Source organism: Camellia sinensis, chromosome 7 (genome assembly GCF_055761805.1).
Source record: "Camellia sinensis isolate YWXY chromosome 7, ASM5576180v1, whole genome shotgun sequence".
NCBI lineage: Eukaryota > Viridiplantae > Streptophyta > Magnoliopsida > Ericales > Theaceae > Camellia > Camellia sinensis.
In genome coordinates, this window is record NC_138967.1 from 1,586,312 (window position 1) to 1,658,400 (window position 72,089).

Below are 72,089 nucleotides of genomic sequence, written 5' to 3' on the forward strand. Positions count from 1 at the left end.
AGACAAGCTTCTAAAGAGGGAGATCCCTCCATACACGTGTATGGAGGGGAGCAAAAAGCAAGACAGCTGTCTTAAAATATCTGCAAAAGCAGATGCACAGTAGTCGGCCGGCCAAAGATGCCATTTTGGCAAAAATGAGTGCCGACCGGCAACAAAAGGTGCCGACCGGCAAAATAAATTGCCGATGGCAGCGAAAACCAGCCGGTGGCCTCTGGCCATAGCCGGTGGTGTGGGGGGATGCATCACAAGGCATTCCCTGCCCTTCCAAGGCAAAACACAAGTGTTTGGTGCAAAACCAGACACTAAACGGTCGAGTTCGGAGATCCTGAGGCAAGGCGCGTAGCCGAGACTTCCGGGAACTCCAAACGAACACAAACATGGATGATCACCGAGTGTTCAAACGGTGACGTCCAAGTCTTGAGGACGGTCAAAAATGGGGCGTCTACAGCAATCAAAACATCAAAGAAAACTAGCAAAAATATCCCCAGATATAAACCTTAGAATCCAAAAAAGAAGATCTGGAGGACTTGTCCAAGTATTGGGGGAAAACCAACTACTTATAGAAAACCAAAGTAATCCTAGTTTTGGAAGAAAACCAATTCCTTATAGAAATCCAAGAATCTGTGTTCGCACAGTCCGCTCGAGCGTGCTAATTCCCGCTCGAGCGGAGGCTTCAAAATTGTGTGATTCATATAGGTTTCACGCTTGAGCGAAAGTTTCCACGCTCAAGCGTCAAATCACACCATCCAATACTTTTTCAGGCGAAATAGGGATGCTGTGAGCTTGAAATCCCCGCTCAAGGGTCACTTTCCCCGCTCGAGCGGGACGACCAAAATTGAAAAATTTGGAAAACTTGATCCTATTACAACCTCGGTTTTGATCCATGGAAATTGACAAAGGCACGATTCGGGTTGGATTCGCATCTAATAAACTCATAGCCTCACTAAAATAACATTTGCGAAAACAAATACAACTAAAAGGAGTTTTGTCAAATGGGGTTGCCAAGAATAAAACCTAACAATCTTCCCCTTTGGCAATGCTGTGACAAAGCACACCTAACAAATAAAATCCTAAACACCCCAACCCATTACAGCCAACAAAAGCCAACATCTTTCTCAAGGTCATAATCTGTAAAACAGTTATTAGTGCCACAATCTCCAAAACAACTATTAGTCCCATAAGAGTATATGAAAAAGTAATAAACATATGACACGATTATCTTAAAACATGAGATGGAAAACATGAATAGATGAAAACTAAGACTCATGAAAAACAACTCTCAATCAACAAAAGCAAGATCATAAACCAACCTAAGTCAAGATGAACCAAACTCTCCCTCACTAAAAGTAACTACAACACTGAAAACAGTGAACAAGAAGAAAACGACAAAATAATATGGTGGAGCAAGCAAGAAATTTCAGATTAGTACCTTAAAACACACAAGACTATCCAAAAAGTACATTTACTAGTAAACACAATGTGCACAGTCTATGGAAGATTCCTCATGAAAGAAAGTGATGCATTATGTGAAAAGCATAGATCCCATAATAAAAGTGTGTGTGTGATTCTTGGAGTTCGACAAACACTAGATTCAATCCTAGTAGTGATCTGAAAGTTGGACCTCTGACAAGAGAATCTAAGCACAACAAAGGAAAGTCAAACCACTAGGAATCAAGGGGTATTTGGTGAGTAAAGGTGGAGGCTCCCCCTCAATCAATGAATCTTTTCTTTTTTTTTTTCTTTCTTTCTTTTGCACATTTTTTTTTTTTTTGCATATTTTTTTCTTTTTCTTTTTCTTTTGCACACTCATTGGCGGCTGACACGCTCAAGAGTATAGAAACTGAACCAGAGAAGCATGGATATAATAAGGATGGCCTGGCTGGTGACTCTGAGGTAGCCTTTTCCTCATGGCTGGACTACAAAGAATCGAGGGGAAAGCCGTGAGTATGCAAAAAGATAGAAGGTGGTTAAGAGATTCAACATCACCCATGATATGCTAGTATAGGTCAATTCCTCTAGAAACGCAAAAGATCAATGACAGAAGTCCATAGAGAAAAAATAATCACTAAGGCGGAAGACTCCCAAAATTTGCTAATCCAAGAGTGTGTACAGAATGAGACATACTAATCAAAAAATACATACTCCAAAACGAGTAATGACCACGTAAAGCACACATATATTAACATGTGATGGATATTCTCATCAATTCCAATATGCACCAAGGACCACTAGAAAATTTCAAGCTTGCAAAACCATACTAAGAAAATCTTTTTGAGACTTTTTTTTTCAATTTTTTTCTAACTAAAGCAAGACAAAAAAAAATGAACAAGCACACATGTAATGACAAAAAAAAAAACGCAGAAACCCAAAAAACTAAAATGACAAAACAAATTAACACAAGTCAAGTTTTCTCACCCAAACTGCTTTAGTACGAACAAAATTGTGAGAATTGCGGTTCTTGGGTGGTGTCTTGACATTGTGGTTCCCTTCCCTTTCAATGGGGACCTGTCTCGACATGGTTTCCAACTTCTTATTTCTAGGTCTAGGCAAATACACTCTCCCATGCAACTTATAACAATAAGGGCGAATATGACCATGCATACCACAATGATGACAAATAAAAACAGGGTGTACCTTCTTTTCTTTTACCTTACCAACTTTAGGAAGTTTGAGAAGTCCATCCTTACATTGAAATTTTTGTTCTCCCTTTCCTTCAGTTCTTGTATCATGAGATGTAGATGCACTCTATTTTTGCTCTTTCTTACCACCAAAGCCAATGTCACTCTTGTCAGAACAAATTTGTTGAGAACCAATGATATTGTCCAAAGTCTTTGATCCTCTATTCCAAAGACCAATGGTAGCCATAGCACACTTGAGTTCTTCCTCTTTCTTGATCATTAGTTCTTCCAAAGCAACTTGAGACATCTCGAGAGTTTTGATTTTTTCTTCATATGTTGCATAGATTTGTTATAGCTCATTTCTCTCTGTCTCACAAGTCAAGAGTTTTGCACAAAGAGCTTGCCGATCATTAGTTATCTTGATGGCATCAATCCTAGCCTCGGAAATCTCCTCCTTTAGTTTGACATTCTCACTTTCACATGCTTTGAGTTTCATAGTGAGTTTGTCATTCAATTTGGATAACTTTAGAGATTTCTTATACAACTTTTCATAAGCTTGCTCAAGCTCTTCATCATCACTTCCCGAGGATTCATCATCAGTGGCATTCTCAACTGGGCTCTTCGGATACTCTGTTCGTCCTTCAGTTTCAGAAGCCACCATGAAAGTAAGGAATTGTTTATGTCCCTCTTTGCCTTGATCTTCATTGTCACTTTCATCTTCATCAGATTCTGATTCATCATCCCAAGTGATGGCGAGGGCTTTCTTCTTCTTCAAACGAGTGGGGCATTCTGAAGCAAAGTGGCCAAATCCTTGGTATTCATAGCATTGGAGTCTTTCAGAGTTCCCTCGTATCTTTCCTTTCTCCTTCTTGGCTATAGAATTAATTTTAAGTTTATCTTTGCCTTTAGATTTATGAGTATGAGTAGATTCCAAAAGTTTAGGATTCTTTTTCAAAAAAGATTTTTTAAATTGTTTAACAAAAGCAGCCGTAATCTTAGAATCTATCTCACAATCCTCACAGAATCCTCTCCAACTCTATGAGCACTACTAAAAGCAATATCTTTTTGTTTCCTTTTGAAATTCCTATGTGCCTCATAAGTTTGGAGATTTCCAACCAACTGATCTAGTTTGAGGTTGTCAACATCTTGAGCCTTCTTAATAGCCGTAACTTTTGGTTGGAACCGATCGGGCAAGGATCTCAAAATTTTTCTCACAACTTTGCATTCTGGTATTTTTTCACCTAAATTGAAGCTGGAATTTACAATGTCACTCAACTTCGCAAAAAATCATCAAAGGTCTCACTATCTTTCATTGAAAGGTTTTCGAAACTAGATGTGAGCCTTTGAAGTTTTGAGCGTTTCACAGAATGAGTGTCCTCATGAATAGTTTGTAAGATATCCCAAGTCTCTTTTGCAACTTCACAATTGCAAATTCGACTAAACTCTTCAGGTGTGACAGCGCAAAACAGAGAATTGATAGCTTTACTATTCCAGCTATTATTTTGGTAATCAATTGTGTCCGACTTATCAATTCATTTGGGGAAAGTTACTCCATCAACGGTAATTGTTGGTTCGGTCCACCCATTCATGACAGATTGCCAAACTTTTTCATCTATTGATTTCAAAAACGATCTCATCCGAGCTTTTCAAAAAGAATAATTGGATCCGTCAAGTAGGGGTGGTCGAACCATAGAATTTCCCTCACGAATTGAATCCATTATCACAAATCAAACAAGATCTCGCTCACAAGTTTTTTTTTTATAAAAAAATGAGCAACCTGCTCTGATACCAATTGAAAAATCTAGAAATCCCCTAGATGTTGATTTGTGATTATGAATCAATTTTAAGCAGTATATAACAATCCCAATCAAGACAAAACGACACAACGATTTTACGTGAAAAAACCAAAATTGGACACCTCCAATTGCGATAAAAAATCACGGGCAACAGCCACAAAACAATTCACTAAGAAGATATAAAGGAATTACACAGGTATACTCTCAATTACCTTGCGAATCCACGCCCGAATTGAACCAACCTCTATGTGCCTCTTCCAACCCCGTCTTCATCTCGGAATTGTCTTAACGATGAGCCACTCCGGAATCCACCAAAGTTTCAGGCTCGAATTCTTCAGAATCCACCGAAGAACAACTTTCTCTTTTGTGTAGAACAAACAAAAAATCCTTTAATATATATTCTTTAAACCATGAGTTAAATACTCAATCAAAACATCAAAGAAAACTAGCAAAAATATCCCCAGATATAAACCTTGGAATCCAAAAAGAAGATCTGGAGGACTTGTCCAAGTATTGGGAGAAAACTAACTACTTATAGAAAACCAAAGTAATCCTAGTTTTGAACAAATTCCTTATAGAAATCCAAGAATCTGTGTTCACGCGGTCCGCTCGAGCGTGCTAATTCTCACTCGAGCGGAGGCTTCAAAATTGTGTGATTCATATAGGCTTCACGCTCGAGCAAAAGTTTCCACGCTCGAGCGTCGAATCACACCATCTAGTACTTTTTCAGGCGAAACAGAGATGCTGTGAGCTTGCAATCCCCGCTCGAGCGTCACTTTCCCCGCTCGAGTGGGACGACCAAAATTGGAAAATTTGAAAAACTTGATCCTATTACAACCTCGGTTTTGATCCATGGAAATTGACAAAGGCACGATTCTGGTTGAATTCGCATCTAATAAACTCATAGCCTCACTAAAATAAAAGTTGCGAAAACAAATACAACTGAAAGGAGTTTTGTCAAACGGGGTTGCCAAGAATAAAACCTAACAAATGTGGTAAGACAATTTGGACTTGGCGTAAAGTGTGAAAGGTCCGTCAAATTTTAGGTAGAGACGTTGTTCGAACGTGGGTCGGATATCTTCGAAAGTCATCAAAGATTTACTGATGCAGGCTATTTATGGTCATACGAAAAGCGACGAAGAAGATGTAGCAAAGCTGTTTTGCCTTTATATCTGTGTGAAATTATTTTTCGCAACTACGGACGAGCATATAGGGTGGGCGTTTGTGCGCGTCATTGACAAATTGGAAACATTAAGGATATATGACTAGACTACAGCAATCCGTAACACCTTGATAAGTTTGCTGAATGAAATGCACAGCAAGCCAGAGAGGGTTACAAGTTGTGTCATCGTGTTGCTGGTACGCATTCTAAACATACTACTGTATCGCATTCTTGCTCCACATACGCAGGCATATGTTTTGTACGTGGTTGGTCAATGTGTGTGTGACATTGTTATTGCAATTCCTTATTTGTGAGCATTCTTAAATTATTAAGCCAGATCGCAGTAATGTGACGCCTCGCCTCTGCAGATGGAACCGTGGAACACTGATAGGGCGGTTAAAAGGTGTAAACTTATTGGCAATAGGTTCCATTAAGGTATGCCCCGAGACCGAATTTGTGTTTTTTTGGTGTTCATAAGTTAAAATTTATGATTACGACACTGTTAAAATTTTGCAAGTTAAGTGTGATAAAATTGTTGGGACAAGTATTGAGTGTTACTTATTAAAATCGGTGCTGAATGGGATGGAGGCGGACCGAAATGAGGGGATCGTGTTTGATGTTGATCCGATGACTGTGTGGCGTAGGGAGGGTGCTGATGTTGGTGTAGAAGATGTGGTTGTTGTGGAGCCAAGTTTTGATTGGTGGCGGCTTGATTCGCCTAATGGTGGTAATGTCAAGATGAGTGGATTAAGTGAAACTGAGAACAAAAATATTAGGACACCAAATGGGAAGAAAAAAATGAATAGAAATATACTTGCAGCCGGGGAATCATGGCCGGTGTTGTTTCCGGATCTGTTAAACCTATCATGTACAGCGGATATTGATACAGTTCATACTGACACATCTAGATAGAAGAATGTGTTGAAAAAGGCTAGGGAGAGGATTAATGATTTGGAAAATGAAGTAAAAACGAAGATGACACAGGTATGTGAATTGGAATTTTGGGTCGAATCAATGGAGAAGTTGCTTGGGAAACAGGCTACAAATTTGTTCATAGGTTTTGACAGTGTTATTGTTGAAAAGGATGTTGAAATTGCACGTCTTGCAAACCTGGTTCAATAGCTAAAGGGTACAATATCTAATTTAGAGGACAATCTTGATGATCGTGAGGTGCATGATGTGATGCAATCCGTGGCAAATGATGGATCCAATCATTGAACACATTCTAATAGTCGGTCTGGGGGGGGAAATGTTACAGGGGCCGACACAAGTGGGAAAATTGCACATCAACCTTCATTTCCTATAGGCCGAGACAAGGACATCCCTAAACCTGCAATCAAGTTAATTGAAGATATGGATGAAGTTGAAGGTCTGACTGTGGACGACACAGGTGGGTATAGTAGGGTTGATACAGACACGGTTCATGGTGTAGCTGTTAGTATTGGTGTAAACACAACATGCGATGGAAAAAGAGGTGGTGCAAGCCCAGGTTGTCATGTAACATCATTAGTTAGACGCGTAAAGAACAAGCCAAGGCACGAATTTAGGTTGGTTGACTTCGAGTATCCTGCTGTGGGGAGGTGGGCCAAACAGAGCAGCACAGTGGTGTTGCATAAATCTACAGAGCCCGGTGTTATTTATAGTGTTAAGGACATTGAGATTGAGCATAAAACATGGAATGGTTTTGCTATGAGCAAACGACATGCCGTGTGGAACATGCTGAAGGATGATGAGGTAAGACTGCTGGAGACAACATATAGTTTGGATGGTGACGGGTAAGTTTTTTTTGTTTTAATTTGTTATAATATTTTTCTGGTATGAAGGAAACAATGTTATAGTTGTTGTGTTGTTAAATTTGAGGTGTGGGTTGCAGGTCATTAGTATGGGATGGTGGTGAAAATGGAGTGCAAATGAATTTGATGGATGTCCAAAACTTGGTACAACCGAACTCGATCCATGGGAATGTTAGCACACATCGTATCGTTGTCAAATGATGTCATCGTTAGGTTTGGTTATGACTAATATGGCTGTTAATGTAAGAATTTTAAATTTGCTATGTAAGCTGGTTGGGTTGGTAAGAATGCATGTTGTATTGATGGGTAGGGTAATTTAAATTTAACAATGATCTCAGTTTCTGGTCATTACACATGAGTTTTTATATTGTTTACGAGTCGACAAATTGGAAAACACCAACAGAAAAACACTATGTGTTTGCAGTGTCCAAATATTTGTGTGCACTTAACGTGTACATTACATTAGGATGCGTGCAAACACGATGGCATTGTGATAGTATTGTATTTCTTGCATGTAAATAGTAGAATGAAATCCTTATGGCTTGCATTTGGTGTAGGTAATTGATGCGTATGCCGTTATACTAATAGAAGTACAGAGGAATGTGGTTTTTAGGATAGGACGTGGGGGCACGATGTACGCGTACAGTAGTGTGTGTGCGGTATGTAATGTGTTTTTCGTACCTAACCAGTCCATACGGAATAGTAGGCGTTGAAAACATTGCAGAACAAGTGTATAAATTGACATATACCGTATGTGCAAGACATGATGAGGAACACTAGCGCACTATCGAGGGCTAAGTACTTGAATGTGCACGCAAAGGCATCAAGAGGGTGTCGATTCACAGCTTACTCGATATACCATGCGAACCACTAGACTGTCATGGTCCAAGATGCGGAATGCAATTTATGGAAACATTACAATTCCATGAGACCTAGGCGTGGGGTCGGGATGTGCATTACAGCGAGGCGCTTAAAATGGTATGGATGTGTTACGTGGATTGTTGTTTTCTAATTCGATGCGTGTAAGAAGGTTATGTAATTAATAAACACATTGCTTATAACGTAACGGAATTGACATGAAATTGCTCACCAAAAACAATGGGTGGTCGACCACCATACAAATTACGTGAAGCCAAAAGTTGGAACGAAAGACGTACGGACAGAGAAATTTGATGGACCCCTTGTGTCAGCTATGGATTGCCCACAACAAGAGCCCGATTCGTAAGTGTTGTTTGTTTTTTTTTTTTTTTTGTTAAATTAATGTTTACATTATGACGTTGGAATTGGTACTGTGTATGCAGGTCAGATTGCACAATTGTGGTGTGTTTCATTATCCATCAGTACATTCACGGGATAGAAATCAACAGCACGGTGGACAAGATCACTCTTATTGGTTTACAGGCTGCGGTAGTTAAGACGTTCTTGAATGAGCCAGCAAGAGGACTACGTGCCAGGACAACATAGAATTTGGTTTTGATAGGCATCAACAGTAGCACCACTCATCCACCTAAATTGTCTGTTTTTTTTAGGGTGAATTACACTAATGGTTCCTATAGTTTGGGACTTGTGTCATTTTGGTCCATGACTTTTCAATTGTGACACATTTGACCCTGAATTTTGAATCTTATTCCAAATAAGGACAATTGAACATATTATTGGATTTTTCGAGGGCAAAATCGTCAATTTGATCAAATATAAATTAATTTGACAAAAATAAATGTTAAAAATTTATTTTTGAATTTTTAAAAATCATTTCTACCTTCTAAAGATAAAATTATATAAAATTGATAAATCTTTTAAACATTTATTTCTTTTTTTTACCAAATTAATTTTTATTATGTATTTAGACGATGATCATGTAAAATTAATTTTTAAAAATTAATCATGTAATTTTTATTAATTTTTATCAATTTTACATAATTTTATTTTTGGTGGGTAGAACTAATTTTTAAAAAATTTAAATTTTTTTTTGACATTTATTTTTGTCAAATTAGTTTGTATTTTATCAAATTGACGATTTTGCCCTTGAAATTAAGCAATGGTATGTTAATTGTTTTTATTTGGAACAAGATTCAAAATTCATGGTCAAATGTGTCACAAATTGAAAAGTCAGTGACTAAAGAGACACAAGCCGTAAACTATAGGGATTGTTAGTGTAATTTGCCCCTTTTTTATTGGTACTTAGCTGGTTTTTGTTGGTAACGAGAAACATTGTGGACGTACAGGTGGTTAGTTTTTTGATCTGTTAGACAATGTTCGTTAGTTTAATTGTGGTCTAATTTTTTTTTTCCACATTTTGTAGTCGTCTGTCTGGTTTGAAAAACTTATGCCAGCTTCTGAGTCTACATAATGTATGTTGGTTAGTTCGGGAATTGTTCGACATTGATGTGCATAATTTGGATGCATTTTAAGCAGTTAATTATTTTTTGGTACATTAATTGGTTCGGTAATATTGGCGTAATGGTCTGTTTTAGTAACCAAATAAGCACATTGGTTGTTTTGTTATGTGCAAAGTGGAGTGCATGTTTGTTTTGAAGCTATTTTGGTTGTTGATGTTAGCATGTTCTGTGGCTGAAGTGAAGGTGGTTCATACGTGTATGTGATGAACATATAATGGTTTGTGTGGTGATATGGTTACATATTAGTGTGAATAATGTTTGTTAACGTCAAGAACATTGTTTGCATATGTTAACTACATCGTATGATTATGGAATTATTAAGTTGCTCATCTGGTGATTTATGTTCACGTTGTCCCCATGTGATGTAAACAAATGTTATTATAAGAGGGGTTCTTGGTGTGGTTGGCTTATTTAGTTCGGTGTCGTAAATTTTGTTCTGTGTTGGTGTGTGTTGTGGTCCAAGTATATTTTACTCCAATCAATTACATTGAAAGGGTATGTAGTGCTATTGGCTAATGTAATGCACGACAACACACAGAACATAATACAAAATATGGTGGAAAACACAAATGGGTAACAAGTATGCAGTGTATGGCATGGGGATAGTATGAAGGGAAATGATGTTCAAGGGGCCGTTATATTTGTCGCAGCATATGTTGAAAATGTAAAATCAGTTAATGGTTGACAATTGAAAAAAAAAACAAACAACATTGAAACATAATGGTTTTTGTCACAAACTCAATTTGTGGAAAACAAATCAAACAACTAGTCTATGTTGGCTCTTTACATGTCTTCCTATTGTGGTTGCCCAACTTTCCGCATCGACCACACCTGATGCGCTGTACTACTTCATCTCTTGATGGAATCTTTTTTCACTTGGGTCTGCCCGGTGGATGCTTCACTGCTGGTGGCGTAATCATGTAGTCGACTGGTGTGGAAAATGGCTTCCTCGTAGTTGGATAGGATATATTGTTCCGTTGTACGTTGCTTTGAACGTGTCAATGTGAAATGCATGGTCTATCGATTCATGAATGTCTCTTCCACTATTACGAAAAACAACAATGGCATGGGAACATGGGAACCCGTTTTTTTGCCACTGAAAACAAGAACACACCCGCTTATCCACGTCCACCAAAATTGACAGATGAGAGTGGACCTCATATACATTGTCATTAGCCTAATTGACACACTAAGATCTACTGTCGTTGTATGACGTTGTTAGTTTTTTTTCGATTTTTGGACATATCACGTCGGGCCATTTGGTGCATTTAACTCTGCGTTCTGCCATTTGCTTCATGATTTGCCTCCTTATCATATCAACCAGTCTAGTAATAAGAAGATGACGAGCATCGCGTACCCAATTGTTGAAAGATTTGGCAGCGTTCAAACACATCTCTCTATAGCGTTGGCCTCTACAAAATATCCAATGTGAATCCAAATGGAGGATGGTAATGATGACATCCCAAACAGCTACTTAAAATGAACCATGACGGTTGACAAGTATTATGCACTCACATAAAACATTGAACGAAGTGTGTATTACCTGAAATACGAGTTAGCCCAGTGTTTAGGATGTAAGTCTTTCATAAAATCCTCAATTACAACGGGGTTGGACTTCTTCAATACATCCAATTTCTCATTAAAACAAGCGACGGTAGGTGCGCAAGCACAACCCTATAGCTTGCGCATCAACCCAACCTTGTGCGATGCGCTAACGTACTTCATGCGGTCTCGTAAATTCATTTGAAAATGAAACAAACAATATTCATGGTATACTGACGGGAATATGTTTAGCATAGATTATAGCAGTCCAGCGTGGCGGTCAGATATAAATGTCAACGTCCGACCATCACCAATAATTTCTTTCAAATTCTGAAGAAACCATTCCCAATTAGATGAATTTTCAGAATCAACAATAACGAACGCAACTAGAAACAATCCTACAAATACATAATAAAAGCACATGGTATAATAAATTGGATGGCATGGAAATGGTATAATCAAAAGTGGTATTACAATGTGTCATGTTGTATAACCATCTGTGCAATGCATACATTTCGAAACTGTAACAACCCCGTAATAAGAATGTGAAGATGCTTTACATTACCATGTGTTGACTGTTTCATGACATCACATTTGTATATGGGTTAAATTATACGAGCAAGTTGAATTGTAAAAATATCAGACGGAACACTGTATGCGTAGTTATACATGGGAATAAAAAAGAAAAACAGTTCGGTACCTTGATTGCCGTCTTTAGCGGTAGCGGCAAGCAAATTAACCCTAAATCTACCTTTCAGGGATGTTCCGTCTAGAAACTGCAGAGGCCAACAATGATTGAACCCATCTATACAAGCACGGAATGATATAAAATACTGAACGAACCTCCCATTTTTTTGATCAAATTCAAGATTAATGTAACTGTTGGGATTTTTTTTCCATAACGGACTCACTGTACCACCTAGTTGGTCGAATGACATGGTATGATCCCCATAAACTTCACCCCTCGCTTTCTTGACACCCAACTATGCTACCTGGTAACTAATGTCCAATCCATAGTCATTTTTCAAATCAAACACCACATCCGTGGGGCGTACCAACGGCTAGCCACGCATCCGATCTGCGACAACACCAGAAACCAACTCAGAGCCCGTTCGCGGGTTCCTATAAGTCCGTACCGTAGTGCCATAATTATGGACACTATCGAACCTCTTAGCATATAACACCCCGCTCAATGGTAACACTCGCGCATGTATTGACCACGTACATCCCGTGGACGCTGTAAACTTGTGCACTACAGTAATCCGAACCGAATCATTTTTAACATACTTGAATTGGAATCCACGTTCCACTACATATTTACATAGAACTTCACAGAATTCGTAAGCTCCCCCGTTGAAACATTGACCTATATGGGTAATCCCATACGCCCATTGAGCGGACAAAAAAGTCTTCGACTTGTTTGGGTAATATGTTGGTAATAAATTCGTTTGATCGTCATGGCCAAAAATCGGATTACCAAGGGGATTCACATTGTCCTCCACACAATCCAACACCACATCATTGCCCCCCGCCCCAATGTTACGGGCCTGTATTAAAACATCAATGTGATTTAGCCCGAACAACTTACCAAGACACAACATATTATGGATATCATTATCACTATCCACCTTAACCTTCTTATATCCGGGGATATCAAACAGCATACACACTACACCCGGTACCAACTCATCAAATTTCCCACAAATAACATCAACCAACTGTGCAAATGTCCACCCATATTGCAACCGAACCAGAACATTAGTCTGACTGTACGTGCACACCAATAATATACCATCACCCATACCTGTAATGCCAACATTTTCGAACCCGTTATTGAAAACACAATACAACAAATCGAATTTAACGTGCATATAAGAAAACCCAACAATATGTACGTGTTATTACCTTCAACGGTATGTGCCATTACTGCGAAATCGATTTTTTTTTAATAAACAACTGCTGTTAACGTTAACAACATTGGTGATGTTTTTTACAATCACCATTTCTCTCTGTAATTCAATCGTATCCTAATAACTTTGTACCAAAACACAAGAAAACAACACCACAACATTGGTGATGTTTTTATAATCTCCATTTTCTCTGTAATTCATTTGTATACTAATAACTATGTACCAAAACAAAAGAAAACAACAGACCATACCAGTAATTACCGCTGGAACAAACACAACGCGATCCCCCCAACACACCAAAAACACCCCTCACGACACATCACCAACACCACCGGAAAAAAAAAAACAAAAACACAGCAACACAATCAAATTACTGACCTGTTACACTATGATGACTGTAGACCACGCCTGATGAAACAGATCAAAAAACCACCGGAAAATGAACACAAACCCGTAATACCGTCGCCGCTAGAATGCAAATGTCCAACACCCCAGACAATAGCCCCAAACAATAACTCCACGAAATGAACAATTTAAAACGGACTCCCTCCACTATTTAGATGGGTTTCCTTATCCCCTCCGCATATCAACCAATTAATTATGGAAACACAAACCAACCAAGGACAACAATATAAAATCATAATAAATTCAAAACCATCTAAATAACAATTACCAAAAAATTATGATTAATTGGTGTACAAGAAAACTCTCAGAACTAAATGGTTTAACTTTTTCCCATTTAGGATTCATGGGTAATTTTTTTCTATATTTTTTCAATTTTTACATAGGAAAATAAGTCCCATGAATCTTCCCTATGCAAAAATTGAAAAAAAAAAATTTCCTGAAAAATAATGAAGCAAACCGGTAATAATAAAGAGGAGTGTGAAAAAAATATTGGCACACAAAAGAGGAAAGATGAGGTCATAAAGATGAAAACAAGACTTTATTGACAATATGTGAAAAGATTACAAAAAAATTCTTGACTATTAAACTTTCAATTTTTTTCCATAAAAACCTCCAATTTGTTTTAGCATATAAGTATGATCGTAACTTTAAGGTTTTATATAGATGAGATTTAGGCTTTGTTGATATGAGATTTCAGATTGATATTCAGAGTTTACGAGAAAAGAATTAAAAAATAGGGTATTTTTTTTAAGGTCCCTGATATTATGATTTTATAGTATAAAGGACATCAAATATTTTCATGATGTCTAAGGTCCCTCAATATCAATCCAGAGAAATTCTCTCCAGAGAAAATTGAACTTCTCCCCAGAGAAATTCTCTGGATTCAAACCAAAGAAAATTGAAATTTCTCTAAGTACCAAAGAAATTCAGAGAAAATTGTGGAGAGAAAATTTGTGTATCTATTCAGGAAAATTCTCTCATCTATAAAATACATCAAACGTTTGATAGCAATGGCAAAATTTAACAAGTTCAATGACATTTCCATTGAAGTACCCAACTGCTATAACATAATTATGACAGTTCAAAACAACAATTCTATTAAATCCAATGCATCAAGATTCAAAATAACTATTGTTCTGTATAGCTTGAATACAAAAAAGTCTTATACTTTGATTAATACTTTTGAAGCACTGAATTATCAGTTAAAATCGGTCAAAATGAACCCAGAGAAATTTGAATTTTCTCTGGGTTGAATCCAGAGAAAATTCAAATTTTTCTGGGTTGAATCCAGAGAAATTTGAGAAATTCTTGGGGCCTCCGCTACATACCATTGATTAAGAATCTTAAATATCTCACGCATCTCTTGCTAAGTGGCTGCCCAGAGCTGGTTCCCTCTTGTGCGTACTTGGAGGAGTTGGTAGACTTGAATCCCCTTACAAAACTGGAGGTGCTTGATCTTTGTGGTTGCATTGCTTTGACAGAACTACCCGATGACATGTTTGACCAGATATCTTGCCTATGGAGACTTGATCTTTTTGAAACTAAGATCAAATATTTGCCATCACTTTCAAATCTTAGCAATCTTCGCCACCTCTGACTGAAAAAATGGCTGGCTTGTCGATGAGATTCAGATCATGCAACTGCCGTCTCCATCGTAGGGGAGGTTGCTAGAGTGCGCCATTGGAGAAGGACAGGAAGGCCGGGTCGCGGATCCGAACGGCTCAGAGGTCTGCGACGGTGGCGGAGCGGAGGGAGGAGTCGGAGGAGAAGGTGTTGAGGAAGAGATCGTAGAGGAGGGTGGAGAGGAGGGTGGAGGAGCATGGCTTGTTGCCTTGGATCTGGAAGACAGTGGGTGGGAGGAGAAGAGAGAGAGAGAGAGAGTAGAGTAGAGACAAAGAGTCAAATTTCTCTGATATATGTTTAGGGACCTTAGACATCAAAACATAATTTTGTAGATCTCTTCTATTACAAAAAGTGAGAGAGGGACTCTGGACTAATTTCAAGAATTACTAATGGTCAAAATAAAAGATATTTTGGTAAACTTATCTTACAAAATTATATTTTCTTAATTTATTTAACCCTTTTGTTAGCCCAACAAGTGATGCCAAATACGTTGAAAATTAATAATAAAAATTAAAAAATAGAACATTTCTCTCTATAATCAATTTATTTAATTTATTAAAAAATTAAAATAAAAATTAAATTTTTTTAATCTTTTGACTAAAATATGTATTTTTCAATAGGGGTGTACACGGTCTGAATTGGTTCAATTCAGAGAAAATTCAAGAATCGAACCGATCATAACGGTTCTGTGATTTTGAGAACTAGACTAGACCGTTACACTTGTAAAACACGACCAGAACCAAATTAAAAAAACGGTTCGATTTCGATTTGGTTTACGGTTTCAAAAATTTCTATTTACAAGAATAAATTGTTAATATTAGTAAAATAATTACTCAAACTAATTACATTTAACTCATGATAAAAACTAATAATATTAAGACATTACTTAATATTACATATCTATACCATCCTAATATCATTAAAATTATAAAAAACTAATTAATAAAAATAAAACTTAATATTTTATATATATATATATATTTTTTAAAATTCGTTTCGATTCAGTTCGAATCGAGATTTTTCATAAAATCTAGTAGCCGAACGGTTTTTATGATTCTCATATTTCTTAATTTGAAACTGAATCAATTTTTAATAGAACAAAATCAAACCGTATGATTCAATTTGATTCGATCCAAATTACCGATTTGAACGGATATTTAGGCAATCCTATTTTCCAAACTTGCCTTAAAAAAAAAAAAACCTACAAGCAGTAGAATGAACCAAACAGGCCATTTGAAGGACCGAAGTAGTCCAGTAAGCGGTGTATCGTACTCTGCGCTGGCTTAGACATTGGGGTCTGGATTTTTTCTGAGCTGTTCTGTTCTGTTCGTCTTTCTCTTTCTCACTCACCACCATTATTTCTCAGTTCAGCTTTTCCACACAGAGAGAGAATCTTAATTAATTGTAACGTTCACCGAGAATCCAGCGACGGCGTCGAGTGTAGCCTCTACGCGCCGCTGCATCAGAGAATCTTCACTACCGCATCCTCATCCACTTCATCTTCATCTTCATCTTCTTCTTCTAGGTATGGTATGGTTGAACGTTAATGATTTCTGATGTTGATTTTTCAATTTCTGCTTATTTTACCTTCCATTCTACCTTCATTTTCATTTTTGTTCATTTGCCTTGCATCACATTTCTACTCTCTCTCTCTCTCTCTCTCTCTGTTTTTATTTTATTTTATTTTATTTTCGGGTGTATAAACAATTGCAATGATCTATCGCATAATGATGAAATTTCAAAGAATACCCGCGAAAGTCGGCCAAGTCTAGAGATTTTATTTAATTTTTTTTGGGTATAAAAGGGTAATCTTTTGGCTTGATGTTGGTCCCTCCGAGCCAAATCCTGTCTCCTGTCCTGCCACACGTATCTAAATTCACACACATGTATCTATGTTTAATGTATGCGATTCATCTTCTTTTTTTAAAGAAATTCTTGTGCTTAATTTCATTGATTGTTTCCTCTGGTGGTTTCTGGGCATACATTTGCTACAAATTGATACTACCCTCTCTCTCTCTCTCTCTCACACACACACACACACACACACACACACACACTCACACACAATCACACACACACACACACTCACTCACACTCACACTCACACTCACACACAATCACACACACACACTCACTCACACTCACACTCACACTCACACTCACACACACACACACACACACACACACACACACTCACTCACACTCACACTCACACTCACACTCACACTCATTCATCTTCCTTGGTAATGTAATTGTTGTAAAGCAAAATTCTTTTTGGATTAGTCTTTTAAGTTGATGTCTATTTTTCTAACTACAGAACATCAAATTTATTGGAACAAATATATGTTGATTATTTCAGCATACCAAATCGGGTATGTATAATGTATGATATGGTATATTACTGGTGCCATCATTGATTTCGCCGATTTCAAAATTCCTTCATGCTATTTTTTGTTTTGTTTTTTTGTTGGGATCTCTGAGGACCTATTTGTGCTCAATTTTAATATAATTAATAAAGACCTTATATGTTAATTTATTATTTTCCATAAATCTTGGCACTGGTTGTTCAATAACGAAAATATTCATCATTGTTTTTCAAGCCAGCATGGATTGAAGCCAATCTTGCGCTTATCTTGTTCCATGACTTTTTCAAAGCTCAATCACCTAAGGCCAAAGTTACATATGTGGATTCTTTTAATTTGTTTGCAATTATAATGTGAGAAGCTTTGTTTGCTTACTTACATCTATGTTGATGTTCCCCATTCCAGGTGCCACGGATTTATGCATTTGGTGATATAACAAGCTGTTTACTCTTGGCATACCCTCCAAAGTCCATAATACAACTTTGGATATGCTTTTATACATGCTGCTTGTTTGTTTAATAGATCTGCATTCCCGGGAGTTTTAAAAGTTGGGTTGGGTGTTCCTTCAGTCCATCCTTAGGCTAATTTGATTATTTCTTTTGCAGACACAGAGACAGGTTGAGTCTATGCAGTTTGTGTTATTATATGAACTATTCATTTCAAGCTTTGCTGTCTTCTTCTTCTTCTTCTTCTTCTTCTTCTTCTTCTTCTTCTTCTTCTTCTTCCCCCATGTCAAAATGGTATGCATAATTGTTAGCCATTATTTGTCTTATGATGCAGTTGATTTGATGTATGTTATTTCTTACATTGTAGTGCGAGAGAATAGATTTTATGGACATCGGAAATTCACTGGAACCAGATAGTGGAGCTGGAACCATGCCAAAAATTGAGATTTTGGGTTTGGACTCACCATCAGAGCACATGCACTTGAGCCGTATGGGGGTATGGTGGCTATCGTTTGTAGATAATTAATTGCTCTACATTGTTTTTAAATATCTTATGGTAGTTATCTTTGGTCAGTGTTTTTTCTCTCTCCTTTATATTATGTTTTCCATTGTTTGCTACGAATAATGGATCATTGCAAAAGCTGTTCCATATTTTTCATGGAAACTCACGGCAGCTCAATAAACAGCTTCATTTGAAAAGTTTTGGTAGCAATGAAAACAATATTGGCAAATACACTGTCCCGAACCATGAATACTATACAGTATACCCTTTGTAATTTCATATAGCATACTCATACCACTTGGAAATTTTTATGAAAGATGCTGGACAAAAACAGAATGCTACAACAGGATTATCATGATTACACATTTTGAAGTGTTGACACTATTCTATGATATGCTGGACAAACATTGTAGGTCACTATATTGTTTAAAAAGAAAACTTACATGTAGTGCCTCTGGTGTTCCTCGAAGATGTCCATCTAGTTGCCCTCCTTTCATGTGGCAACCTTCATTGAACAATTCATTGGGCAATGAAAACTGTCCTTTTTTGTTTTTCTTTTTTTACCTTAAGAGCATTTATAATATCTTCGGCTGTTATTCACCCAAAAAAAGTATCTCCTGCTGCCATCTATGGAGAAAAATGCTGCCATAAATGTAGATGGTGACAATTTCACGTGTTTTGCATTTAAAGTCTGCTATTTAATTGACAGTTTATGTTGGTTGGATCAAGCCTTAAGATTTCAAGCCTTTTACAAACTGTCCTTGTTTTTCCTTTTTGACCTTAAAAGCATTTGTAGTATCTCCTGTTGCCATCCATAGAAAAAAAAATGCTAGCTATAAATGCAGATGAAGACCATTTCATGTGTTTTGCATTTAAAGTCTGCTATTTATTTGACATTTATGGCAGTAGGATCAAGCCTTAAGATTGCAGAATCTGGTGCGGCTAAGGAAAATAATACTAGACTTATGTTGGAGAAGATTTTTTTTTTTGTCTATGCTATGAAGTCATATAATTTCCTGTTTTCTCAAGAAATACTTGTATTTTAACCCCTTATATTGATATATTATAGTATTTTACACTGTTTAGGTTATAGATACATTAGATTGCACTTCTCTGGCAGAGATCCTTTCATTAATGTCCTGTAACATTGTATGGAATTGACAGGAGATAGAGCTTATTCTGTTTGTTACTTGTAAGTTGTCGCCTCTGTTATTAGAATCTTACGATTCGCGATTTGATTTGCAAATTTTGCAAAATCGATACGAATCTATGGGTGAATTTCTAGTGAATCACACGATTCACGATTCGATTCACTTTTTACGATTCATGCAATTTTTGAAATTATTGTGTCCGACATATTTTTGACTCTTTTTTTTCCTCCATCTTTTTAGTGAAAATGACATTATACAAATTCTAATAGTGTTTAATACCAAAATAACCAATATATATACATAATTTGTTGTTATTTTAGTGATCATGAAGTTTTTAATAGGATCTAATCAGATTCAGTCACACCTAACATATTTTTAACCTTTCTTTTGATTTTTTTTTCCCTTTAAAAAATCAGAATATATCTTCTAAAGATGTTTAAGATTAAAGTTACACTCTGAATTATCTATTGCTATTTTATTAAATTTAATATAATTAAATATTACATGTGTGATATCGATTATATTTATACCTTTTAAAATACTTTAGGCTTTAAAATAAAAGATTATAAATAATTCTTTCTTATTATTTGCTCACTGTTACTTAGAAAAGTATGTATGCTTGTTGTCCAAATATCAATATCGTTGTTAATTATTGTTATTTTGGAAATTGATAATTTGTCTATTTGGTTATTATCTTTGTTAAGAATGGTTGATAAAAAATATCTTTAAAAAAAAAAAGGTAAGATGGTATTTTACATAGGAACCTTTGTTAACTTCTTACCTATTAAAATATGTGATTATTATTCAAAATAACAGTTTTATTGATTTAAGTCTAAATATTTCATATTTGTCAGACATATTTAACATCTAAATGTGTAGATATATGTTTTTAAGTAATTTAGAAAAAGTGGCCGAATCTTTACGATACATGATTCGATTCGCGATTCAGTATGAGGCTATTTCGATTCACGATACGAATTCTGATTTGACAACTATGGTTGTCGCTATAAATTCAATGGGGGAAAACTTTTCCTTCTTTCTTTTTGTTTTTTCGCTTTTTCGTGGTGATCTAAATCTGGTTTCTTTACATTACCTTCTATGTCTAGGATTCTTATTGTATACCAAGGATTGTTTTTCTTTCACTAGGCTTCCTAACAAAATCAGGGTTCGGGTTAAGCACTCGGCACATTCATGCTTTTTCATACGCACTTTTCTACATTGATTCTGAGATTTGAATCTTAAAATTTGAGCATGGATCCTGTATAAATTCTTTTGGCATTCCCTTGTGTAGTAATGTATTTTTTTTTGTTTTTGTTTGTGTCACTTGATATGTGGATTGAGTTGTTTACCTTTCCTGGCAATTAGTTAGAAATTGGATGGTTAGTTTTACACAAGATAAATTCTTATTTTTGTTGCTTCTCTCTCGTGTCCCCCTTTTTTTTTTCTTTTCCTGTTGGGAAAATATCTATTCTAGGACAATGTTGCGAGCTCATCAAGTAGCAATATAAGATCGTCTTTAATAGGGATGGGATTCTCACCATCTCTTGTTGACAAAGTGATTGAAGAAAAGGGTATGTAGTGCACAATTGCAAACTTTAGAATTTTACTTTTCTCTGTTAAACTTCTTTTTTCATCAATAAAATGACTTTATCACCATCTTTAATGATATTGACCAGAAGACTTTCTTTTCAATCTAGGTGAAGACAATGTTGACTTGTTACTGGAGACGCTCTTTGCATATTCTGTGAGTGAATATTTCTGTGTAGTTTAATTTTGGCTTGTTTTTGTTGGCAAATATTTGTAAAATTGTCACTATGTTAATTAAGCTGAGGAAAGTATGAGTCAGATATCTCAAGATTAACTGTCTGTTATGTATTTATTCACTCATTTAATACTTATTCACTTTTAATCATTATTATTATTATTATACATCTGATTTACAAATGACCCAATCATTAATGCCTAGTAGCCCAATGGTTCACAGTAGTCTTGCATTTAGATGGATGCTTGTCAATGGTTGAAGCTACCTCCAGGCTTCATTTAATTCAGCAATTTGAGTGTTCATGCATATTTTGAACACATCTGGAGTTCTTTCTATTGCATACACATCCTTGTATTCAATTTGATTTTATATTTTGCTAAGTTATAGTACATGGGGAAGGAGTAAATCTGACATGGTAGAGTTGGGAGCAATAATAAGGGGTAATCTGTGCAACAACTTTGAAAAGCCCTAGCTTTTGAAAGGGTGATGGCACCTTATGTCTTTTATGAGTGATGGCAACTCATACTGTAGAAATTTAATGTATAAAGAGAAAAAGAGAATTGTATTATTGATTGACGTTTGTAATTGTTGAATTATTGAATGCTACAATGATTCCTATATATAGAAGAGTAGGTGGTAGTAGGTGGTAGATGGAGTAGGTAAAGTGGAGGTGGTAGGTGGAGTAGGTGAAGTGGAGGTGGTAGTGGTGTAGTGGGTTTAGTGGAGTAGGTGAGGTGTAGGTGAGGTGGTAGTGGTGTAGTGGGTTAGGTTTAGTGGAGTAGGTGAGGTGGTAGTGGTGTAGTGGGTTAGGTTTAGTGGAGTAGGTTTAAGTGGGTGAAGTAGGTGGAGAGTAGGTGGATTTTAACAGCCCCCCGCAAACTCAAGGGGGATAGGAACTAACCAACTTGAGTTTGGAGAGAGTAACAAAACAAGAAAATACATAAAAATAAAAGAGGATAAGAGACACTGTATGGTCGTGTCAGACCATTGGTGAAGACACTGGATGGTGGTGTCATAACGTTGTAGAGGACACTGTATGGGGGTGTCATAACCATGTAGAGGACACTGTATGGTGGTGTCATAACGGTGTAGATGACACTGGATGGCGGTGTCAGACCGATGTAGAAGACAGTTTATGGGGTCATGTCGGACCGTTGTAGCAGACACTGTGTGGTCGTGTCAGACCGATGTAGAAGACAGTTTATGGGGTCATGTCGGACCGATGTAGAAGACAGTTTACGGGGTCATGTCGGACCGTTGTAATAGATACTGTTGTGACAGTTGTTGTGACAGTTTACAGAGTCTTGCTGGACCCTTGTAGAAACTAACCGGAATCAATGTCGGGACAGTTTACAGAGTCTTGTCGGACCCTTTGAAGGAGCGAACCAGAATCAATGTCGGGACAGTTTACTGAGTCTTGTCGGACCCTTGAAGGAGCTAACCGGAATCAATGTCGGGACAGTTTACAGAGTCTTGTCGGACCCCTGAAAAGTCGCACCCTCAAAAGGTGTGCCCAATCTTTCAAAAAGGCGTGCCATCAAAAGGCGTGCCCAATCCATAAAAAGGCGTGCCATCAAAATGCGTGCCCAATCCATAAAAAGACGTGCCATCAAAAGGCGAGCCCAAGTCATAAAAAGATGTGCCGGACATGATGGCGAGGCACGTGAGTGCCTTGGCTGGCGCGCCCGTTTGTCGTCTGGCGTCAAGTGGCGCGCGATACGCGTGGCTGCCCCGTCTATTTAACCAAGGTTGATGCTGAGGCTGAGGCAGACAAAAAAACTTCTGAAAATCCTCTGAAAAAACTCTTCCTTTGCTGAGAGAGAAACTCTGTAATACTCTGTAACCAACCCGTCTCTGAAACACTCAGCAACATGGCCTCTTCTTCCCGTCCAGCGACCCAGAACATGGCCTCCTCTTGCTCACGCTCTTTCCAGAATTGAACGAGTCCACAAGAGAACTAACTGGTACGGTGGCCAGTGAACCTCAACCAAACACCTCTGGTTTTGCTCCGTTGAACTTTCCGATGCGGTCGGTGGAGCAAAAAATGGCGGTGCAAACTGATATTGAGGCCAATCAGTATACTCTGAAGTCATGTGTGGAAACCATGACTGCGGTCACAAACCTGTCGCACCGGCTGCAGAGCAGGACAAATGAGGTGCATCAGTTAAACTCCCAGCTGGCTCTGCTCCAACGCATGTATAAGGATGCGCGAGTAGAGATAAGTGTGCTAAAGACAGAAAACAAGGAGCTGAAGCGGAAGGCCACCGTGATGTTCCGATTTGGAGGTCCACCATATGCTGTAGTGGAGGAGCAGGGAGGAGGCAACTTGCTTGGTGGTCTAGGAAGCACGGAGGCAATACCCTCAAGGGCCGGCCAAGACGGAGGCAAGAAGAAGAGACCGGCGGCAGAGTAGAGAAGAAAAATCCCGCCTGTGGATGTGGTTGTTTGGGTTTGTTGTTGTTGTTGTTGTTGTTGTTTTTTTTTTTTTTTTTTTTTTTTTTTGGTGTAAAATTGTGATCAGGGCGAAATCCCGATAGAAATAAAATGAGTGTATTGTGCAAATCCGAATGGATTGAAGGTACAAGACTGAGCAGAAAAATTAGATGGAATGAATTTTTTTTTATTTTTTATTTTTTTATTTTTAATAATAAAAAATTGAGGTCCAAGGAAAAGTTGGGCTGTGGAAAGAAGAAAAAGAAAAAGTAGCACCCACGTGAGTTCCATCCAATTTTTTATATATATAAGATAAAAAAAAAAGGTTTGGACGGTGGAAAAATATTTTAAAATAGAAAAAATTATATAATATAGTTATCTCTTTGAAACTATATGCTGGTGTTGATCAAAAAAGTGGGCCAAATTACCAATACCGCCAATCTTGTAGACATCCTGAAGTGGGAGACGAAGAGGCTTGTCTGATGGCCTCTTGGGCTCTGTAATCATGTCGAGGGCATCAAGAAGGGTTGGGCCCTTGTACCATGTTACCGGTGTAGAAGACACTGTATGAGTGTGTATATAGACTGCCCAAAAGATATACATGGATATAGATATCGAGCTCTCAAAAGTCGTGCCCTATTTTGTGGCTTGGAATAGCAGGGGATTGAAACCAGACGCAAGGAAGGCCGGTGTCGCGACGGAGCTTTGGCAAAGGGACATCGACGTGCAAGCGGTGGTGGTCTCCGGCGACTGAACAGTAGTGCACTCAGAAAGGAAATTTCAAGGTATGTGTAGAAAAATTTTAGCAGATTAGGTTGAGGTCCGGCGGACGGCCAAGGCGAGGTTGCCGCCCGCCGGTGAAGCGAAAAATACTAAGTGCTTAACCTTGCTCTGATACCATGTAGAAATTTAATGTATAAAGAGAAAAAGAGAATTGTATTATTGATTGACGTTTGTAATTGTTGAATTATTGAATGCTACAATGATTCCTATATATAGAAGAGTAGGTGGTAGTAGGTGGTAGATGGAGTAGGTAAAGTGGAGGTGGTAGGTGGAGTAGGTGAAGTGGAGGTGGTAGTGGTGTAGTGGGTTTAGTGGAGTAGGTGAGGTGGTAGTGGTGTAGTGGGTTAGGTTTAGTGGAGTAGGTGAGGTGGTAGTGGTGTAGTGGGTTAGGTTTAGTGGAGTAGGTTTAAGTGGGTGAAGTAGGTGGAGAGTAGGTGGATTTTAACACATACGTACAGACATCTGTATAGGACTGCCATGATATAAAGTTCCATCACCCCTACAAAAGCCAGGCATTGGAGAGGTGGTGCTTGGATTGTGCCCTTTTGTTCTTGGCTCTATCATGTCAACTTTTCCCCTACCCCTTGTATCATAGCGTACTGAAAAAAAAGTCTTGATTTGTTACATTCTTATGTCCTGGATCATCACCTGATTTTGTGGCTTCCACAAGTTTTGACAACTACTTTATGATCTAATTGCAGTTAATTCCCGAATATGAGAACATTTTATAGTGATGATTCATTCTCAAATTACAATTGGTGACCATGGCATCTTCAATGAGAAAAATCATGTTTCTGTTTCATCCATGTATCAGCAGCACTTACTTTTTCATCAAATGGAATATAATGTGTGAAATGTGTACCCTGATGTCAGAACTCAGTGGTGCTGCTTAGTTGTTCTTAATTTTTTTCCAATCTTGGCTGTTGCATTTAGAATTTTCCTGCATTTTAGCTGAGTATTGTTAGTCTACTTTGCCAAAATCTTCATTTGTTTTCTGTCAGGTCATGATTGTAGAGTGGTAGTTGTTATTCAGTGTATTAATTACATTGATCCTGTGAGGAATCTGGTTTTGGAGTGCGGAGATAGAAGCAAAATACCTGTTGTTATGTTCTTGTATTTACCGTGGAAAATCTAAATAAACTAATGGTGCCTCCAGAAGTAATATGTTTCCATTACCTACATTCTCTTCAAGTGCATCAATTGTGCAATTCATTATGCTTTTCATGTTTTACAGCTGGAGATTGATTGACTAAAGATTCATGCTTTGGAATGCAACAGGCTCTTCAAAAATCACAATCTGAATCTTCAGATTCTCTCGATGGCTTATTTATTGGCAAGAAGGATGAAATAGTTGCAGATGGCCATCCAAAAGAGGTATTTGCTGTCACCTTGGTTGTGCAGCACACTTGAGTTTCTTTGGTATGTGCAGATGTGGAGATTTTATTCGACCAGTTTGGACAAGGCGAAGTGATTGATTTAATGATCGTATTTGCTACAGCTGGTTTCAATATATTAATCAGATTAGACTTTAGGAAATCCTAAAGTCTAACTCTTTTTTGGAGATTCTATATTCTACCTTGGTTCTAACTCTCTTTTGGTTTAATTCAAGTGTATAATGCTGGTTCCATTTACTAAATTTATTTATTTATTTATATTTGGTCATTCCACACAGAATAGTATGCTGCATAATATAGTGTTATGATGCTAGTCTTATTAGGTTAAATGTCTAAAACTTCAATTATTTCATTACATCAACTTGTTTCATGCAGCTTCATTTAGAAAAACCCTTTTGCTGCATAAGTTTTAGTTGACGCATTTGTTTATCAAGATTTTAAGGACTAAGGAGATGCCTCATAAATGGAGGAAAAGCACCATGGTACGTGTACATAAGAACAAAGATGATATTCAAATTTGTACTAAGTTTCCTGGCAATAAACTTGTAATTCATATAAGTAAACTTGGAAGAGTCTAAGTGAGTGATGATTAAGAAAGTAGATGAGTTGGGCTGGTTTGTAATTCAACCAGGGACAGTGAGGGCGGTGTTACAAAGTTGGGCTGGAGGAAGAGTTGGGAAAAGACTGAGAATATATTAGGGATTCTATGTATGTATTAGGGATTGAAATTAGTTGTATTTCCTTTTTCATTATGAGGTTAGATTGTTATATAAACCAATGTATTCTTATATTACCAAGACAATTGAATATATGAGTTTATTTAGAAATCTTACATGGTATCAGAGCCAAAAACCGTAGAAACTATTTCTCTCTCAGTCGTTAGTTGTGGGTGATCTTCTCTTCCAATCGTGATATTGAAACAAGTTCTTGACTTGTCTCTCTCTGGTTCTTGACATCATCACGGCATCAGTTCAATTGTTGATTCAATCCCTCAGTCGAAGTCGTGCCTCATCTTCACTGGTTGAAGTCGAGTGGTCTGGTCTTCCTAGGTCTATCGACTCTGGTTCATGATCATCAGAAGCTTCTCTCTCTCTCTCTCTTTGAATCACGATCGTGGTTCTATTGAACACTCTTTCTCCCTCTCTCTCTCTCTCTCTCTCTCTCTCTCTCTCTCTCTCTCTGGCTCTAGTTCACGCGATCGAAGAGCTGTTTGACTCTACCCTCTTGATCGACTTCTGTGTGCTGCCCTGTTTGTATCTCTCTCTCTCTCTCTGTTGGGAATTTTGATTCTCTTAATACTGTAACCTCTTATTTACAGTTGGCCCACTTGTTATTTGATTATTATACTTCAACTTGTTAATTTTTGGTTTATTACAATAAAGATACCAAAATCCAAGCCATCAGATGTAAACTCATTAGTGCCAATTATGCTTATTGGGCCAGTATTATGAAGAATTTCCTTATTGGTCAGAAAAAATGGGGCTATATTTCTAGTTTTATTTCTCGTCCATCGGACCCGAAAGTAGAAGGATATGTGACTTCTTGTGACACTTAGGATTGCGATAATGCCTAAGTTCTGACCTGGTTTCATAATTTTGTGGATGATTGTATTAGAATGATGTTTTCCAAATTCAGTACTGTCAAGGAGGTGTGGGACTATTTATTTGGTGTATCAATAGTCCATCTGTGCCAAGCTGTATGAGTTGGAAACAATGTGCTCGTCAGTAGGTTCAATTTATTCAGGACTTCTACATTGAGATGACAGGTCTTTGGGATCAGTTAGCTCTCATGGAACCATCTAACCTCAAGGCACTAGATGCTTATGTTGAGTTTTGGGAGCAGGGTCATTTAGGGCAGTTCTTAACAGCTCTCTCTTCTAGTACAAGGCTATCCGTGGTGGCATCCTTCATCGGTCTCCTCTTCCCTTTGTAGTTGCTGTTGTTCGTGAGCTCCTCTCTGAGGAAACCCATCTTAAGACGGTCAGTTAGACTCTGTCTTCTTGGCTCCTACTCAGACCTCGTCAGCTGCAGGCCATTGTGAAGCCTAAGAAGGGGTCATTAGCCTCTGATGAGTGTGCCTTTTGCCATCAGAAGGGCCATTGGAAGTACAACTGTCCCAAGAAGGGACGTTAGTCTACGCGGTCTTTTCAGCCACCTTAAACACAATTTCGAGGTCCTGCTCCAAGTACTTATCGGCCTCCTGCTACTTATACTGCAACTACTCCAGCTCTGATACTGACTCGGCTTCCTTAAGTGCCCAGATTGCATAGCTTCAGTATCTCTTGTCCACCTTCTAGCCATCTCTATCTGCTTCTGCTCTCACCTCTCTTCATTCAGGTTTGTTTAGGTCCTCTTCAGGTATCTTCTCTTCTATCTGACTTTTTGACTCAGGTGCCTCTCATCATATGACTCCTCACCTTTCTTTACTTCAAAACTGTATCCCCCTTCCCTCTCCTATTATTGTTAATACTACTAATGGGTCTAGTATGCCTATTCTATCTATTGGGTCTGTCTTACCCTCTGCTATGCCTGTTGTTACTATTCCCTCTGTTCTTTATGTTCTTCAGCTATCTGTCAGTTTATTATCTATTAGTCAACTTGATTCTTCTGGTTTTGATGTTATCTTTTCCTCTCCTGTCTGTTGTGTGCAGGATCGGGTGTCCAAGAAACAGATTGGGATTGACCGTAGAGTTTGAGATCTCTATGTGGTAGAAAGCTTGTATCTCCCTCTATCTACCTCTCCAGCTGCATTTTCCTCGTTTCAGTTAGATTCTTAGTCGAGTCAGTTTTATGGCATTCTTGCCTAGGTCATTTGTCTGTTGACTGTTTACGGTCTTTAGCTCAGTCAAGATTATTGGGTAAAGCTTTTCCTAGTCAAATTGATGAATGTTGGGGGTGTAAACTTGCCAAAATGTCAGCTTTACCATTTAATAAAAGTATTTATGTTTCTGTGTCTTCACTTTCTCTTGTGCATACTCCTGTTTCTCTTGAAAGGGAGTTTCGCTTACTATGTGTCTTTTGTTGATGATTGCACCCGTTATTTTTGAGTTTATCTTATGACTCATAAATCTGACTTCTACCAAATATATCATACCTTTCAGTCTATGATCACTACACAGTTTGGGGCTACCATTAAATTGTTATGATCTGACTTGGGTGGGGAATATTTTAAAACTGAGTTTTGTGAGTATTTAGCCAATTTGGGTACCATTCATCAAACCTCTTGCACTAATGCACCCACCCAAAATGGTTGCACTAAGCATAAACATCGTCATCTCTTTGAAACAGCTAGGTCTCTCCTTCTCTCTGCCTCTATTCCGACTCCTTTTTGGGATGAAGCAGTTCTCACTGCTGCTTTTCTTTCAAACCGTATGCTTACTCCCCTACTCTCTAGTCGTCTCCTTATGAGGCTTTATTCTCCTAACTTTCCAATTATTCCTTCTTGCGTGTTTTTAGATCTGTTTGTTTTGTCATTCTTCCTCATAAAGATAGGACCAAACTTAGTGTCCGGTTTGTTCTGTGTGTCTTTTTAGGCTACAGTCTTACTCACATAGGCTATTGCTGTTATAACCCTGTTTTTCGTCGCCTTTATGTCTCCAACCATGTTGCCTTTCTCAAACGTCTGTCTTACTTTCAGTTTTCCCCTATCACTGCTCCTGTTTCCAAAGAGGATTTGATTCACATTGATCTATTTCCTTCTGAGGTCCCTTCGGATGAGTACATCTCTACTGTTTCCCATAAGCTTGTTCCCTCTACCACCCCTCTTGCTGAGTCTTTTTCCATTGACCTATATGAGTTTGTTTCCTCTTCTCTTCCTCCTCGCTCCCCTGTGGCTCCATCTCCGTCTCCTCCTCCGTTGTTAGTCTATTCTCGTCGCCAGGCTTTCCCTCCACCGGTTATCTCTGCCCTTATTGCCTACTCTCCTGCCCCTGACGACTCTGATCTTGCCAATCGTAAGTATCCCCTTCGCATCCGTAAACAGGTAGACAAATTTGATTTTGCTAAAACGTATTACACCTTTTTGTCTGCTATGCACTCTTTTTCAGAACCCCAATCTTATAAGGAAGCCTGTTAAGATCCTAATTGGATTAGAGGTATGGAGGATGAGTTGTTTGTCTTGTAGAAGACTACTACTTGGGAGATGGTTCCTTTGTCTGCTAGTAAAAATCTGGTTGGTTGCAAATGGGTCTATAAAGTCAAGACTCATTCTAATGGTTCTCTCGTGTGCTACAAAGCTTGTCTGGTTGCAAAAGGTTTCTCACAGGAGTATGGTATTGATTATGAGGAAACATTTGCCCCTGTTGCTAAAATGACTACTGTCCGTACTTTGATCTCTGTCTCTGCTATTCGTTATTGGCCTCTTTATCAAATGGATATTAAGAATGCTTTTCTTAATGGCCATCTCACTGAGGATGTTTATATGCGTCCTCCCCCTGGCCTTCCTCATTTCTCTGGACAGGTTTGTCGTCTATAGCGTGCTTTGTATGGTTTGAAACAATCTCCTTGTGCTTGGTATGATCGTTTTCAGACAGCTGTTACTGAGCTTGGGTTTCATCCTAGTGCCCATGACTTCGCTTTGTTTCTCCTTTACACCTTTACTGGTTTTGTTGTCTTATTACTGTATGTAGATGATATGATCATCATTGGCTCTGACTGTTCTAATAACTCTAAGGCCAAGCATCTCTTCTTTCGCACTTTTGAAATGAAGGATATGGGCCCATTGAGGTATTTTATTGGTATTGAGGCTGCTTCTTCTCCCAAGGGCTATTTTTGGCCTCAGGCCAAGTATGCCAATGAGATTATTCATCGGGCCGGTCTTACTGACACTAAGCTTTCTGATACCCCCATTGAACTTAAGGTGAAGCTCAACACTACTGATGGTATTCCTTTGGCTACTTTATATCAAGATCTTGTGGGTTGCTTAGTCTATTTGACGGTTACTCGTCCTGATCTTGCCTATGCTGTTCATGTGGTTAGCTAGTTTGTTTATGCTCCTTGTTCTACACATTGGGCTACTTTGGATCAGATTCTTCGCTATCTTCGTGGTACTATCTTGCAGGGCTTACTATTGTCTTCTACTTCCTCTTTGGATTTGGTGGCCTATGCTGATTTTGATTGGACTGGTGATGTCACTGATCTCAAGTCCACGTTTGGTTTCTGTATTGTTTCTTGGCCATTGATCTCTTGGAAAAGTAAAAAACAAACTGTTATTACTCGCTCTACTGCCAAAGCTGAGTACTGTGCTATGACTCATGCTCCTGTTGAGATTGTTTGGTTTCGTTGTCTTCTATCTGATTTGGGTGTATCTCAGTCTTCTCCGACCTCTCTCTATTGCGACAACTGCAGTGCTATTTAGATTGCTCATAATACTGTCTTCCATGAGCGCATGAAGCATATTAAGATTGATTGTCACTTTATTCGACAACATCTGTAGTTTGGCTCTATTTCTCTTCCTTTCGTCTCTTCAGCTCTTCAACTTGTTAACTTCTTCTCCCAAGACTCACACCGCTGCTCAGTTTTAGTTTCTTCTTGGCAAACTCTCAGTGTTTTCTGCTAAAATACTTTGAGTTTGAGCGGGGGTGTGAGAATATATTAGGGATTTTATGTATATATGGTACTATGGTAGTATATATATTTTGTATATATTAGGGATTGAAATAAGTTGTATTTCCTTTTTCGTTCTAGGGTTAGACTATTATATAAACCAATGTATTCTTGTATTACCAAGACAATTGAATATATGAGTTTATTCAAAAATCTTATAGAGACGTTGGAAGGCATGGAAGCTTGCTGGCCATTGTTTGATGTGGCTGGTTTGGTTGGAGCGTAATAGGTGAGTTTTTTTGGGGGAGATGCATTCGGTGGCATGGTTGGAGCGGTGTTTGTTCATTGTGCTGCATAGCTGGATATCGTTTACAGTGGATCTTGATGTTTTGACTTTTGTTGACTTTGTAGAGTACTTGATTCAATAGCTGTTTTGTTTGCTCTTGTCTTGCTGTTTAGCGTTGTTTTTGTATATGTTTGCTGCTAGCTTTTAGGATTGGTTTTGTATTCTTTGCATCATCTTGATGCTTTTTCAATAAAGTTTGCTTATTTATCAAAAAAAAAAAAAAAAAAGGAAGAAAAAAAAGAAAGTAGATGACAAAAAACTTAAGTTTAGTTTATGTCTATGATGGAAACTATGATCATCTACTTGGGTGGTTGGAGAACTATAGGTAAAGAATACCTTTATATGATATTTATGGACTTTGAAAAAGCATGTGTTAGGGTTCCTCTACATGCAATATGGGAAGGGAAAAGATAAATTGGGAGTATCAAGTTATGTATGATGGAGTTCTAACTAGTGTTAGAAGAATATGGGAAGTGATGAGTAATTTTTTTTTATACCGAGAGTCCAGGTTTGAAGAGGATGTTTGGTGATGTTTGATTTTCATGGACGATATAGTTCTAACTGACAAAGCTAGTGAACAGATTTGTTCTACTTTTGATTAATTGAGAGGTCAAATGGAACGATTGCATTCAACTTAGCGAATGACTTGGATTTATGGGAGAAGAAAGATGCATGTAGTACATCCCAAGTGATTGGGATTAAAGGCTTTTTGCTGCTTTTATTAGCAGATACGTTTGAGTGGACTTTTTGTTGGTGGTTTTGGTTTCATAGTATCTAGTGGAGCCATTTACTTGAAATTAATGTCTATTTTGCAAAATTCTATGTGTGTTGAAACTTTTTCCCAGAAAAGAGTCAATATAGATTTGCTTTGTTAAATCTTTCTTGTGCTATCTTACAAGTCGCTATCTGGAAACAGAGAATGTTGTTTTCTTTGTCTTCCACCTCTCCTTTTTTAATAAAGTAAAATTTCAGAAGAGCACCCTAGGAGTTTGAAATGGAAATACACCTAGTACAAAATTAATCCAAAACTTAAAAAAAATGTTCTATGGTAAGATTCACTCTGTGTCCCAAAGAGAACAAACGAAAAATCTTGTTTCAACTTCTGAATAGACTGCTCTACATCCTCAAAACTATGGTGACTCTCTTTCCAAATACTTCACATTAGATAAAGACAACCGTTACTTGAGAGTGAAAGGCTAAGAGAAATTGGTTACAGAATTTGTGTGAAGGACTTGTACAATGATATTGAAAACAACACTTGATTGCAGCAAAATGAATCACAATCAAACTTTCGTTTTTATGATTTTTGTTTTTTTGTGTGTGTGTGTGTGTGTGGGGATGTGACATTGTTTGCATTGTACAGACTCAAAATTTACATTGGTTCACTTTCTGCATCTCACTGTCAGCATTTTCGTTTGAAGTTATAAACACTAGTAGCTGACCTGCTTCAGTATGTAACAGGTTCTTCACAAATCATATTGTGAATTGTCAGATTCACTTGATAGCTTGTTTGGTGATGACAAGGACACAAGCAGTTCCCCCAATTTTGCAGCACAAATATGTCCAAAAGAGGTACCTTTTGGGTTTTTGTTTGTGTGATAGTTGTGATTGTTTCCTTTGTATTCTGTACTGGGTTAATTTGGAATTGTCTATTTGACATTTTATAAATGAAATGGAGGTTAGCCACCGCCTCAAGGAGTCCCAACCACTTTCTTGAGCTCTCCACAATTATGCCCAAAAACTCAGGACATCCAGCTACCTAAAGGAACATATAAAGAGAGAAGTTATTTATATACACATACTTTGTATCAAGTTGCCCTAGTATTATTATCTATTAACACTAGATTGCCCATTTCATTAGGGGACAACAACTGTGGCGATAGTCTTTTTTGTTAAGCTTTTGGATTTTTTTCCGTCATCCGTGGTTTGGCTTAATCTTCAGTCTACTGCAGGAGCCTGATGTATTTGACGTAGATAATGATGACAGAAGAGCATCCTTGCTGATGATGAATTTCTCTTTGGATGAAGTCAATTTTGCAATGGATAAGCTTGGTATGTGAAAGTTTCTGAAATTTAAATTTTATTGTGGAATGCTTTCCTTCTAGCCTATCTTCCTCTGTATTGTATGGATTTAGCATTTGTTCTTTTCTATTTTACCATATAAACTTCCAAAAGTATATATAATAATTGATATGTGGAGATCTTGAAAAAGTCTTGCTTTTTTGATAAACTTTAGTGAGTATAAGCTTGAGACTTTCAAGTACAAAACTCCTACAGTGATATCAACATGCCAAGATTTTAGGATTTTTTGAGTCCAACACTGAGGGTTCAAATCGATAATTATAAATCTTATGCATGCACATACACAGAAAATTCCCTATGATGTGCTTATATTTTAGAAGTATTTTATTATTTTCAAATCAAGATTTCAATAGTATTCTTTATTTGCTGTTTCTGCTACACGTAAGACTGAATGCTCAATGTAGCTTTCTGTCTAGATGTATATTATGGCTCATTATTGTAACATGTATGAAAAGTTGTGTTCTTGAGTTTTCTAGCCTGATCCTGCATATTATCAGGTGAAGATGCTCCAATCAGCGAACTAGTGGACTTCATCTTTGCTGCTCAGATAGCTGAAAACCAAGTGCATGATAACCCAAATCATGGCAATGGAGAAAGGAACAAGGTCTTGATGATTCTTTCATTATGTATAATTTATATGTACATATATTATTTTGATTAGTTTTCATTATATTGTGATTGAGTTGGTTGCATTTTAAGGATGTCATACAACATGTTGTATGCAGGAGTTTAATTTAGCAATAATATTCTGTTATTGACCTTGGTGTTATAGGACACTTTTTATTTTTAATTTTTCCCTTGATTGTTTATTAGTTAGTATATGACAATGTTATCATTTAGGCTATGTATGTGTGTTTTTAGAGTGGTGGAGCCCCAATTTTATGTTTCTGGTTTGCTACATCACTTTTGCAATGGTTTTATTAGGCATACTTGGTGGTGTTAACATTTTGTATTTGCTAGGAGTGCGGATGGGAACAATTTACTTGAATCTTGTGAAGAAAGGAAATGAAAATTGGAATGATCTTTGACATATTATTCTCCAACTATATGGCATGGATACTTCTAGAAGGGAGTCATTACCGCATCGGATATCTATACTCCTCAGATATTTGTGGATACGTATATGATATCCATAATTTGAAATTAATTTTCTTTAATCTTAAAGAAATATGGGATACTTTTCTTTTCATATACCTTGGGTTGGGTCACATATCAGATCCATCTTGAAACTGAGATGTGGCATTTCTTGGGTAGCATTAGAGTGTAATTTTTAAGATAAATACAAGAATAATTTTCAATACTTTGCGTACTTCTTAGAGAAGAAGAATTAGGAAATAGTGAGATTATAGCATGTCAAATTTGATTTAGGTTTGTGTCAACACAAATAATATGACTTTGTTGTTTTTTTAACGTGAATACTATAAGCTTGAAATTGAAAATAATTTGTAGATAAAAAGACCTATAGTTTGTTATAAATATAACCAAACCAAACAAAGCCTTAAGCCCCATCAAATGGGGTCGGCTACATGAATCCTTCTTCTCCATGCGGCCCTATCAAAAGCCATTTCATTAGTCAAATTAAGTAGATTCATATCTCTATTTATAACGCTAGCCAATGTTAATTTAGGCCTACCTCGTCTTCTAACATTTCCATCTATCGTTACAGCATCGCATCTCTTCACTACTGTCTCTGCTGGTCTCCGTTGAATATGACCAAACTATCTTAATCGATTTTCTCTCAACTTATCTTCTATCAGTGCTGCTCCTACCCATTCCCGAATACACTCATTCCTAATTCTGTCTTGTCTAGTCTTACCACACATCCACCTTAGCATCCCCATCTCAGTCACACTCATCTTATCTACATGTTATTTCTTGGTTACCCAACACTCCGTCCCATACAACATAACTGGTTTAATAGCCGTTCTATAAAACTTACCTTTTAGTCTAGTAGGTATTCGTTTATCGCACAATACCCCAGACGCATTTCTCCATTTACACCATCCCGTCTTAATCCTATGGGCCATATCTGCATCAATCTCTCCCGTTGTTGTGATAATCGACCCTAAATAACGAAAATGTTCACTTTTAGGCAGTTCTTGGTTCTTAATCTTTATTTCTCCTCTGCTTTCATTATTACTGTTACTAAATTTACACTCCATGTACTCTGTCTTAGTTCTGCTTATCCGGAATCCTTTAGATTCAAGAGCTGTTCTCCAAATCTCCAACTTTGTGTTAACTCCTTCTCTAGTCTCATCCACTAGCACAATATCGTCTGCAAAAAGCATACACCATGGCACGTTATCCTGAATATTTCTAGTCAACTCCTCCATAACTAAAGCAAAAAGATAAGTACTTAAGGTAGATCCTTGGTGTAACCCTACAGTGATAGGAAATTCATTTGTCTCTCCAGTTGGCGATCTAATAGTGGTCACCACCCCTTCATACATGTCCTTAATCACGTCAATGTAACCTTTTGTCACCTTTTTCTTCTCTAGCACCCACCATATTATATCCCGGGACACTCTATCATATATTTTCTCAAGGTCGATAAACACCATATGAATGTCTCTTTTCTTTTCTTTATACTTTTTTATTACTCTCCTTAAAAGATAGATCGCTTCCATTGTTGACCTACCAGGCATAAACCCAAATTGATTCTCTGACACCTCTGTTATTTCTCGCAATCGGCGTTCCATCACCCTCTCTCACACTTTCATTATATGACACATTAGCTTGATTCCTCCATAATTGTTGCAATTCTGGATGTTACCTTTATTCTTATAGATTGGCACTAAAATACTCTTTCTCCATGCATCTGGCATGTTCCTAGTCAACAAAATTTTGTTAAACAACCTAGTCAACCAAGCAACTCCTTTTTTACCCAAACACTTCCAAGCTGCAATAGGGATATCATCGGGTCCTAAAGCCTTATTGGATTTCATTTTCTTAAGTGCAATCTCCACTTCAAAATTCCTAATCCTGCGATAGAACCTATAGTCTTGGTTTATCGTATTATTGGCTATTTCTTCCCCTATTGCCGTATCTCCATGTTCCTCATTTAATAGTTTCTCAAAATAATTCTTCCATCTTTCCTTAATCTCTTCATCCTTCACCAATACCTTAGAATCCTAACTCTTGATGCACTTTACTTGATTAAAATCTCTTGTTTTTCTCTCCCGTATCTTAGCAAGTTTGTATACCCTCTTCTCTCCCTCTTTACTATCTAATCTAGTGTATAGGTCATCATAAGCTTTCAACTTAGTCTCTCTCACTACTTTCTTGACCTCCTTATTAGCCAATCTATAGCTCTTAAGGTTTTCCTCAGTTCTATCATTCTGTCACTTTTTAAAGTACTCTTTTTTTGCCTCAACTACCGCTTGAACCTCTTCCCTCCACCACCAAGTTTTCCCAGAGTTGGGTCCCGTTCCTTTCGACTCTCCAAACACTTCCCTTGAGATTCTCCTCATACAATTGGCCATCGAGTTCCACATAGTGTTAGCAACACCTTCTAAGTCCCAAGTATCTTCCCTATCCATTCGATTCTTAAATGTTTCTAGTTTATCCCCTTTTAGGTCCCACCATCTCGTCCTACGACGCCCACCATCCTTCCTAGCTTGGTATTGTCTTCTAAAACATAAATCTAGTACCAAAATCCTATGTTGAGAGACTAGGCTCTCTCCAGGAATCACCTTACAATCATTGCATTTTAGGCGGTCCACTTTTCTTACTAAGAAGTAATCTATTTGGTTCTTAACTAATCCACTCTTAAAGGTTATCAAATGCTCCTCCTTCTTCTTATACATATAGTATTGGCCACCACCAGGTCAGAAGCCAACACAAAATCTAAGATACTCTTTCCAGCCTCATTTTTGTCACCAAAACCGTATCCACCATGCACCCTTTCGTAGCCTAGTTTATCTATGCCCACATGGTCATTAAAATCTCCACCTATAATCAGGTTCTCTCTTACGGGTATCTCCTGTAAGATCTCATCCATTTGCTCCAAAAAATCCCTCTTAGTCTGATCATCTAATCCTATTTGAGAGGCGTAAGCGCTAATAATGTTCACTATATTTCCTCCAATAACTAGTTTAACTAGCATAATCCTATCTCCTTTCCTAGTGACCGCCACCACACTTTCCACAAGACCCTTGGCAATTATGATTCTTACCCCATTCCTGCATCTATCCTTATCACTATAATAAAGTTTAAAACCAGTATCCTCAATTTACCTAGCTTTCTCTCCTGTCCACTTAGTTTCTTGTATGCAAGCTATATTAACTCTCCTCTTAATCATAACATCTACCAAATCCATCGTCTTACTAGTTAAGGTTCCTATGTTCCAAGTGGCTACCCTAAACCTATAGTCATGGACTATCTTCTTTACCACACTTTCCACAAGACCCTTGGCAATTATGATTCTTACCCCATTCCTGCATCTATCCTTATCACTATAATAAAGTTTAAAACCAGTATCCTCAATTTACCTAGCTTTCTCTCCTGTCCACTTAGTTTCTTGTATGCAAGCTATACTAACTCTCCTCTTAATCATAACATCTACCAAATCCATCGTCTTACTAGTTAAGGTTCCTATGTTCCAAGTGGCTACCCTAAACCTATAGTCATGGACTATCTTCTTTACCCACGCTCGCCCAGAAAAACGCGGAAACCTTTACCCATTTTTCACCGCACCCAGGCATCGATGCGGCGCCCCTTGCTCACTTTTCGAAACACCCGGAGGTAGGCGCAACGCGTCACTTGAGGGGAACGACCTAGCATTTAAACGATTCAAAGTAGGATTCATTTTTATAAGGGATCCGAGCGGCTTTTTTTACATGTTGGCTGTCGGCTACCTAACACACAACCCTCCTCCTTAACCCGGGCTTGGGACCGGCGGAGTTGTTAACAACCCCGGCGGAGTTAGTTTGTTATAAATATGTTTTTTAAAAAATATTTATTATTTTATATGCATCATGATATTACATGTACATATATATATGGTCGTATCCTTGATGTATCTGTATCTTACTTTCTTTAAGGAAAAAAAAATCATTGTATCTATGTATTTGTAGCATATTGTATTCGTATCCCGTATACTTATCCATCTTTCATAGACTATCGAATTGGCTAAGGGGTTATATGAACATAGGCTCATTATTATTCTCTAAAGATAAGGTAATTAACTCCAAATCTAGGTATTACGCTGTTGCTTATGAATGTAGAGAATGATTAGATCGGAACAGTAGTACATACAGTACAGGAAGGTGGATGGCCATGCTTATAACTGCCTGATGTCAATTGTCAAGTTTAGCAAGCTTATTAGGGGGGGGGGGGGGGGAAGTTTAGCAAGCTTATTTTCTGATTGTGCAATTAATTTCTTTCCATGTTTTCATAGATTAATTAACTTATTTCCGCATTCAATATCATATGGCCCATGGTTACTAATCCAACTAAAATTCACAGGAAAGTACTACTGAATCCTTGTTTGGGACTATGGATAAGACACTTCGTTTGCTTGAACTGGGGTTCTCTGAAAATCAAATTTCTGCAGCTATTGAGAAGTATGGTGGGTAATATTACCTTAATATTACATATAGATCAATGCCTCAACTGCCTCACATTTTATTTACTTATTCTTTGGTATAGGAAACAAAGCAATTTATGTTCATTTGAAATTTCTTTTTCTTTGTCTCCTCGTCTTTTGCTTCTTATGCCTTTTATTTTCTTGTCCTTATATTCGTTTTTGTTGCAGTTTGGAACCTACCTAAACTTATTTATCATGAAGATTATGTCCTAATTACAATTGGTTTTAAATGTATTTCACAATGGCCTCTGATTTGTATTCAGTGGCACAATAAGTTTTGTGGCTGTGGTTCTGTACATTTTTATTCTTTTTTGGTTGTCATAATTTTATGCTGAATTAATTGGCCTTGTAAATGATTATATTCTTCATGTATGTGGTTTACCCAATTGTTATTCTTTTGTTCTTTATTTTACTGTATTTTTATTTCAATATTACTATCAACTGATCATAATCTCCTTATTTTTTGCTATAACTGACTGGGAACATTATTGACAAGTAGTAGAAAATGATGTAACCTATGTCACACATGATGTGACACCATTATACCCTCCTCGACTAAGATTTACTAACAACTATAGAACGATCTTGAATTGATAGGCCACTGTTGTCCCTTTGGTTATTGTTGTTGCATTGGTGAAAATGCATAGATTGTTGAAAAATTGCAGTTCATGAGTTTATAGGTTTTCTCATATCTTAGGAGAGACTATATCTCTCGGAATGTCTACTCTGTAGGTATTGGATGTCATATTATCTTCAGGTTGTAGATGATTTCAGTTTGCTGCCAACTTTCTAGTTATTAGTCATCTGCTGTTTTTCAGGTACAGAAGTTCCTATTACTGAGCTTGCTGATGCAATTTGTGCTGATGAAGTTGGTGATACTTGCTCTGCAGCAAACAAGGTTCTTGTCCTTCTGTTTTGCTAATATTTTCATTTTTTTCCTCACATAAACCATACTGCTATTCAATTTCTATATTCCTAATGGCCTATTAATGAATTTACAATGTTCAAAACCATTAATAAACATTTTGACTGTCCACAAGTTGACATAGCAGATTTTGCAACTCTAGGCTAGCTTCATTGATGTTTATGCTTAGGTTTTTTTCACTTTCTATTGAAGCTCTATTTGAGCTAAGTGGCTACATTGAACTTTTCAAGATTAATATTATTTTATATTGATCTTTTTTAGAAGTTCTTTATTTCCAGGCGGTCTTGTTGGCTTCGTATGAGAAGTTTGTCTGATATTTTATATATTGTGTTACATGGATTCTTCTATTTCCCCAAAAGTACTCTTGTCCACCAGATATGACAAGGGTAAGGGTGCGTGACATGTGTCCGATACCCATACTCAATTTAGACACTTGGATCCTCTAATATATATATATATATATTATGATGTTTGAAGAAGAACAAACTCACATTTGGTAGTGAAGAAATATTTCTAATCTCTCACATGGATGAGATATAGAAATTCATATTTTCCTTGAATTCTATTAATTTGAAGTACATTTCTGTATAATTTACTTCTTATTTAAGAATATTATACAGTATGTAATCTATATAAATATCTATGATGAGTCACTGCGCCCATATATAACTTTTGGATCCATATCTCTATATCCTAAGATTTAGGTTTATGAAGACATGACACTTGGACCCACACCCACACCCACACCCAGCCCAATACTCGTACTGGAGTCCATGTAACATAGGAGGCAATGTTCTATTGCATGCTTGGTTTTTGTTGTTGCTTACTATGCTATATGTTATGGACAGACATGCTCTTATTGTTCTCTCTATCAGTTGGTTTAGTAAGAGTGGAACTTTGTTTTGCTTCCTTTTGCAGCGTCTCTTGACTTCTTTCAATAGGAATAGGTCTTGGACTAGCGGGATGGAAGATGGTCCAAGTAACCATTCTTTCGATCCATTCACTGTAAAAACCGAGGAATTTTGTTTAGATGCTGGTTCTCAATTTAGTGATATTGATTTAGAGAAGTATAAAGGGAAAAGGCCAAAAGAAGAATATATTGATGAGTTAAGCAGTTTGAAAAGGCCAAAACAGGAGTACAATGATGACTTGAGCAATTATCTTGGCCCAACATGTGCAGAACCAAGAAAAGGGGTTCAGATCCCTGTACACCGCAGAGAGGTCCATCGTAAGGCAAGGCGATTGGATGGTTTTGAAATGCTTGAATCGTCCAAACCCAAGTCGTGCAAGAGTGTTGATAAAATGGTAGCTAAACCTCCATATTTCTTTTATGGAAACGTTATGAATCTATCTCACGATTCTTGGATGAAAATATCACAGTTCTTGTATGCAACGGAGCCCGAGTATGTAGATACTCAGTTCTTCTCAGCCTTGAGTAGGAAGGAAGGCTACATACACAATCTTCCTCCTGGTAATAGGTTTCATATTCTTCCAAAGCCACCAACGACCATCCAAGAAGTAATTCCACACGCAAAGAGATGGTGGCCATCATGGGACACAAGGAAGCAGTTGAGTTGCATCAGTACTGAAACTACAGGGATTTCACAATTATGCGATCACCTCGGGAAAATAGTAGCCACTTCTAAAGGGCTGCTCTCGGTAGAACAGCAGCGAGACATCCTCCATCAGTGCAAGACATCAAACCTAGTTTGGGTTGGCCGTAATAAACTGGCCCCGATAGAGCCAGAATATATAGAGAAAATTCTGGGCTACCCGATAAACCATACTCGTGTTGCCGAGCTTAGCCTACAGGAAAGACTTCAATTGCTCAAACACTGCTTCCAAACGGATACGTTGGGGTACCATTTGTCGGTGTTGAAATCTTTGTTCCCTGGAGGACTAAGTGTGCTATCGATTTACAGTGGATTTGGTGGTGCAGAAATTACTTTGCACCGCCTTGGTATTTACTTAAAAGGTGTCGTCTCTGTAGAGCCTAGTGAAATGAAGCAGAAGATTCTCAAGAAGTGGTGGCAGAGTGCTGGACAAATGGGGGAGTTGGTGCAGATTGAGAACATCCAGAAGCTAACGAGTAGCAAGGTTGAGAGCTTGGTTCAGAAGTTTGGTGGCTTCGATTTGATCATTTGTCAGAACCCGTACAATTACTCTTCGAAGAAACCTACAATGGCTGTGGACAGTGGTGGCCATGGTGGTTTAGATTTCTCGTTGTTTTATGAGTTTGTTCGTGTTTTGCAGCGTGTAAGGAGTGCAATGGAGAGAAACATGTGACTTTTCTGCTCTCCGGTATCTCAGTTTGTTGATGATCGTAGAGAACTTTCATTCCAGAACTTTACCAGTATGAACATTTTATTTTAATTTTTCCTATTTATAGCGAACTGATCACAACCAATTTCCTGGTGATCGAGCCTGTTGATTAAAATCTCCAGTTGTATTGTTGTTTGATTCTTTTGCTTATATGAAGCCATTTTCTTGAAATTGATCACTGATGTGTTGCGGTGTGTGATGATAATGGTGTGCCTGAAGAAAGTATAGCTAAGAGTCAGCAAGTTGGTGAGGTTTGAAGAATCAGCTTGGCCTTCAGTACCAACACAAAACAAACTAACATCTGAAACAAATGTTGATGGTGCATAGCACCGTGCTGGTTTCTCAAATACAATACTCACAAACATCATTTTGACTTAAAATTAATAATAATCCTTGGCAAACAAGCATTTGTTCAAATCAAAGCATAACAAGAAGAGAAGTTCATAAATACTCAAATTTATGCAAGTATATTAACCTTAACAAATCATCTTACAAGGTAATGCGACACCCTTCTCTGCTCAAATTGAGTTGTGACTTCTCCTTATAGTGTATGTTTCAGTGCCAAGTGAATAACTCTGACAAAATCATGACACACTGATTTCACACAGAATAACAGTCTAGACTCCATAAAATGGAAGTACAAAAGAGATGTCCTGGGCTTTGGATCTTCACTCCGTCTTCATTATTTTGATAGCAGCCAAAAATTTGACTTCCTACAACCGGCAGAATCTTAGCAGTGTCATTCAATCAACATCAAGTGCAGTTGCTGAATTTACGACCAGACATCTTCTCAGATTCGTATAGCATGTGATTTATGAGTCCCCTTGCTGCACTGCAAATCCAAGACGCAGACATATTAGAACATTGAAATATTAATTCTGTTATTGGTCTTGAGTGCTCGCATTGAGCAATTAACCCCAAGGCATACTATTCAATTTACAAGAAGAAAAAAGGGTATCTAATGTTTGTTAGCAGGTGGTCTGATGATTGTCCTACAACCATGCCAGCTAAATTTGGCTTAAGAACATAATTAATTAAAAGGAAGGCTATGACACATATTGAACAGTCTGATAGAAAGACTTGGATGTCTTTTCTAAATAGAATATGGTCTTTGACATCCTAACCACTCTGCTTCCGTAGCCTCCCTTAAAAAAGAACAGGTGAAGAACTAGGAAGCACGGATACGGATACGGATACGATACGATACGGATACGGCGATACGACAAAATTTGAAAAATTAGGATACGGGTACGGCGGGGATACGTTCATAAAAAATATTATTTTAACAATTTTTAGTAATGCAATATGCATAAAAATAAAACCTAAAGCAAAAGATAACTTGATAAAGAAGAAAAATTCCTATAAAACTAAGAGTCTTCAAGGTCAATAGCTTCAACTTGTTCCCCTTCATCAGTGAATATCACAGACCTTAACTAAAGCCAAAAAACCATTCTTAAATAAAAATTTCAGCAAATATACTTTTTTAAGTCATCAATGATAGCCTAGGAAGCACGGATACGGATATGGTGATATGGGGATGCGGATATGGCGATATGTCAAAATTTGAAAAAGTATGATACAAGTACAGCGGAGATACATTCGTAAAAAAAAGAAAATTATAATTTTAATAATGTAATATGCATGAAAATAAAACTTATAAATTAATAAATAAAAAGAGGGATTCCTATTAACCTAAAAGTACTCAAACATTCATAAAACATCCAAAACTAAAAGCAAAAACAAAAGCAAATGCAAATTAAACATCATCATTACATGCCAACACCAAAAAAAGAATGAGAGTAGAGAGAGAAGTGAGAGAGACAACAAGGATACATCAATTTGACAAATTCTATTACTTTAACTCTCACTATATTCCTCTTATCAAAGAACTAAACAAAATATTATAAGTAATATGTAACTTCGAGTATCCGATACTTCAAAATTAAGTATCCGATACTTCAAAATTAATTAAGAAGTATCCGATACGTATCCGCGAGTATCCGAGGAGTATCGGTATCTGATAAGTATCCGATACGGATACGTCACCCTTTTTGAAGTATCCGTGCTTCATAGGTGAAGAACAAGGTAAGATGACACTCACTCATCTTTCAGCTTCTGAATCTTCTCTGGATCTGTCTCATGCATGTGTTTTTTAAACTGCTGTCTCACCATATCAACAACGAGCTCTGTGTTATATTGCTGCAAATTAGACAAATGTAAGTACCTAAGCACGAAGTTAAATATCATATTCCCTGTCAAAATTATCGGATAAAGACATTTAAAATGAAGGAAGTTCGACAATATGAATTTAAAAAGAGTCTTAAACATTAAGACTCAATTCAGAGGTATTTGAATTAAGAACCCTACAACCAATAAAAAACATTGTCAAGATGAAAATAATGGTTGGTGACAAAAGGCATGCCAATAAGCCATGCATCAAACCCCTACTTCTGGATTTGATTTTACTTCATTGGCATTAATAGTGAGAAAAAAGAAATTCACGAATTGAATTATTTTATTTTAGTTCTTTTCGTTTCATCACTATAATTCAAAATCCCCTCCAATTTTGAGACAAACATAAATTTCCTTCTCTGTCCTATTTATGGTTTGGGACTAAACCAACTTTATCTAAAGAATAAGATGGGATTCATAAACTGATGAGATGACCGATGTTTTCTTCTGCTTCCATATTTTTTCTTCCCTAAAACGTTTGGAAACCCCAATAACATGAGGGCTGTATCCCACTCTGGAAGTAAATCTCAAGGCAACAATAATTCCAATATCATTCATTATAGTTTCCCTCCTCATCCTACAATTTCCATGCCTAGCCTTTGATTCATGCCCATGGAGATTGAGGGTTATGAATTTGCAGAGGAAATGAGGAATGAAAGTTCAGGTAAGATCATATTAGATGTTGCCTTTTATTTTTCTGGAGAAACAAGAGACTAATCTGTTTTCGGTTCAACATCAATGCTTCTCCCTTTTGCTGCACTTCACACCTAAAGGGCCTGTTTGATTCCAGTATTAGAGAATAGGATTGGATTGTTAATCCAGTGATATGCACACTCTTGCGGTTGAATGGCATAAATGATGGTCAGCTTAGAAATATGTAGGACTTCTAATCCAACAAAATCGTGGGATATTCAATACCTATGGAGGTAAGTATAAATAATCCCACACATATTTATCCTACTAATTGAGTTGGACAGTCAATCCAATGGTTAATCCCATGGATTATTAATCTTACCACTATTACTCCAACCAATCAAACAGGCCCAAAGAGTTCAAAGTTGTCTCTTGGGTAAAGCGCATTAGTAACCATCAAGCCAAGCGCACCAGGGATAAAGTTTGTTCTCAGTAAAGAAGTTGTTCGCGTTGATATGATACTACATAACTGACTAAAATGAGTGGCTAAACTTCTGAAATACGGGATTGAATTCAAAGATCAGATCTTTTCCCACTAGAAGTACAAATCCTCAAGTGAAACTGGAGGCCTGGTATGAAATTTGACCTAACCTCATTGTTTAATCCTAAAAATTGAGCTAAACAATAAAAAACCTAATTGATGGAGATAAACAAGGATGACTATCTGAAAAGCATGGACATGGACACACCGACATGGCAATTTTCAAAAAATTCAAGACACAACACAAGGGAGATACATGCTAAGCTAACTATATGATTTTATATGTTATCTATAATATGTGAATAGTTCATTCAAAATTAATAAAACCATATAACATAACAGGAATTTCTAAAGCTTGACAGAGTATTGATTAATAAGAATAAACGGACAATATTTTTCTTTTATTAATAGGTCCTAAGTTTTTGTTCAAATTATATTGTGTTTCATGTGTGTAAGTACCCACATCCACTTTTTGGTTAACTTGTGGGTAATTATTCCAAAAAATAAGCATGAACTGACTTTTCAAATAATCCCATATTGAGCAAGTTGTGATCAAAATTTCTTAACAAAACAACAAAACAATATCAAAGTTGAGAAGCACAATACAATAATAGCTGAAGAGTAAGAGTAAGAGTAAGAGAGATAAGAGAAGAATAATATATACCCGAGTGCCAATATATTTAGCTCTTCGAAGGCATTCACGGTAAAGCTACACCCAATAACAGACCCCCAAAAAGAAAAACAAAAAAAAAATAATTGCCTCAGCAATTGGGAAATACCCAATTCAACTATAAAAAAGAAATAAAAAAAAAAATTGAGACTTGAAATAGAAAATACTAACTCTAATCGCATTGTTGGCGAGTTCAGGAGGTAATGCTGTTTGAAGAGACGGCATGTTCGATTTTGAACCTAATCCCAATTCAACATAAAAAAAAAACACATACAAAAACAGATGGGGTTTTGCAGATTAACAAACAACCAACCAACTAGTACTAGTCACCTGAAGCTGAAGCTGTTCTGTTCAGTCTCTCACCGAGAGAGAGAGAGAGAGAGAGAGAGAGATGTTTTGTGTTGTGTTCCGTTGCGAGCTTCGCAGATTAATAGTATATGTTTTTGGTACAAACATCAATGGTCAATAACTTTAACAGCAATGAGATATGCATTTTTGATGTTGATGTAGTACAAATCGGAGATTGGAGATTGAGAAAACCCTAACTGCAATGACGGAAGCAAAACAAAAAAATAACAAAATAAATTCATATTAATTTTTAAAAAATAATTAATATTTTCAGATAATAAAAAATTAATATTTTGTGACAGAAGGTGTTTACACTGTATTGTATATATGTGGAGTGGAGGACAGCCGTCTGTCGTTTGATGGGCCTGCCTGCCTGGACTCTCTCTGGGCTTCATCAATTATTTGTTATGTGGAATTTTGAAGTCCAGACCAAACAAAACAATAAAATAAATAAATAAATGTAAAAAAAATATTTGTAATATTCAGAAGACCTAGTAAATTTCAAAAAAAAAAAAAACCTACGTAAATCGTTGGGTCTGCCGGAGATGATTTATTTGGAACTAATTTTACATTACATCAAATTTGAATTTATATAATATTTTTATTTAGCTTGTGTTTGTATAATAAATTTGAATAAAGATTTTGTGAAAGAAAAAAAAGAAGAAGATAAAATGTGAATGAATTTCTCTTACTTTTTTTTTATTTTTTTTTATTTTTCATTTTTAAATTTCTACCCAAATTCATAATAAAACACAATCTTAAAGATACATCCACTTTTTCAATGCCCACCTAATGGATGAAAATCTTGGGGGATTTCTTTGAAATTAAAGAGATTTCAGCAATGTTATGAGTATACAAAAAAAAAATATATATATATATATATATACATATATTTATATTTTGTGTCAGACTTTAATTTTATATGTAATTTTTTTCATTATATTTTTCTATACACGTAACATTTTCTCTAATACATAGTATGGCAAACAAAAAAAAACAGGGATATCAAACTGGTACAGTAATGCTATTATTAATTATAGATGTAAAAATCCACTCTGTTACATAGTATGGCAAACAAAAAAAAAAAAAAAATCCCCAATTCCTACAACACACCTCATCACACAATAAGGGAAACAAACCCAAAGGGATGAAGGCCTAGCTAGGTAACAATCAAGACCCATAACCAAATAATGGCTCCTGATCTCTATCAAATTACTGTATACATAAGTTATATGCAAATAACTAGGTTGGCTCTTGGTGCAATAGTAAGATTGTTCTATCATGATCTTAGTGTCCTAAATTCGAATCATAGAAACAGTCTCTTCGCATGCACAAGACCTACGTAAATTGGATCCTCCTCGGATCCCACAATGGCTTTAGGACAAAGCCCCTTTTATAATTATGTAATAACAAAAAGCACTAAAATACCCCTACTAACAATATGTGGAAGGCTCTCCCTCAGACTCAGGCTCCCCATCTTGCAAGCAATCAATGGGAGGTATTGTCAAGGTCTCTTGAGTCCCATATGCATTCCAACAAAATGGATCATCCACCAATTCCCCTTCATATGGAAGAAGCTCAACCTCGGACATCGTTAGATTCGTGCAGGGCACGGTGTCGCTGCAGGCAAAGTGGATGGGAGGGCTACGCACGTCGTACGTGCCCTTTATGTTGCGATACGACACGTCTGTCAGATAAACGGCCGAGGTCTGGTTCCGACAACCCTTTGTGAAGCAGTAGTACTGGTCTATGATTATGGAGTTCCTGACATTGTCCATTTGGATGTTCTCGAATGAAATGCCAGATACTGAGCCTGTCCCGCCTTGCCAGGTTTTGATCCTGACCCCATTGTCCGAGTCCTTTATAACCGCATTGCGGACTGTTATGTTGGAGACACATGCCTGGGAGTTGTGCACCCCTAGGCTCCCAATGCTGCAGACCACAGAGAGAGCTTTGGTTGTTATGTTTTTGTGAATATAGTTTTTAGAATTTCAAAGACAATTTTTTGATGTTTCCTCTAAAATTTCCTAAAAAATGGGTCTTTCAAAAAAAAAAAAAAAAAAAAAAAAAAAACTTTCTTGAAATGAAAAACAATTTTGGAAAACATTTCACTAGACAAGTTTTATGCGTTTTCTGGAAACGAAAACAGAAGATGGAAACACAACCAGAGGGATCACGCGGTGGCATGATGAGACTAAAATAACTGAAATAACAGAACTGATCAGCTAATTTGGTGATCATCAGATTTAGCATTGACAGAAAAGAAAGCATTGATTCATGATTTACCTAATCCCATGACTCGGCCCGCAAGTGACACCTTCTATGTCAACATTTGAACACCCCGTTCCAATTGAAATGCAATCATCCCCTGTTAAAATGGAGGTGACATTGCTGAGCATTAATGCATATTAGCAAATTACAAACTCACTGGGCTTTGATGTGGCTTACCATTGCCTATGACAGAGTTGTATATCCCGACGTACTTGGTGTTCTCGATGTGAATGCCATCAGTGTTTGGGCTGAGCTTTGGAGAAGAAATGGATAGCTTCTCTATCTGCACACCTTCACAGCCATCAAATTTCACGTGGAATTGGGGACTGTTTTGGATTTGCAACCCGCGAACTGCCAGATTGTTGCTCATGAAAAATCGAATTAACTGAAGAAAAAAAATAAGAAGTTAAAGAAATGAAGTTTATTGGTAGTAGAAACTATTGATTGATTGATTGAATCTAGGACCGGAGAGTGTTGTATGGTTTGTACTCACAGCAGGGCTATCACATGGTCCAGGCAATGTTGAACCGTTGGGACCCTGAAAATGGCATTTCAATCAAATTTTTAGTTCGCATTTAAATGGAGCACAAATGGAACTATGACAAAAATTATATAGCGAAATAGACTAACGTCCTTATAGTTTGGGTCTTGTATCACTTTAGTTTATGACTTTTCAATTGTGACATATTTGACTATGAATTTTGAATCTTATTCCAAATAAAGACAATTGAAGATATCGTTGTTCAATTTCAAGAGCAAAATTATCAATTTGATAAATCATAAACTAATTTAAAAAAAATAAACGTCAAAAAAATATTTTTAATTTTTAAAAATTATTTCTATCCACTAAAGATAAAATTATGTAAAATTGATAAATTTTTTAGACATTTATTTATTATTTTTTTTTACCAAATTAATTTTTATTATGTGTTTGGATAATGATCCTGTAATGGGTGATTGTTTTTATTTTCATTAAATTCGTTTATATTTTTTCAAAAGTCAAATATGACGACAACTTTGATATCATTATTAAACTAATCCATTAAATTAAAAAATCCAAAACTAAAATATTTTATATATTAAATATATCGATTACAGATTAAAAACTAACAATCACTCATTACATGATCATCATCCAAATGCACAATAAAAATTAATTTGGTAAAAAAAAATTTAAATAAATGTTTATAAGATTTATTAATTTTACATAATTTTATTTTTTGGTAAGTAGAAATAATTTTTAAAAATTCAAAAATATTTCTTTTGACATTTATTTTTGTCAAATTAGTTTATATTTTATCAAATTGACGACTTTGCCCTTGAAATTGAGTAATGGTATTTTTAATTATTCTTATTTGAAATAAGATTCAAAATTCATGATTAAATGTGTCACTTTAATCCTTAACTTTTTAATTGGTACGCATTTGTGAAAGAGGCGTACACAGGTGAGTACGGGCTGGTTGGTTTTGAGCGAAAATTATAAACCGAACCACTTTTGATAGATTAAAAAAATTTCAATCCGCCGCCAGCCCACCCATCCTCAAAACCAGCAACTTGGTTGAATATTTTTGAGGTTTGGGCAGGTTAGAAATAGAAAATGGAAAAGAACATCAATAAACATTCAACCTTAAATTTATTTATTTATTTATTTATTTATTTATTTATTTTACTATTTTAAACAAAACTTTTTATTATTTATTCCCAATGCCAATCCCAACGCAAAACCCATAAATCAATTATTCAAAATTACATTTCACAAATTAATATGCAAAGTAAATAAATTATTTTTAAAAAATGCCATAAAAATGTGGGGCGTGTATTATCAGATTAGGAAAAGATTGTATGTGGGCAAATGCTAGGTAATTATCAGTTTACATGTAGGCAAGTTGGATTGTTTGTAGATGTATTGACAAATCCTAACCTGCTGGCCAACTGACCTCTAATCCGCTCACCTTTTCAAGTGTCATAAGTTGGATTGTCGGTTTGTTTGTTTGTTTTTGTGTGTGTGTGTGTGTGTGTGTGTGTGTGTGGTGGAATTTGTTCAAAAGATGATGCTGAATTTCTAGTGATGAATACACATACAGCTCAGCAACAAATTGGGGATTGAACAAAGTACCCGGTGAGGTTTGCAGGGGAGTTCCCACCACTGCTCACCATTCCCTTCAATGGTTCCACTTCCAGTCAATGTCATTTCATCGAGCCTGTAAAACACTAGCCATTGCTTGCTGCTGTCTGTTTTTGGCCAGCAATTCGGTCCATTAGGCGCCATTAGTACCCCATCCACCTTTCCACATCCAAAAATTTTAAGTCTTTTAAAGCAAAGTTTCACATTAGCTTTACATTAACATTACTTTTTGAGCTTCCGTTTGTTTTGGCAAAAAAACAGTTTTTCTCTGTTGGAAAAGGAAAATACTTTTCTGCCAAAACAAACAGAGAACAAAGAAGGGAATTTTTCTTGATTTCTTACTTGGAACACTAGTCCTCGCTTACAAGGACCAGAGAAAATTGTTGAAGTAATCATGAATGTGTAATCCGAGGGAGCCAAAACAACACCAGATTCTACTGCACAAGCTGCTTGCCATGCTTTTCTGAATGCAGCAGTGTCATCACTGGACCCATCTCCGACAGCCCCGAAAGATGTCACGTCAAAAATACAGTTAGAGCTGGAACTGCCAGGAGGGTTACTCGGGTCAGAAGGAATAGGGGGAGGCAAAACAGGGGATGGAGGTGCAGGGTCTTGAGGAGGACTAGGAGGAGGATAACCAGAAGAGGATCCTTTGTTCTTCTGCTTCTTGTGAAAATGGGCTCTGCATTCCACATTGATTGAATCTTGGGAGACCAGTGCCACAGCAATTATAATTATCAAATGCCAATGTGTTGTTGGCTTCATCTGAAGTGATGAATCCCCTAGTTTTCCCAACTGTTTCTCTGGAAAGTGCTAGAAAATCCACTTTGAGAGGTGCCAAAATTAATGGAAGCAAGAACAGATAGAAAAGATGAAGAAAGGAGGAGTTCACAGATAGTGACCTCAAACAAAGTGGTTTGGATTGTGGCAAGGACTAGTTGAAGTGGAGAGGTTGTAATTTATACTCAAAAGTGCCTACAAAAATTGTTGTGGATGTGTCTCAAATTTGACTCTTATTACCCATTGCCGACCTACACAAACAAAGCTTATTCATTGGACAATGAGTCTGACCCGATATTTCTATTTGAGTCAATTTGACCCGGTTTGCTACTTTCGTGTTATTTAGGGGTTATTTAGCGGTTGAAAGTGAGAACAGTATCATTATAATCTCTACCTTCATAGTAAAACTCTTTTATCTTAAATCTGTGTGTGCAAGTGTGTTTGTTTTTGCTTTAGTGTTTCTCAACCTTGCCTTTGTCATGTCAAAATTAAATTTATTATTGACCAGGTTGACACATGTCGAGTTCTGGTTGATCCCAAAATCATTGTCCATAGGAATTCTCTCCAAAAGAGCAAAATCGGCAACGGGTTTACTATGGCAAATTTTGGCAGAGAGAGCCTTTTGTTCTGCAGTGGATATCTAAGGATCTCACATTTTTCTGTTTTTCTATTCACTAGTTTGTTTCAATATTTTGTGGTCCACAGATTATATTTGCTTTTCTTTAATCTCTCACGCATATTTGGTTGACAAAATTAGAGTATGAGATTGAGATTATTAATTCGTGAGCTCAATAATCCTGTGTTTATTTTGAAATTTTGTTTCAGGATTATTAATCCAATGGATAATTAATCAAATAAATTTGTAGGATTATTAGTAATGGGGTAGGGGTGAGATTATATATCCTGAGTTGGGAAATAAAATAAATAGACTCCTTTTCCTTCATATGTTTTTTTATTCCATGCAAATCAAACAATGGATAAGAGGATAATTTATCTTACTAATCCAATTAGATAATGAATACCACACTAATTTGATGAGATTATTAATACCTTCACTATGAGTCTTGTGAATCAAACATGACCTCACCTCGTAGTACTATATATCTTGTCTGTGTGTGTGTGTTTAACATGACATGAAGTTGGGAGGGATTGCATGTCCAACAAGTTTGAACTTGTGAGTTGCTTTGAAGATCCAGTCTGGTTGTTAGGAATCTATAACATATAATTAGGATCAGTGAGATATGAATTGTCAATCAAACACAAAGAAGAACACAAGATTTACATAGTTCACCCTAAAAATAATGACAATGTTCATGGCTGCTGCCTTTCCATTATGATCAGAAAGGTTATATATACAAGTATTACCTGAAAAAAAAAAAAAAAAAAAAAAAGGTTATACAAGGGATGTAGAAATTAGGGCAATTTGTCCCAAGTGTGAAAATGCCCTTACCAGAATCAAGTACTTTTCAAGTCTTCCAGAAAAGTGTGCAAAAAGCCAATACCCATGATGCATGTTTCTCTATATTCAAGCTTCAAAAAAAGTATGAAAGTATTTGTTCTGCTTCTTAATGTACAGTAGTTAACATTATTTTGGCGTCGTTTACTGCAGATTTCAACTTAGGTGCAACAAACATACCGATCATGTGATTCCAATAATGCATATGAGAAAAAGATGATAGCAGGCAGTAGTAATAGCAATGTGGTGAATGGGGTTTGGTCTCTCTCTATCTATCTCTCTCGTGACTCTTGATTGTTGTTTAGTTCCTGGTGTTGTGTTGTGGCCATAGAAATATAGCAAGCAAAGACAACAGAATTAAACCGTTCACCAATTCACAGGGGTGGGACCAGAAAAACACGGTCCTCATAAATGCACCATATAATACTACTAACTATGAAAAAATATAATACTACTCTACCAACTATGAAAAAAATAACCCATCCAAAGCTGCTTTCATTCCTCACATGACCCCTTTAACCTATTTTAAATGTAATACAAAATTTTTTAACTACTCCTAACTCTCTTTTAATATTGTGTCTGAATTCATGGTCTCTAATATCACTAATTAGTTGTTCATTTGGATCACAATCAACGGCCAATACCGGACCTTTACAATGCTCAAGAATGTTTGATCGATTGATCGATTCGGTTTTTTTAATCATCTAGCGCCCCATGACCCCGTAAAACTAATATATGTATGTGAGACTCAAATTTTTTTTTGAACTTTGCTTGCCATTGCATGGGGTAATTAGAAGTGGCTTTGGCTTATATAGAAGTTAGGTTTTAGTGAAGAGAATGTACATGTATGTTGCCATAACCAATCACATGTATGTTGAGTAATTATTCAATATTTTTGGAATACATTTATGTGGTGCTTCAATTCGATTGTAATTGATTTAAACAATATAATTCATCATTTTTGTGTTGGTACTCTAGAAAATAACAAGCGGCCGGTGTCCATTGATAGATAATATGAAACATTGTTCTATATTCACCTAATAATTTTTCGTGGGCAGTTTAGACCTTTTAATTTGAACTTTCCAATCTTCATCCCTGACGCAAGGAGTGATGTTTCATTCATTTAAATGCAAAATTGCCTTCCAAACTCATATTGTTGTGGGAGAAATCAGATCTCTCTGTTTACCTGTCTCAAAGTTCTTTTCATGATCAAGTTTAAGAGAGTAATTACATAATATAATAGACGTACAATGTCGAAGAAAAACGACTTAGGACAAAGAACAGTTTGAATGACACAAAATTCACTGTCTCATAGTTCTTTTCATGATCAAATATAGGGTTGATTTGGGAAGTTGGTTGACTTTTTGGGTTTTTGACTATTTTAGTCTGGGGATAAGTCTTGTTTGGAAAGGACTTTTTGACTTTTTTAACTTTTTATGAGAGAAAGAATGTAATGATTATGGGTTGGATGTGATATTTTATTTTGCTACGTTAAAAAATCTATTTTATCTTTTTAGCTAGAATTGCCCCAAACCTCTTTCCAAACAAAGCCATAATCAACAATAACCACTAATAACACTAATGTATTGGGAATGTCAAAAAAAAAAAAAAAAAAAAACAAGACATACTGCCACATCATTAGTGATGCTATTAGAGCACCACTTTTAGTGTTCTCAACCATTTTTCAATTAAAAAATGTAAGATCATAAGATTCACGTATATTGAAGCCTTATTTGTGTTAAACTATATAAGTGTACTTTTTGTATAAGTACACTTAGTCCTTATTTGGTAAATATTTTGATACTTAAAAAAGTACAAAAAGATAAAATAGATTATATAAGTCAATAAAATAAAATGTTACATCAAAATCATAATCATTATAATTTTTTTTCACAAAAGTCAAAAAAGTCCAAAAACAAAAACTAAAAAAGCCATGCTAAAAAAGTTTCAGCACAAAAAAATTAGCTATTGTAACGAATGCCAAACGAAACTTAATTTGAGTCACATCAATCAACATTACCTCTATATTTTTTTACATATATTTTTATAAAAAATTAAAAAAAACGCGTATTTAAAACATTTCGAACAAACCCTAAAATTTTATACTATAATTAAAAATTTAAGTATTTGAAGATGTACGGAGAGAGAGATTTGACGTCTGATTGGAGGGGCCAATCTGAAAGGCACGTGTAACTAAATGATCCTCTGACGCTGTTTTTGTTGTGGGCCAACCAAACCTACCTGACGAAATACAAAGCATGAATGAAGAAAGATTTGATACAAAGCTTACCAGAGTTCCAAAAATCAAGAATTCACATGCTAGTGTACTATTGTTTTTGCTCTCAATTAATAATTTCAACATGTGTATGTATGTACGTATGTGCATTCTCTCTCTCTCTCTCTCTCTCTCTCTGACTGAGGTGGGAAAATGTAGATGTGACACGTGTCAGTCGAATAATCACGGGTTGATGTTTTTTGTGTGTCACGGGTAAGAATGAAGAGAGGGAGGTCTACAAGATTCTCGAAGCATGTTTGTTAAACCCACTAAACCTAACCCACTACTACCTACCACACACCTAACCTACCACTACCACCTCCACTTCATCCCCTACCACTTCACCTACTACCTTCTTCTCTTCTATATATTTGATCATTGTAAACACAACAATAATAATCAATATATACATACAATTTATTTTCTCTCTATCAATTTATCTTACATGGTATCAGAGCAAGGTTAACAACTTAGTAATTCCGCTTCACCGGCGGGCGGCAACCTCGCCTTGGCCGCCCGCCGGACCTCTACACATACCTTCACTCCGCTGCCCCAACACTCAATCTCATACTTCTTTGAGTATTTCACAAAAGCCTTCTTCTTGGACTTGCACCAGTTCTTGTAGAATCACCTCCTCACTCAGATGCTGAGCCCATACAGTGTTCAATGAACGGAGACCACGTGGTGTCTTCACATAAGCGACCACACCAACAATGACCATCGGAGGAGTCTCCATAACTGTTACAAGTCTGGCATGACCAGGTTGACAAACCTGGATCAAAGCTGCACAAGAAGGAGACATGCGAGGCTTGACAAACCTGGATCAAAACCTGAATAGCTTGTCTAAGTTTGGAGCAGGAGCTAGTGACCTCCTAGGGTTGGTACCTTGATCGTGTGAGCGACCCACGACTCCTAACCGGAACACCAGAGTTGTAGATTGGCTGTTAATAGTGAGGGCTTATGAATGTTGTGCGGCCCAAACCATCAGGGTGGTTCCCAGTTTGACTTGTCTTAGACAAGAGAGGTCTATCAGTCCTACCTGTTTTACATCTTGAATAGAGCATCATACCTACTCAGTAGTGTACAACCCTTGGCATGACCCTCGAGGATGAGTTGGCTTCCATGACCCAACTCTCCAACAAAAAGGTCTCCACCTCCATACAAAGAAACACCCGCGTCATGGTGCAAGTCCAGAGCCGAGCAAAGTCTTGGAGACGCAAGTGAGACACATGAGCTGCTAAGCAGGTGAAGTGACTTAAGTCCACTTCCACCGAGTGGGCAAAGTAAAGGCAAGGTGCCGAGCAAGGGTAAAGTGCATGACACCTAGGCAAGGGAAGGATCACGAGCCAACATGAAATTTCTAGGCTAGTGACGAGGCTTCTTTCTGACTTTTTATGGGGTCAACCCCGTAGGTAATGGCATGTTTGGCCATGTGAGACACAATTTACCACAAAGAACAACCAACCCAAACAACAATACACCAACAATTAGAAGAGTTTGCAAGCCGTTATTTCATTTTTTTATATTTGTCATCATAGAGAGGATTCCATTTGAAGGTTAATGTGACTCTGCCTCGGCCTCAGCTCCGTCTTGGTTAAATAGCCGAGGCAGCCACGCGCATCGCGCGCCTCTTCTCGCCGACAAACTGGCACGCCTTTTCATGGCACGCCTTTTGATGCATTCGGGCACGCCTTTTGATGGCACGCCTTTTGAGGGTGCGGGCACACCTTTTGAGGGCACGACTTTTGAGGGCTCGATATCTACATCCATGTATATTTTTTTTTGGGCAGCCTATATACACACTCATACAGTGTCTTCTACACCGGTCAGCTTTATCAATCCCTTTGTTTCAACCTCAAATAGGTTTCTATCTTCACACCTATTTGCGTTTGAGGGGGGGTTATACACAGTATCATGTATAAGTCGCCCATGGCGCACTCCCTAAGTCGCCCCCTTGGTACATCATCACAATCTTCTACAACGGTCCGACATGACCCCGTAAACTGTCCTGCTACAACGGTCCGACATGACCACGTAAACTGTCTTCTACATCGGTCTGACACGACCACACAGTGTCTGCTACAACGGTCCGACATGACCCCATAAACTGTCTGCTACATCGGTCTGACACGACCATACCGTGTCTCCTATCCTGTTTTATTTATCAGTTTATTTTTCTGTTTTGTAACTCTCTCCAAACTCAAGTTGGTTTGTGTCCAACCTCCTTGAGTTTGAGGGGGGCTGTTAAACCCACTAAACCTAACCCACTACTACCTACCACACACCTAACCTACCACTACCACCTCCACTTCATCCCCTACCACTTCACCTACTACATTCTTCTCTTCTATATATTTGATCATTGTAAACACAACAATAATAATCAATATATACATACAATTTATTTTCTCTCTATCAATTTATCTTACAATGTTGAAGCCAACAAAAAGGAGAGTCAAATGCGACAAAACCTTAAAACATACTTTGGTTAACTATCACCTACATTTTAGCGTTAATTGGTCACACAATTTTGTTGTCATAACCTCATTTTCAAAAAATTATTTTGTGATGAGAAGTATTACGTGATTATATCTGCGACTAATCATAAATCATTATATATCTTGTTATTTTTTGATCACTCAAAATAAAATTGTAACCCTCTTCGCTCATTACAACACAATTAGAACATTATGTAACTGTGTCCCAGGACTACCAAATAAATTCTCCTCATTGTACAAAATATAATTATTATTTCATATCAATATAAAACTTACAAAAAGATGAGACTAACTTCTTATAAAAGAGTTGTATACATAATTTTATGATTGATTTTTGTATTAATAAACTTTTTCTTTATGTTTTTTGATTTTTGTATCAATAAATTTTTTTCTTTCTTTCTTTCAATCTATGGCAAATATATTTTTTTTTTTTTTTTTTTTGGACTAAGTTCAGAATTCAGAGATGTCCGTTGAACTTGTAGGGTGAGTGCAATGACTGCACAACTTGAGAAGAAAAGTAGTTATTTTAAAAGTTGTTCAAACTTGCAGTAGATGCAATTATATATTTCATTTGGCAAGAGAGAAATGCAAGACAGTTAATTTAATTGATCTAGTAATATCATCTAGTTTTAGGAGATAGTGACATTTGATCTAGTAAGTGAATCAATGTCAAGTTGTCATCGCTCTTTGGGGGTGTTTGTTTCAGCTTTTCAGAGCCAACTTATGACTTTTAGCTTTGAAAAAGTTATTTTGAACTGTTTGGTTAAACTTATTTCAAACAGCTTCTGATTCTAACAGTTTATTTTAACTCAAAAAAACTAATTCTGAGAAGCTGCTCACTCCTTACTTCTAATTATCAGATTCTGCTGTGGACATGTTAATTTATGGTTATACTCTTAAATTTTTTTATTTTTTAAAAAATAAAAAAAGACTCAAATGGACTATAGATTATTATTATTATTTTTTATGAGAAATGTAGACAAACAAAAAATAAAAATTAATTGAAAAAGCTATTTCACAGCTTATTTAACAAACACTACTCAGCAACTTAAATCTATAATCCAACAGCTACACCAAACAGATTAACAACTTCTGATTAAAGTCATAATTTATAATCTGTTACGGTATAATTTATAAGCTGTTTTAACAGCTATACCAAACGGGGCTTTTATATCAAATATTTGTGATCAAAAAAAAAAAAGAAGTGAATTCCTCCCCAGTATAAATTGATCTTAGGTGAAATAGTAGAATTTGGTCAACACACTATTCGCTCTCTTTATTTTTTTTTTCTTCTTTAAGGAGGAACGTTGTCAAACTAGTTTTATATACAAGAGATATATTTCTAAAGAAGAGTCGAACCACTTGTGGAACTCCTTGCCTCACTCATTGGGCAACCAAATTGATGCACAACCACATACATACAACCAAATCTAATTCTAATGCCTACACAAGGATAAGACAGGTACTTCATAAATACACACATATGTATAGTTCTAGTTCACATATCTCATTCTCATATATATATATATATATATATATATATTTATTGTGAGAATGTATGTGGAGTTTGCTATATGTTTGTACATAATCATCTTCTATTATTCCTTCCGAATAGGTTCAAATGCAACAAGATAAGTAGTAGCTTTCTCTTATGTTTTCTAGTGAAAAAATATATATATAACTCAATTATCTTATTAGTTAATTTTTATCTATTATGATAAGTAATGCTAGAGACCCACATTTAAGACCTCTAAATACGTCCACAATAGTGTGGCAAGGAAGTAGAACCTACATAATTAAATATGTGACAAATCAAAAGTTGACATATCATTTTACATCATTGTGGGTGAAATTATGAAAATTTTATTAGGGTCTCAAACATTTTTTGCATATATCTAAGAGATATTTCGGTTGCACTCTTAAAATATGTCATATTATGTGCATCTTATCATAAGATAAGTAATATAATTATAACACTGTAACATTTTCTCTAAATTGAAATAAACTATTTTTTAGGAATATTTACACACAAGTTTTAATTTATAAATTTATATTTCATTAAGTCCTAATTAAGATTTTTTAGACCTTTAAGTTTCATTAAATTTTTAATAGTTGAAATTGTTTTTCAAACAATAATTGTTCATCATTTATGATTATCTATAAAAGAACATTTTGATTTTCAAAACTTTAAAATGTCAACTTTCAAATTGAAAAAATTTAAAAAAAATTATGTGCAAAAAAAAAAAAAAAACTAATGTTTTTTGAAAAAATTTAAAAAATAATTTTTTTTTATGCAAAATTGAAAATTTCGTGTCTATAAAAGAGCATGATGATGGAACATTGACATGTAAAACTAAAAATAAAATTAAAAAAAGACTTTAAAAATGAAAAAACAAATAATGTTCTCAGTTTTAAAACTTGAAAAAATTGATAATATTCTATGTTTTATTGGATAGTTGAATCAAACCAATAAATCGAAGGGCAGAAACGTTTAATGTCTCATACTCTATTTTTTAAATCAATTTTGAAATAATTATCTGGAACATTATTATGCAAAATTGAGAATGTTTTTAATTTTAAAAATTGAAAAAAAAACTGATAATATTATTAATTTTACTAAATATAACTTATTGGTTCAAAAAAATTTAAATAGGATCTAAATTACCATAACATTTGTAAATACGACTTTTAGATAATTAATTATATTTTTTATATATTAGAGATCAAATTGATATAATTTAGACATTAATATAATGGTCATATTTAGGAACCTCACAACTAGTGTCATGTGTGGCCTTCGTGAAATTTATAATATTACCATGTTTTTGTTAGCTTCTTAGGCCTCGTTTGGGATACTACTTTTTTAGTTAATTAGTCAAAAAGTTACTAAATTAACCAATTAGTCATACCAAAAAGTCAACAATTACGGCTTCTCTCTACTTTTTGCACAGCTTTTCGTAATTAGTCAAAAAGTCATCCCAAACATACAAATTTTTTTTACCTACCTTTTTAGTCAATTAACTAAAAAATTATTAAATTAGCATGTTTCCAAACGAGGTCTTATTGTGCCAATCAATTTGATTGGATGCGGAGTCTGCCACAAGACTTTGGTCATGGGTTCCATCACAGTGTGGAACTGTAATTTGTGTGACAAAGGCACTTTTGTTATGAATCCAAACCGGGAGAGAGAGAAAAAAAAAAAAAAAAAAACCAACCGTTGAAACAAATATTAATGAGGAATAAAAAATGTAATTTAGTATACGAAACTCTCATTAATGCAGAGTTTGAGAAGTGGTAGATTTACCGTCTTAATCCCAATTTTGAAGATGTTTTATGACTTGAATCTGCATAACTAGAAATGTTAACATTTAATCTTGATTGATAAAAATAAGGAGTTGTAGACAAATTATAGCAATTCTTTATAGGCATAATTAAAAGAGTCTCTACCAACTAGGGAGTTAGACGAGAGATATAAACGAATTTGACAAAATAAAAGAACTGCAAATGCTCTTTCAAGATAGACTTGAACTAAATTTTGACTCTCGTTCCATTAGTATCCTAACAAGTAAAAGTTGAGAGGAGTGGTAGATAAGAATTGTGTCCTCTCTATTAGCAAGAAATAATATTATAATTTGCTCAACAAACTCAAATGGAAGTGAGCTCACCTGTTAAAGCTATACACTACTTTTTTGGTAATTTATATTTCAAGTACTTTGAAAAAAATCACTAAAACAATCCATTTTTTAGGAAACATAGAAAAATGCTTATAATTTTTTTTTTGAGAAAAAATTTAAAAATTTGGAATTTGAAATTTTTTTTTCTAAAAATATGTAATACATAAAAAAAATACCAAGAAGAGCAGCCCACTATGAGTCTTGACGAATTTGTAGTGTTGTAGACATTGGACCACGGGCCCAACCACTGTCCAGTCCAGGCCTCAAGTGCTTCCCGGCCCAGGGTGGAGAATTTGGGACATTGGCCTTGTTTGGTAAAGCTGTGAGAAAATGATTATACCTTATACCTTAACAGCTTATAGCTTATAGCTTACAGTTGTGAATATAAGCTGATTTTTGATTTATAAATTAAGTTTCTCCTCCCCCACTCAAAGAATAAGTTAATTTTTAACTTACAAAAAGCTATAAGCTGTATTGTTAAGCTAAACCAAACACATCAAAATAGCTTAAATTAAGCTAAAAACTGAAATAAGCTGGAAATAAGTCCTACCAAAAGGGCCATTGATTAAAAAAATGATGTCTACCATCCCTCGCGATGATCCCTACCGACTCTACGAAATTGTTTTGGATAATCTAAATAAATATTTTTTTGATTATTTATAAAAAAGCATATGTAAAAAAATAAAGAAGTAATATAATTCAAAAAAAAAAAAATGTATTTATATAATGTACCCTAAATAATGCCTAAAAGCATCCCCACTGGATCTCTTATCTTCATGTTTTAGCTTGTGCGATCCCGGGATTCATGAGTGTGTTTGAGAATTAACCCAAATCTCATAGGTGGCGGCCCCACTACCACACTCACATAGGTGAATTATGTCAAGGGTGCTCCTGTAACTATGACACCCCACTCAATAAGAGCTACAGAAATTCATCAAGAGTTTTTTAATAACTCAACCTCTACAACGTTACAGGATAAATGCACTTACATCATAGGGATGAGAAAAAAGTAATTTAGTGCATTTCTCACGGCCATCATATGATCGTTTTTCTCATTGAACCCAGTTACAGGATCTTTGGTCCCTGGGTTGAGTATCCTCATACATGGCTCCTGCTATATTCAATGGTCTTCAACCCCATCCCTCTCGATGTATTCCAGACTCTATCTCTTGCTAAGGCCTTAGTTAATGGATCTGCAAGATTATCACCAGATTTAATATAATCCACATTTATGATGCCATTATTCATATAAGATCTCACAGTACTGTGTTTTCTTCTGATAGGTCTGGATTTATCGTTATACTAACAGTTATTAACTCGACCAATTGCTGCGGTGTTATCACAATGAATTAATATAGGTGGAATCGGTTTTCCAAGCTATGGGAAGCTTTAAAAGACAAAACCTTGTCTTCCAGGCTCATCCGATCGTCGTCCATGGCGAACAACAACGAGATTCCGTTGTCTGTCATCGACGGAGTCACCCCGGAGTCAGGCAGACGGAGAGAAGGGCATCCCACCATCGTTCCTCCGATGGCAGACCTGTAGACTTCTCCAGGAGGACATTCAAGAGATGCGCGGGATAAGCGCAGAAGAAGTTATAGTCATTCACGGAGTCCAGACAGTCATCGGCGGCGGAGAGAATCACATGCCAGACGTCTGGAACACAAGTTAAGGGACCAGGACGCCATCATCCGGCGAATAGCGGCGGAGATGGAGGAGCTGAAGCGGCATGTTAAAGGGAAGGGTGTAGTTGGAGTGGGAGACCACAGTGAACGCACCCAATCCCACCGTTCAGGCAGTCAGAGTCAGTGACACACTGCGTCCATTTCCATCACCAGAAGTTACAAGGTTGGAGATTCCGACCCGTACGAAGAGAAGTCCAGCGCGCAAGACAGCACCTATCGACCCTCACGTTCAGCGACAACGTCGAGGTATTCTTATTCCGCTCGTTCAGAGAATTTGCGGGTAGTCTTGAAGGAACGAGCTCGCCGGCGGGAGGCTCAGAGGGTGCCGGCGTTCCAGCGGCTATCCTATGGGGTTCACGCCAGCGAGGAGGTCAGAATGCCTCCACCTCGCCAAGCAACGCCACTCCTTCTAGATACAGACTTGGCAAGGCTGAGCGCCACTCTTTTCTCCCTGGAGATAGAAACAACACCGCTTCCGGCAGGCTTCCACCAGCCTAAATTCACACTCTACGACGTAAAAACCGATCCCTACATGCATGTGAGTCACTTCCGACAGGTCATGGCCGGGCATAGGCGGAATGACGCACTTATGTGCCTTATCTTCCCGTCAAGTTTAGGCGAACTGGGCTTGAAATGGTTTGCGAGGTTGTCGAAGGGGATCATAAAAAGGTGGCATCAGTTGGCCGAGGCCTTCGTGACACGCTTCAAAACCAACACAAAAACACCAAAGGAAGTTGACCACCTACTGAGTGTCAAAATGGAACCGAGCGACACATTGAAGGCATACAACTCCAGATATTGGGAGACCTTCAACGAGATTTTAGATTGCCCAGTCAACCTTGTAATCACACAATACAAGCGAGGTCTCCCGGTCGGACATAGACTGCAGGACTCGCTTACCATGCACTAGCCGACATCCATGGGCCAGCTAATACAGCGCATCAATGAGCACATCCGTGTGGAGGATGATGCGTCGACATCTACCGCGAAAATAACTCCGGTGGTAGTGGACAAGAGGTCAGCTGGCAAAGTGCACGCGGTCGAACAGGAGTCCAGCCGATCAAGTGACTGCGCTGAGGAATCGGACCGTGGCTCAAATCACAAAAATCGGGGTAGGGGATGTCGGAATGACCGGGATGACTACCCCCGGGATGACGTAACCGATGCAAACAGAAGGTTGAAAGCAAGGACAGGCATCACCACGATCTTTAAGATTCCAATCTATTGCATACTTAGTGAAATCCGTGACAAGGAGTATGTCCAGTTTCCTGCTAAGTTAGGCGACGGACAAAAGGGCTTCAATCCGAGGTACCGTTGCACGTTTCACCGGGAGCGAGGCCACCGGACAGAGGACTGTTTGCCTTTGAGGCAACACTTGGAAGAGCTAGTCGCAGCCGGACACCTGGACCTTTACATTGATGGGGACGTGAAGGCCAATCAAGCTCTGGTTGACCCGCGGGGACCGGATGACCGAGATGCGCCTCCACAAGGGGTTGTTAATGTCATCTACGGCATAGTGGAACCGGCGCGTGTATACGAGCTCCTAGGTATGATCAAGAAGGCAGAACACATGAGGAAAGTTTTGTCGGTTCAGCCTGCGATCAAGAGGGGGAAGACCGAAGAGAAAGATGTGATCAGTTTCTCCTCAAGAGACCTAGAGCGCATTCAGACGCCGCACAACGATGCCCTAGTGGTTACACTCCGCGTCAAAGAATTTGATGTCAAACAGATCTTGATCGATCAGGAAAGCTTAGTCGAGATCATGTACTATGACGCTTTCAAACAGCTCAAGCTCCGGGATACAGACTTGGCCCCGGCAACTTCGCCACTAGTTGGTTTCAACTCACAACCGGAGTGGCCTTTGGGAAAGATTATCCTGCCGATCAAAGCGGGATCTGTGGTCAAACAAGTGGAGTTCTGGGTGTTGCAGGTGCCATCCACTTATAATTTGATCCTTAGAAGGGGATGGCTTCACGCTATGCAAGCCGTAGCGTTGACCTATCATCAGGTAATGAGATTCCCCTCGGTTATGAGGGCAATCGAAGAGATTTGGAGCGATCAAGTCATGTCGAAGCAATGCTTCATGGTGGTCAACGGGAGCCGAGCTGCCAAAGACTTCGTTCAAATGATTGAGGGACCAGAAGACCGAGGAGTCCTTGACGATGTGGGCACCAAGGCCGATGACAAAGCTGTCGAGGAATTGGTGGAAGTGCGCATTGATACAGAGCATCCAGACAAGTTCTTCTTGCTCGGCTCAAGCCTTACAGCCCAAGAAAAGACCGACATGGTTGAGTTTTTGATGGCCAACATCGAAGTCTTCGCATGGTCACCTTACGACATGCCCGGTCTCGATCCGAGTTTTATATGCCATTATCTCAATGTCTTCCCCAGAGCCAAGCCGGTCATTCAGCGAACAAGGAGATCGGCGCTGCATCACGCCGAGGTAGTTGCGGAAGAAGTGAAGAACTTGCTTGAGGCGCGAGCAATTCAGGAAGTGTACTACCCTCAGTGGATTTCAAACACGGTCGTGGTGCCTAAGAAGAATGGGAAGTGGCGAGCTTGCGTTGACTATAAGACCGTCAACCGAGCTTGTCCGAAAGACAGCTTCCCTCTGCCTAGAATAGTCCAGCTTGTGGACTTAACGGCTGGACATAACAGGCTCAGTTTCTTGGACGCCTACTGCGGTTACCATCAGATTGCCATGCATGAGCCCGACCGAGAGATCACCTCGTTTACTACACCAAGGGGACTCTTCTGCTACCGAGTCATGCCTTTTGGTTTGAAGAACACTGGGGCAACTTTTCAAAGGATGGTGACCAAGATGTTCGCTCCTCTGCTAGGTCGGACAATGGAAGCTTATATTGATGATATGGTGGTTAAGAGCCGGCATCAAGTAGACCATTTGTCCGATTTGGCCAAGATGTTCGCCATTCTCAAAAAGCACAAGCTAAGCCTGAATGCGTCTAAGTGTGCCTTCGGCGTGGGATCCGAAAATTTTTTGGGTTTCCTAGTCACGAACCGAGGTATTGAAGCAGACCCTACACAAATCCGAGCCGTGCAAGAGTTAAAACAGCCTAGCTCAGCTAAGGATGTGCAGCATCTGGCCGGAATGGCCGCCGCGCTTAACCGATTTATAAACCGGTCATCAGATCGCTGTCGCCATTTCTTTCAAGCCTTGAAATCAAAGTTCTCATGAGATGAAGAGTGTGACTGGGCTTTGGCCGAGCTCAAGGAGTATTTGTCTTCAGCGCCGTTGTTGGTCACACCGGAGCCCGGAGAAGAACTCTACCTTTATCTGGCCGTATCGCAGCATGCAGTCAGTGTAGTGCGTGTCCGGTCGGAAGGAATCAAACATCTACCCATTTTTTACGTCAGCAAAACCTTGCTACCGGCAGAGTCGAGGTACTTGCCGCTGGAAAAACTTGCGTTAGCTTTGATGATGGCTTCAAGGAAGTTGGCACACTATTTCCATGCCCATACCATCATCGTCTTGATCGAGTTCCCTCTCAAAGCTTTGTTCGAATGGGCAGACTTCTCCGGTTGGATTCTTAAGTGGGCGGTCGAATTGGGACAGTTTGATGTAAAGTTCTAGCCGCGCATTGCCATAAAAGCCTATACTTTGGCCGACTTCATTGCTGAATTCTCACCTGGAACTCATCCGGTATGCCCGGTCGATATTGCTGTGGCAGATGAGGAGTTGAATACAAGCTCGATTGAAATACCACAGCTTGGCGGCATTGGCGACGCGGAACTTGCGTACCCCGCCGAAGCACCTTCAGTTAATACGATACTACAGCCCGGTGATGCGATGACGGAGTTGGGTATCATTGACCAACCCGCTTTGTCCGACACCACATCATCGAGGAGGGAAGAAATGGAATCGCTCAGCACAGAGCCTGCGGCTGGCATAATACCGCAACCTAGCGATTAGCCTACGGACTTAGGCATTATGGATCAACTTGCTGAGTTCGGCGCCGAATCACCAAGGGGGGCTAAAGTGGAACCGCTTAGCACGAGATCGGAAGCCGAACAGCCAAGCAACCATGATCCCATCAACCTTCAAGCTTCTCAGGACCCCTCAGAGTGTTGGAAGCTCTTTGTCGGCGAAATGTGGAAACTTTTTGTTGATGGAGCCTCAAATCGTCACGGTGCCAGGCTGGGTATAGTTTTGATTTCGCCAGACGGACTGACTATTGAACATTCTATCATCCTTGGCTTCCCAGCATCCAACAATGAGGCCGAGTACGAGGCGCTATTGGTTGGTCTCAAGAGCGCGCTTCAGATGCAAGCATCCGAGCCAATGGTTTACAGTGATTCCTAGCTTGTGGTTAACCAAGTTTCTGGGGTTTACGAGGCAAAAGATGACAGAATGATGAAGTACCAAGCTCTGGTCAGAGTCCACATCAAGCGATTTCAGGCGATTAGGGTCCAATAGATTGACCGAGAAGAAAACGGCCGAGCAGATGAGTTGGCCAGCCTTGCTTCTATGGTCGACAGCATATCTCCCAACCCTCTTTTGATTGAATTCCTTTCGGGGCCCAGCATTGAGGAAACCGGGCAGACAGAAGTACTCTGCGCTGAGCTAGGTCCTTCTTGGATGGACCCTATCATCCTCTTTCTCAGAGAACGGACCCTTCCAGCCGACAAGAAGGAAGCACATAAAGTGCGGGTGAAGTCCGAGCGGTTTTGGCTCTCTCCATTAGGCACTTTATACAAGAAGTCTTTCACCGGCCCCTACCTGAAGTGTGTGCACCCGAGCAGCGTAGAAGCCTTCCTTTACGAAATTCATGAAGGTATCTGTGGCAGTTATATAGGGGGCAGGTCCTTGGCCTACCGACTTATTTCGCAAGGCTACTGGTGGCCGTGTATGCAAGCCGACGCCCAGAAATATGTTCGCAAGTGTGAGAAATGCCAGAAGTTTGCCCACCAGATCCACCAGCCGGCCAGGGAACTTCTTCTCCTCACCAGCCCTTGGCCCATTGCGATGTGGGGGCTAGATATAGTGAGGCCGCTCTCAACAGCACTAGGCAACCGGAAGTTCTTCATCACGGCCACAGACTACTTCACCAAATGGGTTGAAGCGGAGCCTTTGGCAACAATCAAGGAGAAAGACGTGGAGCAGTTTGTCTGGCAGAACGTAGTCACGCCGTTTGGCATCCCCAAAATTCTGATCTCTGATAACAGTACCCAGTTTGACGGTCACCTATTCAGAGGGTTTTGTGAAGATTTAAAGATTGAATTCTACAACTCTATTTCGGCTTACCCACAGTCCAATGGCCAAGCTGAGGTGTCGAACAAGATCATAGTTGATGGGTTGAAGAAACGGCTGGAAAAGACCAAGGGAAAGTGGGCTGAAGAACTCCCCAGCGTCCTTTGGGCATACCGAACAACCCTGCGGCGGTCTACCGGGAAAACTCCATTTGCTTTGGCTTATGGCATGGAGACAGTCATACCTTTGGAAGTCGGCATGCCCACCCTCAGACATGAAAGTTTTGAACCCGAGCTGAACACCGAAGCCATTGCCCTTGAACTAGATCTAGTGGAAGAGCGTCGGGAAAATGCTCTCATCCATGTGGCTGCCTACCAACAAGAGCTCTCAAGGAAATACAACAAAACGGTGCACCCCAGACCGTTCAGAGTAGGTGATTGGGTCTTGAGGAAAGTCATGGACAATACCCTGGTGCCAGGTGAAGGCAAACTAGGGGCAAATTGGGAAGGATCCTATAAGATAACCGGTCTGGCGGGCAAGAGGGCATATCACCTGGAGGACTTAGATGGTAGAGGAATACCCCGGCCATGGAATGCAGCCAACCTCAAGCTGTATTATTTCTAGCTTTAGCTTTCTTTTTGTGAAAAGGAATTTTTTGCCTTACACTTCATGTAATATTCATTTTTGTCAATATATAGAAGTGACTCATCTTTGCCTCAGCATTTTTAATGTTGCTTTGAGTTTTGAGATTCTCAACCGAGATGATTTATTTCGGTTGAAAGAGTTGATGTTTTGCTCAACTTGGGTATTCTTAACCGAGATGATTTACTCCGGTTGACAGAGTTGATGTTTTGCTCAACTTGGGTATTCTCAACCGAGATGATTTAGTCCGGTTGAAAGAGTTGATGTTTTGCTCAACCTAGGTATTCTCAACTGAGATGATTTACTCCGGTTGAAAGAGTTGATGTGCTCAGCTGTATCTACTACCGAGATGTCTTTGCCGGTTAGTTAAGTTAAGCAAGATGGTTAATGTTGCCGAAGTATTTTGTCCGGTTAAGGTTACTTAGCTGATTGTGCCAACACTTCAAGAAAATTGAGCTTTTTCATTGATGATAAAAATATGTACAAGAGGTGGGACAAATAGCCCGGTTTCATGTGCAGAGCAAAAAAAAAGAAAAACAAAGAAAACTACACTAGGAGGGAAAGGTTAGTGAATTCGTTGCCAGCTTTCTCCAGGTTGATTGGTGGGGTTTGATCTCGGACGCCGGTCGCAATTTGGTCGGGCTGCTCCTGCTCTTGGCGGTCCTCTCCTTCGGCATCTGCCTCGCCTTCTCCTTCAAGTCCTTCATCGGCCTCAGCCTGCAACGCGCTGATGACGTCGTTGGCATATGGCACGAGATAGCTCTGTAGGAAGACGGCCGGTGGAGAGGCAAACACGTCGGTATCAGGACCTTGACCGAGCTGAGTGCAAGCAGCCTTCCAACCCGCCTGGAAGTAGATGTCCTAGGTGGCAAAGACTTGCTTCTTGTAACTGTCCTCGACCTCCTTGAGGCCGGCATTATTAGCGTCTTCGCACTCCTTCTCCCTTGACTTTTTGAGTGTCTCGAGCTCGGCTTTTATTGCATCTCTTTCTTGCTCGGCGGCGTCAATCTTGCCGAGAAAATTGGTGTTGTCAGCATTAGCAATCTGAAGAGAGGACTTTGCTCGACTGAGCTCGGTCTGAAGGCTTTGGACTTGGCTGGCAGTGTTGTTTGCCTTTTGCCGCAGTCGATGGATGCGCTCCATGACCAAGTGTTGCTTCTGGATGGCCTGCAAGAAGAAAATTGGATCAGAGTGGAAACCGTGCAAACACTTATGAAAATTTGAGTAGAAGTTTGAGACTCTTACCCTGGTCATGGACTTCACGGCCGGCTTCACCAGCCGGGTGTCTGGGACATGGTCGCTTCTGACCACGTTGCTCGGCAGAAGAAGGGCCTTGGAGAGGTCAAAGGCAAGGAGTTGTTCTTTGTCGCCCTTCACGGAGGCCGTTGCCGGGATCTCCTTACTCTGGTGCTTGAGCTGCGGTCGCCATGCCCGTGTTGGGTCTATGGTGACGATGGGTTGCTCGGTAGTCAGCTCTTCAACCAGCTCGGCGGAGGGATCTGCGCGAGGCCTCTTCCCAGCCCAGCGGGCTCCTTGGCGGACTGGGGACGCCAACGCCACCACGGCGCCACTTGATTGACCGGCAGCTGGAGCGCGGGTGACGACGCTCGGTATCTTGGCGGATGTTGCAGTGAGAAGGTTTTTGATACGACTTCGTTTTACCATATATTCTTCCTCGGATAACCAGATTAGGGGCACGTCCGGTAGTGTTGGGTTTGGAGGAGGGGATGGAGCACGGAGGAAGTCTGTGACCTTACTCCGGCGTAGAGCAGAGTACCGGTATGTTAGGGTGTAGCCGAGCAGCTCGTTGCAATCCCAGTTGCGATAACGGAGCACGGCCCTGATGGCTTCCTCGTTGGGGTAATGGTAGTTGGCTTGTAAGGCGTGGATTACTGCAAAGGAAAGAAGAAAAATGTTAAAGTTCAGATTATGGAACAAAGGCAATTGACTGGGAAAGTTAGCACGACTTACATGTCTCGCCGAAATTCTTGCTAATAAACCAGCTCGGTACGTCGGCTGTTTCATAATTGCCGGACACCTAGAAGAAGTCGTCGTCGTGTAAGTCTTTGTCTGGGGTACCGGTCACTATTTTTTCTTTGCCCGGCCTAATCTTTAAGTAGTAGGCGAGGCCATCGCCAGTGTGCCCAAGGGTGTACTGTCGCA

At 38.0% G+C, this 72,089-nt stretch overlaps 3 protein-coding genes across 9 annotated transcripts; 1 reads left to right on the forward strand and 2 right to left on the reverse strand.

The window, feature by feature from the left end:
* The first annotated feature begins 16,464 nt into the window (after nt 1-16,464).
* Nucleotides 16,465-43,058, forward strand: LOC114313578 (putative inactive DNA (cytosine-5)-methyltransferase DRM3). Of its 4 annotated transcripts, XM_082877298.1 has the most exons (13): nt 16,515-16,773; nt 17,566-17,620; nt 18,017-18,228; nt 18,425-18,553; nt 21,185-21,281; nt 21,408-21,454; nt 25,967-26,062; nt 33,433-33,543; nt 33,924-34,023; nt 34,551-34,657; nt 39,520-39,622; nt 40,459-40,538; nt 41,484-43,058. In XM_082877298.1, exons 4-13 carry the CDS (start codon nt 18,443-18,445, stop codon nt 42,849-42,851), a joined length of 2,220 nt encoding a protein of 739 aa, XP_082733424.1. In that variant the 5' UTR covers nt 16,515-16,773; nt 17,566-17,620; nt 18,017-18,228; nt 18,425-18,442; the 3' UTR covers nt 42,852-43,058. The 4 variants fall into 4 exon arrangements, with proteins under 4 accessions (XP_028115752.2, XP_028115750.2, XP_082733424.1 ...); XM_028259949.2 differs by lacking the exon at nt 17,566-17,620 and having other exon boundaries at nt 16,466-16,773; XM_028259951.2 differs by lacking the exons at nt 17,566-17,620; nt 18,017-18,228 and having other exon boundaries at nt 16,465-16,773.
* Nucleotides 43,059-43,327: 269 nt separating this feature from the next.
* Nucleotides 43,328-47,611, reverse strand: LOC114313579 (uncharacterized). 4 transcript variants are annotated; one of them, XM_028259955.2, is made up of 5 exons: nt 47,294-47,611; nt 47,135-47,202; nt 46,958-47,002; nt 44,989-45,086; nt 43,328-43,719 (listed from the first exon to the last, which is right to left on the reverse strand). In XM_028259955.2, exons 2-5 carry the CDS (start codon nt 47,186-47,188, stop codon nt 43,641-43,643), a joined length of 276 nt encoding a protein of 91 aa, XP_028115756.2. In that variant the 5' UTR covers nt 47,189-47,202; nt 47,294-47,611; the 3' UTR covers nt 43,328-43,640. The 4 variants fall into 4 exon arrangements, with proteins under 4 accessions (XP_028115756.2, XP_028115757.2, XP_028115754.2 ...); XM_028259956.2 differs by lacking the exon at nt 46,958-47,002; XM_028259953.2 differs by lacking the exon at nt 47,294-47,611 and having other exon boundaries at nt 47,135-47,287.
* Nucleotides 47,612-48,314: 703 nt separating this feature from the next.
* Nucleotides 48,315-52,693, reverse strand: LOC114313580 (Pectin lyase-like superfamily protein). The gene is made up of 6 exons (XM_028259957.2): nt 52,050-52,693; nt 51,699-51,866; nt 50,076-50,120; nt 49,760-49,967; nt 49,598-49,679; nt 48,315-49,243 (listed from the first exon to the last, which is right to left on the reverse strand). The coding sequence occupies exons 1-6, from the start codon at nt 52,470-52,472 to the stop codon at nt 48,745-48,747; spliced, it is 1,425 nt and encodes a 474-aa protein (XP_028115758.1). The 5' UTR covers nt 52,473-52,693; the 3' UTR covers nt 48,315-48,744.
* Nucleotides 52,694-72,089: the final 19,396 nt, after the last annotated feature.

Coding starts and splice junctions, on each gene's coding strand:
- LOC114313578 (XM_028259951.2), top strand. CDS start 18,443: ATGGACATCGGAAATTCACTGGAACCAGATAGTGGAGCTGGAACCATG. Junction 18,554..21,184: donor TGCACTTGAGCCGTATGGGG/GTATGGTGGCTA, acceptor TATCTATTCTAG/GACAATGTTGCGAGCTCATC. Junction 39,623..40,458: donor TGCAGCTATTGAGAAGTATG/GTGGGTAATATT, acceptor GCTGTTTTTCAG/GTACAGAAGTTCCTATTACT.
- LOC114313579 (XM_028259955.2), bottom strand. CDS start 47,188: ATGCCGTCTCTTCAAACAGCATTACCTCCTGAACTCGCCAACAATGCG. Junction 47,003..47,134: donor TCGCCAACAATGCGATTAGA/GTTAGTATTTTC, acceptor TATTGGGTGTAG/CTTTACCGTGAATGCCTTCG. Junction 45,087..46,957: donor CTAAATATATTGGCACTCGG/GTATATATTATT, acceptor TCTAATTTGCAG/CAATATAACACAGAGCTCGT.
- LOC114313580 (XM_028259957.2), bottom strand. CDS start 52,472: ATGAAGCCAACAACACATTGGCATTTGATAATTATAATTGCTGTGGCA. Junction 50,121..51,698: donor TCCCCTGCAAACCTCACCGG/GTACTTTGTTCA, acceptor TGCCATTTTCAG/GGTCCCAACGGTTCAACATT. Junction 49,968..50,075: donor GACCATGTGATAGCCCTGCT/GTGAGTACAAAC, acceptor TTTTTTCTTCAG/TTAATTCGATTTTTCATGAG.